This window comes from Cenococcum geophilum, assembly GCF_001692895.1.
Source record: "Cenococcum geophilum 1.58 unplaced genomic scaffold K441scaffold_2, whole genome shotgun sequence".
NCBI classification, from domain to species: Eukaryota; Fungi; Ascomycota; class Dothideomycetes; order Gloniales; family Gloniaceae; genus Cenococcum; species Cenococcum geophilum.
In genome coordinates this window covers 572,922-645,010 of record NW_027137560.1, presented here as the reverse complement: position 1 = coordinate 645,010, position 72,089 = coordinate 572,922, and the positions used below count along the sequence as shown (strand labels likewise).

At 39.4% G+C, this 72,089-nt stretch overlaps 5 protein-coding genes across 5 annotated transcripts; 4 read left to right on the top strand and 1 right to left on the bottom strand.

The window, feature by feature from the left end:
- Positions 1-20,705: 20,705 nt before the first annotated feature.
- K441DRAFT_692064 (uncharacterized protein) lies at positions 20,706-22,632 on the bottom strand. Its single transcript, XM_067652531.1, has 3 exons — positions 22,015-22,632; positions 21,355-21,958; positions 20,706-21,297 (listed from the first exon to the last, which is right to left on the bottom strand). Exons 1-3 carry the CDS (start codon positions 22,396-22,398, stop codon positions 21,023-21,025), a joined length of 1,263 nt encoding a protein of 420 aa, XP_067509643.1. The 5' UTR covers positions 22,399-22,632; the 3' UTR covers positions 20,706-21,022.
- Positions 22,633-24,693: 2,061 nt separating this feature from the next.
- On the top strand, positions 24,694-25,006 carry K441DRAFT_650893 (uncharacterized protein; the record flags this gene model as incomplete). Its single annotated transcript, XM_067647106.1, has 2 exons — positions 24,694-24,700; positions 24,731-25,006. Coding segments are annotated over 2 exons (156 nt in total), but the record flags the coding sequence as incomplete, so codon positions are not given.
- A 21,712-nt stretch (positions 25,007-46,718) lies between these two features.
- K441DRAFT_718667 (uncharacterized protein) lies at positions 46,719-47,557 on the top strand. The gene is made up of 2 exons (XM_067654010.1): positions 46,719-47,086; positions 47,161-47,557. The coding sequence occupies exons 1-2, from the start codon at positions 46,994-46,996 to the stop codon at positions 47,458-47,460; spliced, it is 393 nt and encodes a 130-aa protein (XP_067509641.1). The 5' UTR covers positions 46,719-46,993; the 3' UTR covers positions 47,461-47,557.
- A 1,422-nt stretch (positions 47,558-48,979) lies between these two features.
- On the top strand, positions 48,980-52,030 carry K441DRAFT_650882 (uncharacterized protein). The gene has a single exon (XM_067647105.1). The coding sequence runs from the start codon at positions 49,278-49,280 to the stop codon at positions 51,753-51,755; it is 2,478 nt and encodes an 825-aa protein (XP_067509640.1). The 5' UTR covers positions 48,980-49,277; the 3' UTR covers positions 51,756-52,030.
- A 230-nt stretch (positions 52,031-52,260) lies between these two features.
- Positions 52,261-56,002, top strand: K441DRAFT_683613 (NCA2-domain-containing protein; the record flags this gene model as incomplete). Its single annotated transcript, XM_067651708.1, has 8 exons — positions 52,261-52,277; positions 52,338-53,090; positions 53,138-53,513; positions 53,581-54,062; positions 54,110-54,235; positions 54,294-54,512; positions 55,336-55,541; positions 55,677-56,002. 8 exons carry the CDS (start codon positions 52,261-52,263, stop codon positions 56,000-56,002), a joined length of 2,505 nt encoding a protein of 834 aa, XP_067509639.1.
- Between the last annotated feature and the right edge of the window lie 16,087 nt (positions 56,003-72,089).

Below are 72,089 nucleotides of genomic sequence, written 5' to 3'. Positions count from 1 at the left end.
GGAAAAGAATCGGAAATACCCTATAAGGATATACTGGATAATAGATAAGCAATAGTATAGGAATGCTAAGTATATATATAGATGGCATCCAGCAGAGGTCTAAGAGGAAGGGAATTTAATACTTTAGCCAGGAAGATTCCTTACAGAAGAATACTTAGACGGATAATAGTGGTAGGAATACCCAGAAAATACGTGTCTATAGTATATTAAAGACAAAAAGCGAACTAGGTATTGGCTAAAGAGTAAGCTAAGTATAATAGGATTAAGTAGCTAATAGTTAGGAAAAGTAGAGGCCCATAGGACTAGAGGGAACCAGTAGTAGAGCCTTAGACCCTTAAAGGAATTTAAGGATAACACCTAAATTTATAAGTTAAATAGTAAGATTAATAGTTTAAAGCGCTAATAAATAGTAGAGTAATAAGGAACTATATCTTATTAGTAGTAGTTAAGAGAATAGGATTACCTTACAGACAAAAGGAGCACCCTTACCTATTAGTTATAATTTTAGGAGATCTAATAGCCTATAGAGGAGGCATTATTAATCTTAAAATAGGACCTATTTAGTTAACTATTAAAGAAAGATAAATTGAGATATCTTTCGATATATTACTATTAGGGAATAATAAGGCAGTACTAGGAATGCCTTAGTTATAGGAATATAATCTAAAGATTAATTAGATTATAGGTTAGGTTAATATTAGGGATATTTAACGCCATAAGATATAATAATAAGCTAAGTTAGTATAGTACTAAGTCGGAGTAATATACGAAGAGACTAAGTGAGGCTTAAGTTATATACTAAAAAGATACTATAAGTATAGTAAAAAACTATAGTTACTAAAAAGTAAAAAGCTGTTAGAGTATATAGCATGGGACTATAAGATAGAATTAGAACTAGGAATAAGTCTAAAGTTCTTTCTAATCTACAAGCTTACTAAAGAAGAAGGTAGAGCACTAAAAGAGTTTATCTAGAAAACCCTATAAAAGGGATATATTAGACTATTACAGTTATTAGTAGGTTATCTAGTACTATTTATACTAAAGAAAAATAGTAAACTAAGGCTGTATATTAACTATAGATAATTAAATAGCATTACTAGAAAGGATAGGTATCCTTTACCCTTAATTAGCGAAATCTAAGATAGGATAAGCAATGCGTAAATCTTTACGAAGATAGATCTAAGATAGGCATACTATTAAATTAAAATTAAGGAAGGTAATAAATAGAAGGCAGCCTTTAGGTTAAAGGAAGGACTATATAAGCTATTAGTTATATAATTTAGGCTTATAAACGCACTAGTAATGTTCTAAAAGCGTATTAACAATATATTAGGAAAACACTTAGATAAATTTGTTATAGTATACCTTAATAACATTATTATCTACTTAATAACTAAGGAAGAACACGGGGAACACGTTAAATAGGTCTTAAAGAGACTATAAGAAGAATAGATGCTAGTAGCAATTAAGAAATGCAAGTTCTTTACTAGGAAGACCAATTTTATAGGATTTATTATTAAACTAGGCCAACTTAGCATAGATCTAAAGAAGATTAAGGCTATAGTAAATTAGTAGGAACTAGAGAACATTACATAGTTAAAATCGTTCTTAGGGTTTTGCAATTACTGCAGAAGGTTTATAGCATAGTAGTTAAAGGATATTAAGCCACTTATACGGTTAATAAAGAAAGAGGAACTATAGGCATAGGGAGAGAAATAGTAGGAACTCTTTAGGAAAATTAAAGAGTTGTTTACCTAGGAGCCAGTTCTTAAAATCTATTAACTAGGTCTAGAGACGGTTATAGAAATAGATATATTAGACTATATACTAGGGGTATACTTTATATAGAAATATTAAGATAGATAGCACCTAGTAGCGTATTATAGTTAGAAGATAATACTACTAAAGTTAAACTATAACATCTATAATAAGAAGTTATTAGGTATAATTACAGCACTAAAGAAATAAAAAGCGTTCTTATAAGGTATAGAGAAACTATTTATAGTTAAAACGGATTATAAGAACCTAATAGGATTCCTAATAATAAAGGAACTTAATTAAAGATAGGTTAAATAGGTAAAGATGCTTATAGAATACTATTTTAAGATTTAGTATACTAAGGGTATAGATAACACACAAGTAGACGCTCTAAGTTAAAAGGCTAAACTATAAAATGACGAAAAGCTATTAGGGGCTTTACTGCAAAAAGATATAGACAGATTAATTAGGTACAATTATCCGAAAATTATAGCAACTTAAAAAGAATTAGAAAAAGTTTATAAGTTACTAAAGAGCTTTTAGGCATAAAGGATTCTAGAGGTATAACTAGAAGATTTACAAGCGGAAATATATAAGAATTAAGAAGTAAAGTATATCCTAAGAAGTATAGTAGAAGAATTTATAGAAGAATTCTATAAAGGATTAACTTAAAGACACAATAGAGCTATAAGCTTAGTATTAAGACTCTAAGAGGAGTATATTATTAATAGAATCTAAGGCTTAGCGCGAAAAGTTATAAAAGAATATTTAGATTACTAAAGAAATAAACTAATAAGGTATAAGCCGTATAGAGGGCTATAACCTATTAAAATACTAGAGAGACTATAGGAAGTTATATTATAGGACTTTATTATTAAGTTACTAAAGTTAAAAGATCCTATTACCGGATAAGATTATAACGCGATCTTAGTAATAGTAGATAAGCTTATAAAGTAGGGATACTTTATAGTATATACAGAAGAGATATTAGTAGAAGATTTCGCTAGAATTTATATTAAAGAAGTATTTATAAGATATAGAGTACTAAGCAAGATTATATCGGATAGAGATCTAAGATTTATAGCAGTATTTTAGGAGGTATTCTTAGCGGAATAAGAAGTTAAAGTAGTAACTTTTACTATATATTATCTACAGACAGACAGTTAAATAGAAAGATTAAATTAGACACTAGAGTAGTATCTAAGGTACTATATTAATCACGCATAGAATAATTAGGTATTATTATTACTAGTTATATAATTTATATATAACGTAACACTATAAGAAGGAATAGGCATATTACTATTTAAGGCAAATTACGGATATAAGCTAAGAATATTATTATTACTATAGTAAGTAAAGAAAACGAGTAGCACAGCTAAAGAAAAAGTAAAGATATTAATAAATCTTTATATAGACCTTATAGAATTAGTAAAGAAAGTATAAGAGAGAATAAAAAGTACTATAATGCTAAGAGATTTAAGGGACTAGATCTTCAGGAGGGAGATAAAGTATAGCTACTACACAAAAATTTTAAGAGTTAATAATTAAGTAAGAAGTTAGACCACATTAGACTAGGACCTTTTAAAATTATTTAAAGGATTTTATTAGTTACGTTTAAGTTAAACCTATTAGCTAAAATAAAGACCTACCCTATATAGTATATTGCAATGCTAAAGCTAATATACGGGAATATTAAGCTATTAGTTTATAAAGTAGACATGTATAGAGGGCAAGAGGAAGATAAATAGTAAGTTTTAAAGATTATTAGTTATAAGGATATTAACAATAAAATATAGTATAAGGTTAAGTAGATAGGCTATACTAAGACTACCTAGAAACTACTTAAGAATTTAAAAAATGCTATAGGAAAGGTATAGGAGTATTAGAAGAAATTAGGTCAGGCAGCATTAATAAAGAAGGATTACTAAAGAATAAGTTACCTAAGGGGGACCTAAGAAGAGCAGTTACTAAGCTACTTAGATCTATTTCCTTCTCTATTAGAGAAGAATCCATTTTTTTATTACTAAGTTCCTATAAACCCTATTTTATAAGTTTCTACTCCTTAAAATAAACCTTTTTATAAACCTTTTTAAGACGGAGCAGTTAAGTAGATGCCGCGATGCGAGTATTTAGGGCCTTCTATTTAGCATCTTAAGAATATTCTAACTTAATAAGAGCTTAAGACAGTTTACTATCTAGCTACGCAGCAGTAGATTAAATATAAAACCCTAAGACAAATCAATTAGGGAACTAGATAACTATTAAGGGTAATAAATCGCGTATATTTAGCATTAAAAGTAAAGCGAACATTATAAGACAAATAAATATTTGCTTTAGTGTACTTTAAGTAAGAGGACAGTTGTTATAAAGATGGGTTCGCTAATATAACGCAAACTAATCCCTCTTTCGAACAGCGAGAACACGGAGACGGTATAATCTCACTAAGAGATAATATTACAGTAATAGTGCGAGTACAACGTTAGGCGTATAAAGAAGAAATTACTTTAGGTATAATAAGTAACGATATTAACTAAATTAATTAGACGGATATTACACCTCTAGTAAACGACTTAAAGATATTAGGAATCTTTAAAGATAAAGATAAAGAGGAGGGAGATAGTATTATGGATGCTTTAAGTATAATATTACGACTACTTAGGGAAAAGTTAAAAGAAGCTAGTTAGTTAATTTAAGCACGGTCTAGGATAGAGCCGATAGAGCTATGTAATGAGGGATGGTAACTAAGGTTATATAATATACTATATATTAAATAAGAGGAATAGAAGGAACTTATATACCTTATATATAAGACGTATATTATATATAAGAAGGATTTTATAGAAGTACGGTTGTGTATTTAAGGACCCTTAGTCCCTACCTAGATAGTTCCTTCCTTATAGTAATTCTTAGAATACAATTAAAGTTAATTTATTAGGTAACTACTCTACCAGTTATTATTACGTTGTTAACTTAATTTGCATTACCTACACACCTAGCCCATTAACGAGCCTATCGTAGTTCTTGCTATAAGGTTCCGTTACAATAGTAAAGGACCCTTATCCTTAGTGCCTAACCGGCAATAGACTAGTTAGGTAATTATCTTCTCTTTTATAAGACCTTTAATAGCCTAGTATATGCGTCGCTTATAGTTATAGTCAGCGTTATTAACCTTAAATCGGTTCTTAACTGCGGCGATCTACCGGTTGAAATGCTGTTAAGTAGTACCGCTAATATTAGGTAGTAACTTCTTAACTAGGGCGTTAAGATTTGTTCGGCGTATACGTTCGCTATATAACTTATACTCTTTACTAGAGAGGCGACGGGAGGGCTTTATTAAATTGATAATACTCTATAAGTTAGCTATTTTCTTAGCTAGCTTATCTAGCTCCTTTATATTAGCGGTATTAGGTAGGACGCTAGTAACCTTACTAAGCTCTTATTAAGCCTAGGTATATAAGTTAAACTAATCTTTAGTATTTATAGATGTCTAATCGTTTTAAGGTTTAAAAGGTGGCTTAGATTCTACTAGTGTGCTTGTAGCAGTTTTGTCTACACTAGATCCTAAGGCGTTTTACAGTCGCATCGCTAGCGTATTACCATTAGGTGTAGGCGTTAATTTTCTTTTTAGAGGTATTATAGAAAAATTAAACCGGCTATCCTCCTAAGGGGATTAGTAAGGATTTAAATATAAGGTAAGAATATAGATAAGGAGTCTAATAATAGAATAATGGGTATATTGTATAGATAGAGACGAATCCTTAAGGGAAAAGGAGGAGTCTATGTACGAGGTAGGAAGGGTTTTCCCTAGGTATATATAGAGCACGTGCCTTATAGGCGAGTCACCCCTAGGTTGCCCTAGGGTCGCCCATACCTTACGGCTATATAACTATCTACTTAGGTTTTACCTAATATAGAACCTTAGACCCTTAAAGGAATTTAAGGACAATACCTAAATTTATAAGTTAAGTGGCAAGATTAGTAGTTTAAGGCATTAATAGATAGTAGAGTAATAAGGAACTATATTTTGCTAGTAGTAGTTAAAAGTGTCGGGAATAAGGCAAGCGGTCGTCACGTGACGCCGCGACACTAGCGTGGCGAGGAGTCTTAAGCTCCTCGCCCTCCCTCATTCTAATTAAGAAGCTTTATTAACCAACATTACTATAACCTTACTCGAGTAGTCGTTATTAGTAAGTTACCCTATATAACTAACACTAATTAGTAGTTAAATATATAGTCAACTATAGAGCAGCTAGGTCTTCAAATAGAAGAGATAGTCTTATACAGGGGTGCTATATGCGCTTATATGGAATGGATCCCGGCGACACTATGCTACCTTAGACTTGCGGAAAACTAGTAATAGAAGTGTTACTGAGTACTAGGAGATACTAAGTTATATCTATTACGTAGAACAACCACGTTTACGAAGATTTGGTCGAGTACTTTAGGTCAGAAGTGTCACTAAACCTAAGGTCCTAAGTCAACGTCCGAAACGCGTCGACTACATCTTAAATTGCCTACCTTTTGACAGCGAACCTATGAGATCCTACAAAACCGAAAATCCTACCTACCTCCGACGTACGACACCCCGTCAATTCTACGCCTACTATGGCGTTAACCTACCTAATAAAGTACGAGAAAGACATTAACCTAGAGACATAGTATAGAGATATCGACCCTATAAACGCTAAGCAACAGGACCTAAACGGATTCTTATTACACCGTATAGCGCACTATAAAGATAGCGAATATAACAGTACTATGCTATAGTACTATATAAGGGAGGACTTTATTAAATAGATAAAGAAAATATGGGCTTATATAAAGAAGGATATCGTACAAGACTTCCGTAACTTCTTGCGGGAGTACGCAGTATTTATACCTATAGATAGGGGTGCTATTAGAGACAATATTTAGGAGCAAGTCCTTAACGCAGAAGAAGAGCACGAATGGACTCCATAAGAGATTAAGATTAAGCACTAAATACGCGCTATAAAGAATAACTCTCAAGGGAATCCTAATAACGGACAGCCACAAGCAACACTATAGCAGCAATCTCCGCAGCAGCCTCCGCAAGAACCTCCGCAAAAATCTCCGCAAGAATCTCCACAGCAACTACTATAGATAACCTTAGGCTATTAAACACCTCAAGTTCCTAAGGCTGCCGTATTTTAACCCGTGCCTTAAGCTCCGCAAGAACCTCTAAAGCAACCTCCGAAGCAACCTCCGAAGCAACCTCCGCAGCAACCTCCGCAGCAACCTCCGCAGCAACCTCCGCAGTAACCTCCATAGCAACCTCCGCAGCAACCTCCGCAATAACCTCTGCAATAACCTCCGCAACAACCCAGATCTACAAACAGCATCTTTAATTAGCAGCAATAGTTATCTATTCCTCTATAAAGATTCTAAGACTTCTATAGTTCCCAAGGTAGCTATAGAGGTGGCTACTAGCGTAATCCAGATAGGAAGTTCTTATGGAGGGTACCGTAAAGAGAGAGTAATGTAGGGGGGGGGGGGGGGGGAGCGGTTAGAACGGCATAGTCACGCAAGCAATCCATAAAAGAAAGAACTACTAGTATTTACGATTCTGTGCCGATCTGCCTACGGAATCGACCCTATACTGGCACCGTACTGCTACATACTATTGACAAACCAATAGCGCCGCTATGCCTACTATTACGATACTAATTGCGCCGATACGCCTGCGATCTACCGACCGAATAATCGTGCCTATACGCCTACAATTAACCAACCGACTAATAGATAAGCTCTATACTTAACCACTATTACTACCGCCGCTAGTACCGTCTACTACCCAAACAGACTTTTGCTGCTTCCACCTGCAGCTAAACTAATGCCTTACTGCCTTCCTGCAGCACTATATCTATAAGAAGAATTGCCAGAAGCTTCTTATAGAACTTAGTAAGGTAGATAACGGTACTGGGGCATACTACCTGCGACATTCTACAGACCCTAATTCCAACCAGCCAATCAGGATTTTCTATCCCCGGGATAGAAAATCGCTATTGGCTTGCTTACAACTAGCGCCTTAGCGGCCCTAACATAATATCCACCCACAACTTTAAGTAAGAAAGCACTACGTGCTAAAAGGCAAATTTTAGGACAGCGAGACTTATATTGCGATGGCAATAGTAAGTAAGGAGGATTAATATTTATTATACTAGTTAAGCAGTATTTGTATATAGATGGCAACTATAAAAGAAGAGTTGCTAGTATCGGGAATGAGGCAAGCGGTCGTCACGTGACGCCGCGACACTAGCGTGGCGAGGAGTCTTAAGCTCCTCGCCCTCCCTCATTCCAATTAAGAAGCTTTATCAACCAACATCACTATAACCCTACTCTAGTAGTCGTTATTGGTGAGTCACCCTATATAACTAATAAAAAGAATAGGGTTACTATATAGGCAAAAGGAGCAACTTTACCTATTAGTGATGATTTTAGGAGATTTAATAGCCTATAGAGGAGGTATTATTAATCTTAAAATAGGACCTATTTAGTTAACTATTAAAGGGAGATAAATTAAGATGTCTTTTAATATATTACTATTAGGGAATAATAAGGCAGTACTAGGGATACCTTAGTTATAGGAATATAATCTAAAGATTAATTAGGTTATAGGTTAAGTTAATATTAGAGATACTTAATACCGTAAGATGTAATAATAAGCTAAGTTAATATAGTACTAAGTAGGAGCAATCTATAAAGAAATAGAAAAAGGATTAAGCTATATACTAAAAAGATACTATAAGTATAGTAAAAAACTATAGTTACTAAAAAGTAAGAAGCTGTTAGAGTATATAGTATAGGATTATAAAATAGAATTAGAACTAGGAATAAGTCTAAGGTTTTTTCCAATCTATAAGCTTACTAAAGAAGAGGGTAGAGTATTAAAAGAGTTTGTTTAGGAAAACCTATAAAAGGGANATATTAGACTATTATAGTTATTAGCAGGTTATCTAGTACTNTTTATACTAAAGAAGAATAGTAAACTAAGACTGTGTATTAACTATAGATAGTTAAACAGCATTACTAGGAAGGATAGGTATTCTTTACCCTTAATTAGCAAAATCTAAGACAGGATAGGTAATGTATAAATCTTTATAAAGATAGATCTAAAATAGGTATACTATTAGATTAAAATTAAGGAAGGCAATAAATAGAAAGCAGCCTTTAGGTTAAAGGAAGGACTATATAAACTATTAGTTATATAATTCGGGCTTATAAATATACTAGTAATATTCTAGAAGCGTATTAATAACGTATTAGGAGAATACTTAGATGAATTTGTTATAGTATATCTTAATATTATTATTATCTACTTAATGACTAAGGAAGAATACGGAGAATACGTTAAATGGTTTTTAAAGAGACTATAAGAAAAACAGATGCTAGTAGTAATCGAGAAATACAAGTTCTTTACTAGAAAGACCAATTTTATTAGATTTATTATTAAACTAGGCCAACTTAGTATAGATTTAAAAAAGATTAAGGCTATAGTAAATTAGTAAGAACTAGAGAACGCTATATAGTTAAGATTATTTTTAGGGTTTTGCAATTACTATAGAAGGTTTATAGCGTAATAGTTAAAGGATATTAAACTATTTACGTAATTAATAAAGAAAGAAGAACTATAGGTATAGGGAGAGGAATAGCAAGAATTGTTTAAAAAAGTTAAAGAATTATTTACCTAGGAACCAGTTTTTAAGATCTATTAACTAGAACTAGAGACGGTTATAGAAATAAATATATTAGACTTTATACTAGGGGTATAATTATTTAAAAATTATAGTAACTTAAGAAGGACTAAAAAGAGTTTATAAGTTACTAGAAAGCTTTTAGGTATAAAAAATTCTAAAAGTATAGCTAGAAGATCCGCAGACAGATATATATAAAAATTAAGAAGTAAAGTATATCCTAAAAAGTATAGCAGAATACTTTATAGAAGACTTCTATAAGGGATTAACTTAAAAATATAATAGAGCCATGGGCTTAGTGTTAAGACTCTAAGAGGAGTATATTATTAATAGAATTTACATCAGCAAAATGTTTATGCCTCCTGACAGTACTGACAGCTCCTGACAGCTCCTGTCAGGGCTGTCAGGAGCTCCAGGAGACACTCACACTCGGCATCCTGTCAGGAACCTGTCAGGAGGTCGCCCGGACCACCAGGACCACCAGGACCTCCAGGACCTCCAGGACCTCCAGGACCTCCAGGACCATCAGGACCATCAGGACCATCAGGACCATCAGGACCATCAGGACCATCAGGACCATCAGGACAACAATAAAACTTCTAGATTTAAAAATAAGATATATTAACACTCCAGTATTTACAGCTAGTTAAAAAATATAAAATTAATTTAATTATATATAATCTAAATAATCCAAATCAATCTTTCCTGTCTACCGCCTGTGTCTGTTATAGAGCTCTACGATCGCTCGGGCGTCGGGCGATCGACTGAGGAGCCTCTCGCGGAGGCTCCAAATCGTTGATTGGCGGTGTTCCCGATGATCTGCCGGCCGTGTGCTGATTTCCTAACTAGGCCTAGTGCCTGCCTGCCTGCCTGCCTGTCTGCCTGTCTTACCTGTCTGTGCCTGCCTGTCTATGCCTACCTGTCTGTATCTGTAATTCGGGGGAGAGGTCGGCCCGATCGAAGGCTCTGTTTGATTTGATTGCGATTAATTGTATTAATTCGAATCGTTCTCTATGGGCGTTCGTTAGCTGTACGTTTAAACGGTGGTCGTCTGGGGTGCCTCCCTAGGAGGCCTTGATTCGATTTGATTCGGTAATAGGCTAATATCGGGGCTCTGGTTCGATTNGATCGATCGGTCGAATCGATCGTGGTGTTCGCTGGCTGGTCGTTTGAACGATTATCGTCTGGTTCTGACGACGGTCCTCTCCTACTTGCCTGCCTACCTGCCTGCCTACCTACCTACCTACCTACCTACCTACCTACCTACCTACCTGCCTGCCTGTGTCAGTATCTGATTTAATCGGGGGAGAGTCGGCCCGATCGAAGGCTCTAATTAATCCAGGTCGTTCTCTATGGCCGTTCGCTAGCTGTACATTCGAACGGTAGTCGTCTAGGGTGCCTCCCTTAGGAGGCCTTGCTTCGATTCGGTAATGGGCCAATATCAAATTCGATTAATCGATCAATTGAATCGTTCGTGGTCTTCGCTAGCTGGTTGTTCGAAAGGTCGTCGTCTAGTTCTGGTAAGGGTCGTCTGTTTCTGGCGACGGTCGTCTGGTTCTGGCGACGGTCGTCTGGTTTTGGCGACGGTCCTCTGCTGGCTGCCGTTCTAGTGCCCTCCTAGGGAGGATGTAAGGAAGGGTAAAGAATGGGGTGACTGCAAAGGGGGTAACTTGGCAGAGGCACGTGTAGGCTATCGGGAATATAGCGGGGACCCGATAGCACTGTGTGTTGCGCGCACGCGCACATAGGGTCGTGTCGCATTAGGGGGAGGCATCCCATTGGGGGGGTATCATAGTGGGGAGGTGTCGCATTGGGGGGGTGTCTTGAGGGGTGTGCATAGGTGTCGCTTTGGGGGGGGGGGGGTTTTAAGGAGGGTGTCGCTTAGGGGTATCCTGTCAGGAACCTGACAGGACGATCAGGAAAATTAAGATCCTGCCAGGAGCCTGTCAGGAACGATCAGGACCGTAAGAGGACGATCAGGAAATCAAAGATCCTGCCAGGAGCCTGTCAGGACGACCAGGACGATCAGGAAAATCAAAATCCTGCCAGGAGCCTGCCAGGAGCCTACCAGGACGATCAGGACCTCCAGGAAAGTCAAAATCCTGTCAGGATCTTGGCACCCCAACAAAATGCTGATGTAGGGCTTAGCGCGAAAAGTTATAAAGGAATGTTTAGATTACTAAAGGAATAAACTAATACGGTATAAGCCGTATAGAGGGCTATAACCTATTAAAATACTAGAGAGATTATAGGAGGTTATATTATAGGACTTTATTATAAAGTTACTAAAGTTAAAAAACCCTATTACCGGATAAGATTATAACGTAATCTTAGTAATAGTAGATAAGCTTATAAAGTAGGGATACTTTATAGTATATATAGAAGAAATATTAGCGGAAGATATCGCTAGGATCTATATTAAAGAAGTATTTATAAGATATAGAGTACTAAATAAGATTATATTGGATAGAGATTTAAGATTTATAGTAGTATTCTAGGAGGTATTTTTAGCGGAATAAGGAGTTAGAGTAGCAACTTCTACCGTATATTATCTACAGATAGACGGTTAGATAGAAAAACTAAATTAAACACTAAAAAGTATTTAAGGTATTATATTAATTATATATAGAATAATTGGGTATTATTATTACTAGTTATATAGTTTGCATATAATGCAACACTATAAGAAGGGATAGGTATGTGAGGTGAGGATGTGGATAGGGAGTCCAATGATAGAATAATGGGTATATTGTATAGACAGAGACGAATCCTTAAGGGAAAAGGAGGAGTCTGTGTGCGAGGTAGGAAGGGTTTTCCCTAGGCATATGCAGAGCACGTGCCTCACGGGTAAGTCACCCCTAGGTTGCCCTAGGGTCGCCCATACCTTACGGCTATATAACTATCTACTTAGGTTTTACCTAACAATGCCCCCCCCTTTAAAAAGGGTCGTCCCCAATCCTTTATATACTTAAGCCTTAATAAAACCCCATAAAAAACCTTAGTAAGGAAAAAATTTAGAGGGGAAAGAGTATCTTAATTTTGCGTATAGAGAGACGGGTAGTATATATACGCGGCGCAAAGATATTAAGGAACTTTAACCGGCGGTTAAAGTTATCTAATTAGTCAGATTTATCTTGCTAAGACTCCCCTATATTTAACTAAGCTAGTAGCGATTTTATATACCTGGTATAGAAAATCCTAATTAGTCTATTTAATAGGTAGAGCTAGTGGAGCTTAATACCATCGCCTGAATTCGGTAGACCAGAAATATTCTAAAAGCTCGCTTGCGTAGGTAGGTCGCTAGTACCTCGCGGGTTAGTTATAGGTTATTTACATACAGCCAGATTTATAGACGGTAAGGCTATATGCCTATTAAACCCGCCGCTAACCCTGCTTTAGCCTTACGCTATACCGGCGTAGCGCCGTATATACTTTGTAGGTAGGTTTGTAAGTTACTTATATATAACTAGGTTTAGGATAGTAAGGCTATATGCCCGTTAAATCCGCTACTAACCCATGCTTTAGCCTTATGCGTTATTTATATAGTATATGCGTAGAATAGTATAAGTTATTAGTATAGGTTACTACTAGCGGGTCACCAGTAGGTTATAAACTCTAGTTAAATAGACCCCAGTTATAAACGGGCGTAGGATATTAATAAATTAAAACTTCACCCCATACGTACGCCGCAGTTCTTATAGTAGTTGTTGCTTATTCTTTAATCCCTTAGGATATCCTCTGCTCCGCTTTAATATAGGTTATATTTTAATAGCGGCGCTTACTTTTCGCCTACGCTTTAGCTATAAGGCTAGGGTGTCCTACTTGCGGTACTTATCTAGCAGTTATTAACAATTCTTAAGTTCTGTCTTGTATTTCCATTCGTTATACTTATTTAGCCATCCTAGCTATTTAATAAGGTACTATAGTTGTCTAGCACAATTCTAGTAGGCGATAATTGCTTCTACTTCCCAGCTGCCTTTCTTAAGCTCTTCCACTGCTGGGGGTTAAAACCTAGGGCGTAACCTATAAGGCTCTAGTAGGGAGATATAGAAGACTAGGTGGAGCCGTACTATAGTAAGTAGAAGCTCTAGCTTATATACTTACTGCCCTACACGCTCTAGGATCTAAAACGGTCCTATAAACTTATAGTTAAGCTTTTTATAAGGACGTTTCGTGCGGATATTCTTAGAGGAGAGTAGGACTCATTTACTAACGGCGAAATGCTTGGCCAGATAGTGACAATTATAGTATTTTACCTAAAGCTTTTAGGCGTATATTATCGACGCCGCCGCTGCCTTATATATAAGGCGTAGGCGTTATAGGTGCGTCTTTATAAGTTAGACATTTGTTAACTCAGACCCCTCCCTACCTTGCTAGGCGTCTTAGACACTATCTAGGACTCTATTTAGAACGTTTAGTAGCTAGCTATAGGCGAGCTCAATAAGGGAACGCTTTATTATAGTATAGACCTTAAAGTTATAGGCAAAGGCTACTTCTTTAAGTAGGGAGGCCTAATTAGACTGTTCCTAGTTTATAAATATACGCAGGTATACCTTAAGCTCCTAGTTCTAACGCTCTATCTACTTATCTATTTATAGGTGGAATATAGTGCTAAGTTTACGTTAAACGCGAAAATAGTAGTACATAGTGCTCCAGTACTCGCTTATAAATACACTACCCCTATTAGAGACAATATTATCTAGAGGCCCTATTTATACAAAGACTCTAAATAAGAGTTCTGCAAGTTATATAGCATTAATTATCTTACGCACTAAATAGTAGCGCACTAGCTTTATAAAATGGTCTATAAGGACAAGAACAGAGTTATACTCTATACTATTAGGAGTTTTAGACTCTAGGAGATCCGTAATAAAGTCAAGTAAATAATACCGCTAGGCTCGGGTAGGGGCCTAAAGAGGCTATAGCTCACTATAGGGTTTATAACAGCGCGATTTAGAGCGTTAGCAGGTATTATAATTATCTAGGTATTTATAGAGGTCCTAGGTAAGGCCGTTCTAAGCATACTTCCGCGTAATTACCTTAAAGGTATAGTTAAAACCATAGTGGCCGCCTATAGGATTGTTATAATTTCGCTTAAGGATCTCCTGTCGCAGTAGTATATAATTTAGCACCCAGACCTTATTATTTTGCCTTAAAAGTCCTTAATTATTAAAGGTATAGTCCTTATTACCAGCGGGAACTCATTTCTAGGTCAACTGATCATATATAGAGCGTGTAAAGGCGTCCCTTTTTTATACTCCACGAATAAAATCAACTAGTAACTTAGGGGGTTATTCCATAAACGCCGTTTTAGCTAAAGCAGCTACTACTACTTCTTACCATGGCACGAGACTCTATGTAAAGTTAGTGCCAGTAAAGTAACGTATAATGCGCAAGTAACTTACTAGATTGTTATAGGGGACTATAGCCTAGGCTAAGGGGTCTTCCCTAAGGTTAAGCGCTATTAGGCCGGTTAAAGTAGTCTTAAAGAGAATAGTAGGACGCTCTAGTCCGCCGGCGCCAAGTTTACAAGGGTCGCTCGCATGCTATACGCATACTACTCGCTAATATAGTGTAGTAGCACTAGGGCCGCCCATAAGGCCCTTAACCTATAACTTTTGCTATAATATAGGCAGCATAGTATTAAGGAGTATCCTCTTACTACCATTTTTAAAGCCTTTAGCATAATCCAGGCGCCGGGATAGTATATTAGTAGGATTTATCTTACCTAGCTTATATTTAATCTTAAAATTAAACTTAGCCAATTCTTTAGTATACCGGGCCTAGCGAGCAGATAAGCTTTTAGTGGTTATAAAGTACTAGAGATTATTATAATTGTAAAGCACGCGCGTTATATACGCGGCGTATTTAAGGTAATAGCGCCACGTCTTAAAGTATTATACTATACTAAGTAGTTCTTTATTATGCGTATTATACTATACTTCTAGGCCAGTAAGCTTCTAACTGCAATAAGCGATTAGGTGCCAGTGGAGTTAATCTTCTTACCCTAAAGGCTGTAGAAGTATACCGCCATAGGCATAGTTAAAAGCGTTAGTAATCACTATTAGGGGTAGATTAGGGTTAAAGTGGCGAAGTAGAGGAGCCTATATAAACGTAGCGCGTAGCTTGCGGAACGCCTACTATATATTATCGGGCTAGGACCAGGGTTAATACCATTTAGTAGGCCCTTTTAACTTACGCTTCCTCTTCTTCTCCCTATCTAACGTTAGGTTATAATATGCCTATGCAAGATATGTGTGTAGGGGGTATACGGTATCTAAGTAGTTCTAGATAAATCGCCTATAGAAGTTAGTAAAGCTAAGGAAGACCTAGATATCCCTATAGGACTTAGGCTTAGGCCATTCCTTAATAGCTTTTACGCGGTTAGGGTCTATTATAATACCCCTAGGGGTAATAATAAAGCCTAGGAACTCAACGTTCTTAATATAAAAGATATATTTTAACAGTTTAGCGTATAGGCCCCAAGCGCAAAGCTGTCGCAGTACCTACTTAATATGCTTAACGTGCTTATCCTTATTATTTAAGTAGATAAGAATATTATCTAGGTAGACTATATAAATAGTATCTACTAGGGTTTCTAAAGCTTTATAAATATAGCTCTAGAAAGTTATAGGGGTATTAGTAAGACTAAAGGGCATTACTAGGTACTTAAAGTGACCGTAGCGTGTCTTAAATGCGGTCTTCTATTCGTCTCCCTTTTTAATATAAATCTTATAGTACGCATTATAAAGATCTAGCTTTATAAATATCTTCGCATAGCTAAGCCTATTAAAGAGTTCGCTAACCAGCGGTAGGGGGTACCAATTTTTAATTGTGATTTTATTTAGGCGTCTATAGTCAACATATAGCCACATTATACCGTCTACTTTTGGTATAAAGAGGATAGGCGCTCCAGCAGGCAACTTACTAGGCCTAATCTAGCCCTTTTTAAGAGCACTATCTAGGTACTCTTATAAGATCTATAACTCTTTCTATAAGAGGTTATAGAGGGGCATTTATAGTGGCGTCTTACCTTCTTCTAAGTCAATCACATAGTCGTACTCAGAGTTCTGCGGTAGTATGCTTACTAGCTCGTTAAAGAAAACATTAATTTCCTCCTTGTATATATCTAGTAGGCTAGGGGCCACGGAGGTCGAAGCAACTATTACGTAGTAGTGTGCTTCTAGGAGCTAGTAAAGAGAAGAGTGCGGCCGACATATATTTCGCAGGTATGCTTATATAGAGAGTGCATACAGCTCTACTATAGTATACTCAATAGTTTCGGGGTTTCAATTACCTCCCCCTTACGTATAGGTAATCTACACCAGCACTAGAGGGTCTCTATAGGTACTCGCTACTAGTAACGGCAGGTCCTCTACTATATTTATAACCGGTATCTCTATATCCAGAGGGTCTATATAGGTACTCGCTGCCAGTAACAACAGGTCCTCTATTATATTTATAACCGGCGTAAAAAAGGAGTCTTCTGGCCATAGCAAATAGACTATTTTACTAGCCTTAATGTCTGCCAGGAGAGCGTTAAGGGTAACTATCTAGAGGCGTTTAGGGTCTAAAGTACCCTAGATAAACTGTCTAGAATAGAAGCTAATTAATAGATCTGCTTCCACGAGCCAATCCCATCTAAGAACTATATCATAACTATTAAATAAGCCGCCCTAAAAGGTCTGCAGGCCAATAGTGCAAGGGGTACCCTAGGAGTCGCTAGTAGTAACCATCAAATTATAAGTATCCCAGATTATTATCTAGTTACTATTAAGGAAACATGCGATAGGTTTACGTAAACGTAGTGCGTAGTATATAGGTAGGTTAAACCTATAAACAACGTCTTAATTAATAAGGTTAATTTGGCACCTATTATCGTATAAGGCATATAGGCAGACTTCGCCCTAGGGCGTATCTATTGCAATATATACCACAATACGTTTCTTCTCTCCCTCTATATTAGGCCCTAGTTGTAGTTAAGAGAGATATACTACTAGGGCTTTAGGTTTTCTAAAGCCTAAGCTAACTTCTCTTTAGCCTGCTTCCAGTGTTCCTTACAGTAGCCACCTACGGTCCTTTAACTCGCCTACGTAGCACCAGCGTCTAAGGGGTCCCCTAAGCCATCCGGCTTTTAGGTGGTCTCCCCAGGAGTTTACTTAGAAAAGCGTCGCCCTTTTTAGGTTCTGTTCCCTAAGCCTAAGTCTATAGAGCCTATACTACAACCGCGCTTCATACGCGATAATTTACCGCTACTACTTACGCGATCTTCCGCAAGCTTTATAATATTAAGCAATTACTCTACACAGCGGATTTCGTTAAAGAGGTCTTCAGTAGTTCTTACCTATTAGGTAAAGTTCTAGTAGAAGAGCTCTACTTATAGGTAGGCTAAAAGATATAAGAACCAAAAGTCTACCTATTATTTAGGATTAACAAAAGGGGTATATAAAAAGAGGTCCTCCAAGCTATATATATAGGCTAGGAAGACGTTAAACCTCTAGTTCTCCTTTATAATAGCCGTATAGTACATTATAGCGTTATTAAAGCGTCTTACTATAGGGTTCCTAATATGGTCTTAGACTATAGTCTTAAATTCGTCCTATAGTAAGGGACCCTTATCCTTAGTGCCTAACCGGTAATAAACTAGTTAGGTGATTATCTTCTCTTTTATAAGACCTTTAATAGCCCAGCGCGTGCGTCGCTTATAGTCGTAGTTAGCATTATTAACCTTAAATTAGTTCTTAACTGCGGCAATCTACCGGTTAAAATGCTATTAAGTAGTACCGCTAATATTAGGTAGTAACTTCTTAACTAGGGCGTTAAGATTTAATTGGCGTATACGTTCGCCACGTAACTTATACTCTTTACTAAAGAGGCGACGGGAGGGCTTTATTAAATCAATAATGCTCCATAAGTTGGCTATTTTTTTAGCCAGCTCATCTAGCTCCTTTATATTAGCGGTATTAGGTAGGACACTAGTAACCTTACTAAGCTTCTATTAAGCCTAGGTATATAAGTCAAACTAGTCTCTAGCGTTCGTAGATATTTAATCATTTTAGGATTCGGAGAATAGCTTAAATACTACTGGTATGCTTCTAGCGGTTTCATCTACACTAGATTTTAAGGCGTTCTACAGTTGTATCACCAGCGTATTACTGTCGGGTATAGGCGTTGGTTTTCTTTTTAGAGGCATTATAGAAAAATTAAACCGGCTATCCTCCTAAGGGGATTGGTAAGGATTTAAATATAAGGTAAGGATGTGGATAGGGAGTCCAATAATAGAATAATAGGTATATTGTATAGACAGAGACAAATCCTTAAGGGAAAAGGAGGAGTCTGTGTGCGAGGTAGGAAGGGTTTTTCCTAGGCACGTGCAGAGCACGTGCCTTACGGGCGAGTCACCCCTAGGTTGCCCCAGGGTCGCCCGTACCTTGCGGCTATATAACTATCTACTTAGGTTTCACCTAACAAGGTATATTACTATTTAAGGCAAATTATAAATATAAGCTAAAAACATTGTTATTACTATAATAAGTAAAGAAAATAAGTAGTATAGCTAAAGAAAGAATAAAGATATTAATAAATCTTTATATAGACCTTATAGAATTAATAAAGAAAGTATAAGAGAGAATAAAAAAGTACTATAATACTAAGAGATCTAAGGGACTAGATCTTAAGGAGGGAAATAAAGTATAGCTACTATATAAAAATTTTAAGAGTTAATGACTAAGTAAGAAGTTAAACTATATTAGACTAGGACCTTTTAAAATTAAGTAAAGGATTTTACTAATTACGTTTAAGTTAAACCTACTAGCTAAAATGAAGATCTACCCTATATAGTATATTGCGATACTAGAGTTAGTATATAGGAATATTAAGCTACTAGTTTATAAAGCAGATATATATAAAGGATAAGAAGAAGATAAATAGCAAGTTTTAAAGGTTATTAGTTATAAGGACATTAATAATAAAATATAGTACGAGGTTAAGTAGATAGGCTATACTAAGACTACCTAGGAACTACTAAAAAATATAAAGAACGCTATAGGAAAGGTATAAGAGTATCGGAAGAGATTAGGTTAGGTAGTATTAATAAAAAAGGATCGCTAAAAAATAAGTTACCTAAGGGGGACCTAAGAAGAGCAGTTGCTAAATTACCTAGATTTATTTTCTTCTCGGCCAGAGAAGAATCCGTTCTTTTATTACTAAGTTCCTATAAACCCTATTCTATAAGTTTCTACTCCTTAAAATAAACCTTTTTACGTAACTTCTTAAGACGAAGCAGCTAAGTAAACGCCGTAATATAAGTATCTAGGGCCTTTTGTTCCGTATTATAAGAACGTTTAAGCTTAGTAAGAGCCTATATAAGATTACTATTAAGCCTCGCAATAGTAGATTAAATATAAGACCTTAAGATAAATTACTTAGGGAATTTAAAGACTATTAAGAGTTATAAGGCGCGTATACTTAGCGTTAAAAGTAAAGTAAACGTCACAGGACGAATAAATATTTACTTTAGTACACTCCGAATATAAAGAGGGTTGCTAGGAGGAAGGACTTACTAATATAATATAAACTAACCCCTCTTTCGTATAACAAGAATATAGAGATAGTATAATTTTACTAAGCAATAATATAGCAGCAATAGTGCGAGCATAACGTTGTGCGTATAAAGAAGAAGATGCTTTAGGTATAATAAGTAACAATATTAACTAAATTAATTAGATAGATATTATACCTCTAATAAACAACCTAGAGATACTAGGAATCTTTAAGGATAAAAATTAAGAGGAGAGAGATGGTATTACGGACGCTTTAAGTATAATATTATAACTATTTAGGGAAGAGTTAAAAGAAGCTAGTTGGTTAATAAGAGTACGGTTTAGAATAGATTTGGTAGAACTATGTAATAAGGAATAGTAGCTAAGGTTATATAATATGCTATATAGAGTATAAAAGGAATAAGAGGAACTTACGTTCTTTATATATAACATGTATATTATATATAAGAAGGATTTTATAGGAGTACGGTTGTGTATTTAAGGACTCTTAGTCCCTACCTAGATAGTTCCTTCCTTATAGTAATTCTTAGAATATAATTAGAATTAATCTATTAGGCAACTACTCCATTAGCTATTATTACGTTGTTAACTTTAATTTACATCACCTATATACCTAGCCCAATAACGAGCCCATTATAGTACTTGCTACAAGGTTCCGTTATAAAGGGGGGGGTAATATAAGGGATATTATTGCGGTTACCTTAGGCTGCCCTTAGGACAACCCCTAAGCGCCCCTTAAATAGTTACTAGTTATATACTAGAGGCATATACCTGTAATATATAGTCTCTATAATCCTATAGGCCTTACCTCCTTAAGGATTTGTCTCTCTTACTAATCTATCCTATTTTACAATCGTGTCCTTATAGCCCCCTATCTATAAAGTCCCCTTATAATAGATATACGCGTTATTTTAATCCTAGTGTTTGCGTTTAGGCATTCTTCTCTCAGGCTCCTAACGTGCTAAGGGATATTATTACTGGCAAAAATTAGGGTCTACTTAACTTACTTAAGTCGCGATTGTAGTAATTTGCATTAATTTGTAGTGATTTGCTATAAATACACAAATAGGGTAGGCGGGTGCATAAGTAGCCTATATATTTATAGCAAATTGCCGTAAGTCGCCGCAAATCGTAGGTACTATCTTCCAAATCAGAAATGCTCCTCTCCATGTCTGACTCCGCACTTTCGGCAGCAAGACGCTCCTTCTCAAGCCTTGTCTCCTTACCACGCTTATGGCAGTACCAGAAAACGAAGAGGAGAACTAGATATCGTCAGTCAACAAGATCCCGAAATGTTGCGTATACGTAACGGTACTCACGAAAGAGAGCCAGACTCATCAACACATTTGGACCAGTAACGAAGGCTGGGAAGCGTAGCTTCAGAAAGTTAAGAATTGTTCTAAGCATAGTCGCCACGGCGCCTTGTTGTGAGATCAGGGTTTTCAGTGATGGTATTCTTGATTTCTTCGATCTCTTCTTTCCTCCGCTTTTGCCTGATTCTGGCACCTCTAGCCCTGCTGCATGCACTTGTAGTTTCTCTGAACTAGCTGCCAAAAGCTCAGGAGCCAGCGAAGCAGTCATCTTGGTTGGCAAACTCTTGACCAACGTCTGCAGGAAAGGTGGCAGAGATTCATACATCTTCGTCAGTTGGCCTTCCGAATGCGTCAAAAGCTTCTCTAGATCATCGTAGGCTGTGGGTACTCCATTGACGAGGTCTTTCAGCACTAGCTTAAACTTCTCTAAAAGCTCTTGGGATTCCTTGGAGAAGCTAAAAACACGATTATTTATGGCAGAGAGGTTGAGCTGGTCCAGTATAGCAGTCAAGTCTTCTTGTTCTTTCTTCTGGGTTTCCTGATTTTCCCCTAATTTGAGAGCTTCGGCGGCGGCCTGGAGATCGGAAGCGGCCTGCGCCTTGTCTTTGCTCTAATGAATAACTGTTAATATATTTGATGCCGAAGTAAAGATTAGGACTAACGTACTTTCGACGAACGCCCAGGGATCACTGGGAGGTATGACATCAAGTGCCGCTTTTTCTTTTCTTCTCCTCCCTTCGCCTTGTCTATTTCCTCGCCGATGATTTCTTTCCCTTCACTATCAACAGGTGGCGATGAGGGGAGAGGAATCTTGTCCGCACCATCCATCAAAGCGGCCTGCGCATCTTTGCCCTTAACTTCTTTGCCGCTATCTAAGATAATGACAGGTCGCTCAGGAAGTGGGGGTGGTGTGCCTTCAGGATCCTCTGAAGTGATGTGATGGAGAAATTTCTCTTCCTCGTCATTCAGTATTGGAGTCTTAACAGCTTCGTCGCCATTGCCCCCCTTATGTTTCCTAATATTCTTGATGTTGAAGTATTCGAGCACCATGGTCGCAGCGGGTGCGGGAGGTTATGAGAAGACGGGAGAGTCTAGGTTGTTCGATGATTGCTTGCTTGCTTTTAGAAGCTTTACGTTGGTAGGGTTCTGTAGGTTGGGCAAAAGTGAAATGCTTCTAGCTGTCGAGTTATGTTGGATCAATGAGTTTGGAGTGGAGATAGGGTTAATAAAATATCAGGTTGGTTTAGACGCCCCATGACGATCGATGGCATATTTCGAGTGTGATGGAGGGGGTGAGCTCTGGGTTCTGTTTGGATCTGCGCTGGGACCGCTTTCTTCGCCTGCGTCATCCTTTCATGGGTGGCCCTGTAAGCCGTTTTGCAGCCTTACACTTCAACTTCATGCCACAGCACACGCAACATTCTCTTTACGAATCGCTCACATCAGGGTCAAAGCGTGCTCAGACGAAACGGAGTGGCGGGAGATGAGTGATGCCACTCGAGCCCCCCGCTAAGAACAACGGTCAGCTCGCGATCTTCCTGTAGACCTAGGACCTCGATTTGCCCAGTTAGTAAGCTCTCTAGAGGGCATCTAAAAGCTTCTGTTAAACTGTAGACAGCTGGCGGTTTTATATTGGAGTACGCTACTTGGCGATGGACCTTCAGGATACTTTTCTTCCAGGAGACGTACGTACCCGGCCATTAAGGCTAAAGAGCTTCGTCAGAAGACCGGGAATCAGGAACTACGCACTCAACGGCGAAATGGGGGTCGCACACTTCCTAATCTTCTTCGCATGTCCCTAACAAGGCTATGGCGGCTGTTAGGGACACAACCCATAACGTAACAGCCACAACGAGCCAGCCACCCGATCGAGCCACCCAAAATTACAGTAAATTATTCAATTGATTCTGCTAAAGAGCTAAATAAGCTATTTAGAATGTTTCTAAAATTAGCTATCTTTATATATTAATAACTCTACCACTACTTAATAAATAATTTAAAAAATGTAAAAACAAATACTTATACACTTAACGTAGGTAACGGGGTTTTGACCGCACCCTAGTTATAACCGCGCTAGCAGACCGCTTTCCTCTTATGGCTAGCTTATTGCCTAAAGAAGTATACTGCCGCTTTAGGAGTAAACAACAACTTTCTTAGTTACTTTTCTATACCTTAACTCCACAAAATATACTACCAATCTATACCTATACCTTGCTGGCCTTAAGCACCAGATGCAGAAGATTGTATATAAGCTGCTCTTACTTCTTAGTAAGCAGGCGGCTTATATTACGACTACTAAGCTTATACAAATACCTATAGAGTTCCTCCTACTACTTTTTAAAAACAACTTTATAGTAAACACTAATTTTACTAAGTCGCCCACACGAACTAATACCGTATAACTCCCGCTAGGGAGGCGGTAATTATTTAACACTATATATATCTTACTAAAGCTAGGTTTCTATATTAATTCTATACAATTTAGATAATTGCCTCCCTTATCCTTTAGCGGGAAAACTCTAACCTCCCTCACTATTATAAAGTTACGCTATTAGGTAAAAATTAGATATAATCTTTTCTAAAATGCTAGGAAGAGCTTTAGACTTGCTATATATAATTAATCGGCTTAGAATATACTGCTACTAGCAATAATCCTGCTCTAGTTAAGAGGTTTTTTATTAACTACTTTAGGGCTAAAACCTAGTATAATATTAATAACGCCGATATATAGAATATAGATAAGACTAGCTATGCTATAGGCTTTACTTATAGTGCTAAAGTAGTTATATTAAGAGGCAATATTATTAATTTTAAGACAATCGACGGCTTAAGGGAATAGGTTTTATAAATTAATTTAATTAGTATACATAGGCAGATAATTCCACCGTTTATTATTTTTAAAGGACGCTAGTATATAGAATCGCTATGGTAGGAAGTAAAGGAAGCTATAGGCGAGTATATAATTGTAATAAGTAAAAATAGATAGTTAAATTAAAAGCTTAAAGTATAATAGCTAGAGCACTTTAAGCGCTATACCTAATAAACTAAGGTATAGGTAGCTAAAGACAGAACTAATAGTAAATATAATAGCTATTAACTTCTAATTATGGACGGCTATAGTAGCCATATTAATATTAAGTTTATTAAGTTCTGCTAGTTAAAGAAGATTATACTAATCTACCTCCCCCTATATTTAACCTACCTCCTATAGCCACTAGATTTGGTTATATTTTTAGTTCTTAAGCACCTATTGTTACGGCTTAAACAAATGCCTCTAAACCGAAGCTTGAACGAATACTGTATTACGAAGATACTAAGCTAAGGAGAAGGAAAAGGGGTCGCTAGGACCGATGTAAACAAATATATAGGGTAAGCCGCTAAGGCGCTAGCTTTAGGCGAGCCAATCGTAGGTTAGCAGAATATGGCAGAATTTGGCAGGTAACGTACGATAGGGCCGTTACATCACCCCCCTTTTTAAAAGAAAGCCTGCCCTTAGGCTTAGTTAGAAATAGGGTAGCACTAGGCTTATAAATATAGGATTATAAAAATATAAGATGCGGAGATAAAGGGGACATGGGTACGTCCAGACTAAGTATAAAGGGCGATTGTGGGCTAAGTGGAAGCACTAGGCTAGAAAGAGTAGCTGTTAAAAGTCTTGGCACGGATCTAACTAATTAAACAACTTTAACCGGCGGTTGAAGTTTCTAGACATCTGAAATTTTATGGTACTGATAGAAAACGGTAAAATATGGCAGAATTTAGCAGGTAGCTGTATTAGGGCTTTGGGGCGTTTTTGTCCCTATATTCTTCCGGTAACTTATTATCTTTATTATACTAGCATTCTATTTATTTGTCTAGGTACTTTAGGGGTCTAGGCGCATTAGGGTATTAGTTATAAAATTCTTTAAGCTTTTAGGGGCAGCCTATAAAGTTCTATATAGGGTACTAGGCTAGGTTAGGATTATAGCCCTTCTATTAAATATAGTATTTTAGCGTTCCCCGTACTATCTTACAGGCCAGTATTTCGCTAACCTCCTATTTATTATCACCGTTTACTTAAACTGGTAGGGGAGGCTTATTCTTTTATCCCGGCAATAGGTTGTTTATAGCTTTCTATAACTTATCTAGCGAGAAAATAGGGTAAACCCTAATTAAATCTAGGAGCTTTATCCTATATAAGTTGCCTATCTTCTTAAAAACCTTATACGGTCCTACTATCTAGTAGTCTAGCTTATAGCTAGGTCGTTTAGTCTTCTAATTCCTTATAGTGACCTAGACTATATCGCTAGGGGTAAAATCAGGCTCTTAACGGTGTTTATTCGCCTACTATTCTATAAACCTCTAAGCTTTTTTTAGGTTCTTATAGGCTACCGTCTAAGCCTCCTCTAATTATTTAGCATACTATTAGGCCTTAGCATAGGATAACTTCTCTTATATAGTTTAGGGTTCTTCTAGCCTTTTCCAGTTAAAGCTTATATGGGGTAAGTATCCCATTTCTAGCTAAATTAGGGTAAACCCTATAGAGTTATAGGGTAGGGTTGCTTGCGCATAGTCTATTAAGGGTAGTAGTTTAGACTAGTTGTCCTAGAAATAGTTAATAAAGGGCCTAAGCCTCTAGTCTAGGTACTAATTTATAATCTCTATCTAACCGTCTATCTGGGGGTAATACGCTATAGAAAGCTTTAGCTTAATACCTAGGATCTAGGTAAACTTATTCCAGAAGGCCGATATAAACTATAGCCTATAATTAGACATAATAGTATCTAATAGTCCGTAGATTTGGTAAACGTAATAGATATATAGCCGGGCTGCCTCTTTAGCATTAATATTCTTATAACAAGGAATTAAGAATAGGCGTTTACTAAAGCGGTTAACTATAACTATAACTATATTGTATCCATTACGGTCCCTAGGTAGTTTATAGAAGTCTATAAAGATATACTACTAAGGGCGCTCTAGTATTAGGAGTGGCTTAAGTAGTCCTAGGGTCTTATCCNATGGGATTATAGCTCTCTAGNAGTCTTCNCAGTTNNATATATATTAATTAATATCCGCAACTATTCTCGGCTAGTAGTAGCGGCAGTTAATAATTTTACGGGTCTTATTCTTACCAGGGTATACTATAAAGACTTAGTAATAAGCTTTACGGATTAGTTTAGTCCGTAGATTATTAACGTTAGGAACTATAAGCCGCTCCTAGTATAGGAGCAATTCTTCCTCCATCTTAAAATCGGGGTCTTTTTTTACGGCTTATTCGCGGAGAGCCCTTAGGGCGTTAGCCGTGCGGTTTATAGTTAGGAGGCGGTTAATTAGCCCTATTAGCTTATTTAAGGACTCCTCCATCAGTGCTAGCTCGTTTTGCTATAAGTCTAGCTCCTTAAGGATCCGCAGGTCAAGCTATTCTAAATAGAGAAGGGCGCGCGTCCGATATTAGGTCTTTAACTTATCCTAAGGGCCTACGTCTTATTCTTTTTAGGTTAGGGCATTAGCCTTAGAGTTTTGCTTGCTAGAACGATATATAATCGTAAAGAAGAATTAGGAGAGTATTTTGGCCTACTGGGCTTATTATCTAGTAAGCTGCTTTATAGTTATAAAGTACTCTAGGGCTTTATAATCTATATATATCTTAATCCGGGAGTTTATACCTTTAAGCTCTACGCGCTATTAGGAGAGTAATTAAATAATAGCTAATATTTCTTTATCGTGTACTTTGTAGTTATATTTAGCCGGGTCCATTATCTTTAAGAAGAAAGCTATAGGGTACCATTCACCGTCTAGATATAACTGTAATAGGATTCCTACTATAACCCTATTAGAGGCGTCCGTTTCTAGTATTAATTTAAGGTCCAGGTTATAGTAATAAAGAATTAGGGAAGAGATAAGCCAATCCTTTATCTCTTTAAAGGCTTCTATACAGCTATCATTAAAAACAAAAGGTATGTCCTTCCTGGTTAGTTGTATAAGAGGTTTTACCGTAATTCCGTAGTTATAGATAAACTAGCGGTAGAAGTTATAAAAACTAAGGAAGGACTAGATTCCCTTTACTATATAAGGGGGCTTTTAGTTACGGGTTACCTTTACCTTTTTAGGGTTAACCTTAATTCCTTCTATAGTTATAATAAACCTAAGGTATTTTATACGTTTTACCTTAAACTCGCATTTCTTAATATTAACTTATAAGCCCACGTTCCATAGTTTCTCCAGAACCTTCTTAATATAAACTTAATGCTTAAGTTCGTCGTCTAAGTATATAAGAATATCGTCTAGGTATGCTATGCAGAATTCATTAAGGTAATTAAAAAGAACGTTATTTATATACCTTTAGTACGTAGCCGGTCCGTTTATTAGTCTAAAAGGAAGAACTTTATATTTATAGGAACTATAACGGGTATAGAACATTATTAAATCTTTAGATATAGGGTCTATTCTAATTTAGTAGAAAGCTTAGCGGATATTAAGTTTAGTAAAAATCTTTACCTGGCTTAGACGTATAAGGGTCTTATTAATTAAAGGAATAGGATACCAGTTCTTTTAAGTAATAGTGTTTAGCTTTTAATAGTTAATATAGAAACAAAGGCCTCTATTAGGCTTTTTTATAAATAAAATAGGGGAAGTAAAAGGGGCTTAACTTAGCTTAATAAACCCTTTATCTAGGTATTAATTAAGTACTACTTTATTACTTTTAGCTTATCCGTCAATTAATAGTAGAGGGGGTTATAGCCTAGCAAGTTATTAGCTTCTAATTAAATCTTATAATCGTATATCTGGTAGGGGGGTAACTTATCTAAAGCCGCCTTTAAAAATACATCCTTATAGTTTATATAAATAATAAAAAAAAGGCGTTTAACTAGTTCCTTATTAGTTTCCTTAGCTAGCCTTTCCTCTCTATTATTAATAATTCAGTTAATCTTATATAGGCTTATTATAAAGACCTTATTATCCTTCTGGTATATATTAAAGTGGAACACTATAGCGCTAATTACAGCGATGTCTACGGTGGGGGGGTTGCCTAATAATAGGGGCGTATATAACTTTAGGGACTTCTAGGGTACTAGCGTTATTATTACTCCCTTTAGCTCCTATTTTATCTTTCGGAGGCCATCCCTTATATCCTATTAATACGTTCTTTTCCATACCAGTTAAATCCGTACGATTTAGACGTTGTCTACGTCACTATCCGTCCCGCTTCCATACATAAAGTCCTCTTTAAATATAGCGCTTTAAGAGAGTATCTTTATTGGTATAGAGTTCTTTCCAGCTTTACGGCGGGCGTCTTTTTAGGTAAAGGCTAGGTCACGGGCCCGGACATCCTACTAGTAGGTAGAATCAACCCTTACGGCTAATATCTCACGGTTAGTTCGGATCTCCCTAATAAAGGAGGGTAACCTTAGTCTATCCTCTAGCTAAACAAACCGTCTTTATTACACGTTTAACCAAATATTAAAATAGGACATCTATTTTTATCTAAGGATTATATTATAAGACCCTAGGTCTAGGATACAAAATAGGATACCGTATTAGCGTCGTCTATTAAGAGCAATATATAACTTTAAGACGTGGGTAACGGGCTAACCGGCTTAGCCGTTATAGCCTTTTACCTAGATAGGCTTCTCTAGTCAGATAGCTTCTGCATTTAGAAACTTAGCAACATTATTTATATAGGCAGTATTTATAAAGGCGAAGCCATTTACTCTAGTGTTAATAAGGGTGGTTATATTAACTCTATATCTATTTTAAGATACTATATATAGAACTATAAAATACTTTCCACCTATTAACTAACTAAGATTAATCTCTTTAAGATTAATAGGGTACCCTAGGGGGGAGTCTTTCCCTAGGGTTCTTCTTTTCCCAACTTATTAAACATTTCTCCTTCCTCTATCTCCTTAATATTACCTATATCCTTTAGCTCCGGGCAGAATAAGGTAAAGTAACCCTTTTTATTGCAGTTATAGTACGTAGCCAAGGTAGGGTTAATTAGAGTATTACGGTAAATACTAGTTAATAGCGTAGTACGTAACTAGTTAGGTAAGGCTCGCCGGTACATAGTTATAACCGCCTTTAGTATAGGAGCAGTCGCAACCTATCTTCCTGCTCTAGCTTCTATAGGTATAGCTAGCGAGTTCCGATTATTACGGAGTTACTTCTACTAATTAGGGCGGGCGTTAATCCGCTTTAGTTTTAAGTCTAATAATAGGCAATAAGCTACAAGTCTTTCGTGGGTTAGCAGGTTATCTAAGGTTATAGTAATCTTTTCTTATAGCCGGATTATCAGCTTATTATACAGGTCTAATCGGTAGTTCTTAAGGGGAACCTAGCCTTCTCCTATAAGGTATAGGAATTAAGTCTAGAATTTAGCAAAGGGTTAGTTTAGTTTTATTATTAGGCGATTATAGTTATAACGGGCATCCTATACTTTATTTGGGTTAATATAAATAGCCGCTAGGTGCCGTATTATCTCATTAATAGATATAAATTAGACAGGAAAGTTATCCTCAAACTTAGCTTAAAGGTGCCGTTGGGCGTCCCTAGTAGTTCGACTAAAGACATAGAGCATTTTAGCTTCTTTAGAAAGGAAGTAGTTATAGTTAACGCGGAGCTTTCCTTATACTTAAATCCTCTAATTCTTAAAGGTAGGGTCTATCCCGTTAGATAGTAGTAGGGGGTTAGGGAGCTTAACGGACTTTAATTACTTTATTATTATATCCGTACTCCCTAGTATATCACATTTAGTGAAGTAAATAGGTCAGCTAGGGCTTTAAGAAGGGGAAGCTAGGCTATTTTGTAGGGCCGCAAGGCTTTCTAGGATCTCTTATAGGGTTTTTTATATATTTTTCGCTTTAAGATAATCGGCTTCCTAGCTAGCTGCGAGGGCGCAAATCTACTCGCGTACGTCTATAATATTATCATTGTCTTCAATTTCTAATCCCAATTGGATCTCAGGTTCCTCTTAGGTAGAGGCAGCTCTCTTAGATAAGCTTACTTTAGGTGCTATTATTAGCTTCCTAAGGTTTATTAGTATTATATACTTTAGTTTCAATTCCGGGGGTACAGGTCCAGTCCTGTCTAGCTTATAAAGTGGGATATTATTAAGGCCTTCCCAGGCAATATAGAGTTGTTTTAGTGTCTAAGTATAGCGCGTTAATACGTCATTACAGACAAAGTTTCTTTGGGGTAGGATATTATTAAGGCCTTCCCAGGCAAGGTAGGGTGAGCTTAGTATAATATTACGGCTTAAACAAATGCCTCTAAACCGAAGCTTAAACGAATACTATATTACAAAGATACTAAGCTAAGGAGAAGGAAAAGGGGTTGCTAGGACCGATGTAAACAAATATATAGGGTGAGCCGCCAAGGCGCTAGCTTTAGGCGAGCCAATCATAGGTTGGCAGAATATGGCAGAATTTGGCAGGTAACATACGATAGGGCCGTTACACCTATATTTATTTAAAGTTAATAAATTCTTAGCTTGTGGTATTACTAGTATTAATAAAGACTACTTTCTATACATACTTAGTAAGATTTAGCTATAAGTATATACTTTAGAGTTAATTAGGAGTGCCTTTAAGGCTATAGGCCTTCTTCCCTTTAACTTAAATTAAGCCCTTACGCGCTACTCTAGATAGCCTATATCTATTAAGCTATTTACGCCTCCACCTTACTATATAGAGGCGACAATCCTATCGTCCCCTATATATCCTCCCCTACTAGATAATAAGCACGCTTAAGCTTAGTATACGTATACAATCCTTTATTTAGAAACTACGCTAGAGGTAATAGAGGTAGTTGTCTTAAAGTTAATACAACACCTATAGTCCTTAGAGGAAGGCCTTAAGCTTATATAAGTTAAAAACAATAATCTTCGGCAATATACTAAGGAGAGGAAGGCTAAAAAGAATTATAAACGGAACATACTCTCTACTAAATTAGTTCTTACTTTAGAAGTAGTAAAGGAGCTTACTACTACTAAAGAGGCCGCTTAGAAGGCTAAAGAGCAAACTAAGCTTACTAAGAAATAGCTTAAAAAGGATTATTAGGTAATAGTAGAGCTTACTAAGGAGCAAGTTAAGGCTAGAAAGGTAGCCTAGAAAAAGGTTACGGATATAAAGAAGCTAGCTAAGGTTTATTACAGAAAGGTAGGGGAAGTAAGAAAGGTAGCTAAGAAGGCGTAGAAGGACTTACTTATTACCGCCAATATAGCTCGCAGAAAGCGTACTAGGGAGGCTTAATTAGCGGCTAATATAGCAGCTAATTATATATTATTAAAATAATTAACTATAGATAAGCTCCGGAAGTAGGCGGAGAAGTCCTTTACTACTGCCGCTACGGCTATAGCTCTTATTAAGCAACTTTAGGAGGCCGCTAAGAAGGTAGTAGAGGAAGCTGCTCTACTAGAGGACCTATAGAAGGGGTAGAAGAACGATAATATAAGCAATTTAAGCGACGAAGAGTCCTTAGATAAGGATACTTAGGGGCCACCTTAGTAGCCAATTAAACTATAAAATACTAAAAATAGACTTTATATAGACTCTATTATATATATTTATAGCTTTAATACTTCTACTAACGATGCAATAACTTATAATGGCTTTTACTAGTTATTTACTACTAAATCTACATTTTAGCGAACTTTAGTGTTTAAAACGGTTATAACTAGGGTGCGGTCAAAACCCTATTACCTACGTTATACTATTAATATAATAACCTTTTTAAATATAATCATTATTATTTCTATTAAAGTTATGCTTTTACTATTAAAAAAAAAATTAACTAAAAGTTAAATAATTAAGGTTTTAATATTAAAAACTTAATTTTATAATTATTTATTAAGGCCGTCGAAAACGGACTCTGCACCTATATGTGGTAACGGCTACGAACCTAAGTCTTCGAAGTTTAGACTTAGAGCCAACGCAGAGACGTCACATAGCGTGCGATACAACGTGGTGGAGGTGGTTGCGAGTATTGTGGGCGGTAGTGAAAAGTTTTCACATGGGATGGTAAGATCTCGAAAACCACCACCGTTAGTACCCCTTACGATAACAGCTACTACACTATCCTCCTATTAAGGCACCTATACGATCCAATATGGATACATAGCATTCAATAGCATCCCCTAACCCCCAACAGAAAGCATCGACGACCTCTTATTGACCCGAGGTACGAGTGGTCTATATTTTCGGGTCCTGGATTTCAAACCCTTGCCAAGCCGGCTTTTAATTGGTCCAAAAAAAAACCGCGGGCGGTATCTACCTGTAGAATACACGTGACGAACATTAAAATATTTAAGATCTCACTATTAACAAATTAACCTTTTTGTTGACATCTCTATTAATACTACTATACGCGTCTTAACTATAGTAAAACCTACTCTAATTAAGTGTAGCAAGTGCTGTTTAATATAACCCTGTATTAATTTTATTAAAAACGGCCTATCTACTAAGCTTTTAAAGCAATGTCAATTGTGTCGGTTAAAGGCGCGTTTTCCCTGTATATTTCTTCTACTTTTACTTACTTTCCTAGGGCTCTAAATATAATTTAAATAGGCGGAAAGCAGAGCTTAGTTTTACTAAAACTCGTCCTATAAAGCGCCAGCGAAATGCTTTACCTAAAACCGATACTGAGGACGTTTTTTTACCTCGCGGCCAGAACAGTTAAGATACCCCTGAAATAGCTTAACGGCGGAAGACAATTAGGGTAATACAACGGGAGCACCGCATTCTTAATCGGCGGGGTAAAGCTTACTTACCTACTCCTCCGCTATATACTACAGATAAAGCTCTATGCAGTAGAAGAAGCACCCCAGATAGCCTAAATACGTCCTTGCCGAAACTAGCTCCTATACCTACTCTACCGCCAATACCTACCCTACCACCAATACCACCTTTCTCGCGGCAAGCTCCGACTACGGCTACATTACTACCCGTTTCGGCTGTTGATTGGGAGCGAATTAAGAAGTTTAGGAGTATACTATAGGCTGAATATATAGAGACGTGCAGTTATTATAAGGAGCGGTGGTTCCAAATAGGCCTAGCTACGGAGGGTAATAATATAGGTGTATGTAAAGCCTGCATTAAGGACGCCGATAGCTTCAAATATCTAACCCTTTCTCTCTTATTTAGTAAAAGCAACGGGCTTAATCCGGGGCCTATTCCTAGCTTCCTACCTATACTTACCGCGGTAAAGGAGCTTCTAATTACGCGCGTATACGTTTATCTGTAAGTCGTGCGTATACGCGGCTAGTAACATCGCTATACTGGCTACGTCTGCTGCTTTGGCTAGAACACACTAAAGACTTAGAGGCAGCTACTACGGCTACCTACTAAACTTGATATACTGGTCGTGAGGCCTATAGCAGTAGAGGGTGGCAAATACCTAGGTCGGCGGTTCACTAAGCGGTATACTATAAGGCGCTCTGCCATAGTATAGTGGCTTTACTTTCTAAAGGCCAATTATCCTAATTATCGCGACGTTGAAATATATAGCACTCGGCTTACCAGCTTACCTAAAAATAGCTCTATATTAGATCAGCTACCTTATATTAACGAGTTAAAGTCTAATTCTAGTAGCCTAATAGCTTACCCTACTGCTTCTGTGCAACGTCCTTTTGCTATTAATCCTCTGCCTACCGAGCTTGGCAGTAATATACTGGACGGTGAATTTAATAACGACGTACTGGATACTTTGGTTCCTAATTTAGTACCTAACCTTAATAAATTAGAGCTTTTAGGTCGCGAGGTTTAACACTAATAAGACCTACGAGCGGGCCTAGAGGTTCCCACTATGCGACAGACACCTCTCTCTAAGCGATTAGCTAGCTTCATTATGCGCGGCGCCTTTTCTACTCTATTTCCTTATGGTAAAGCCGATTTTAACATGCTATAAAGCCGTACGGTTACCCTGGCTGCGTACGCTAAGTATATGCTTAAGTATTAGGACGGTCAGTTTAGCCGCCACCCCTTATTTCGCTACTACGTGTTTAATCAGATTATAAGAGAGCAAGCCCTTAACGCTACCCACTTCCTTTACGGCTAATTAGATAAGAATAGTCTATCTTTAAATAAGCTTAGTAATCTTATAAATAGTAATAGGGGTAGCTAGTTACTAAATAAGATTGTATAGCATATACGGAACCTTAAGGGCACTAGACCTTACTAGAGGCAGAAGAGAAATAAGCTTACGGCTTATACTAAGAATATTAAGAGCGGGTCTCTATTCTTTATACTTAGCGCTACTAATCTACATTAGCATAATCTACACTTTTATATGCCTCTATTTAATAAATATAAGGCTGCTAATAAGGCTTAGCGCTACCAGATTACTTCTTAAAATCTTAACGATAATCCGCATATTGCTGCTTACTGGCTATATCGCCGCTTTAATCTGTTCAGAAAGCACATACTTATAGGCCTATTTAATGGCACTGACTTTTAGTCTTAATATAAGTGGTAGGTATAAGGTAGCGGCTATATATATGGCTTCTTATGGAGTTTAATAGCCCTAAGGCCAGATCCGTCAGCTAGTGACTTAAGGGCGGCTTTTGCTAAGTACTAGGCTACTTTTATATCCGTAATCAATCCTAATTAATCTAGGCCTCCTAATCTCCAACATCCTTCTGCTCTTAGCTATAAAGAATAGCTTAATACCAGTAAGCTTCTTACTGCCTACCTTAATCAATTTCAACGGCACCGCAATTACACCGAATCTTACTGCTTAAGATTAAAGAAAGGCTCTACTAGAGCAAAGGAGTGCCGCTTCTATTTTCCACGCTCTCTCCGTAATAAGGCCGCTGTATTAAAGGATTAAAATCCACATCACTAGACGTTCTGTCCGTAGCGTAACGATAAGCTTCTTAATGGTTACAATGCAGCTATAATATTAGCGTAGATGGCGAATATTAATACGTCACCTGCTATAAGTATATTAGTAATAGTCAACTATATAGGCAAATATTGCAGCAAGGAAGAGAAGAAGTCAACTTCCTACCAGGAGTTACTCTAATTAATATAGCCGCACGCCAATAGCCTTCATGCCTTTAGTTCGGTTATGGCTAGGTTTATAAATAAGCTTATTACTAAACGCGATTGGTTAGCATAGGAGGTATACTATCTACTTCTTAATATTCCCCTTTATAAAGGCTCTAGGAATATAGTAACTTTAGATTACCGCTAAGAAGACGATTAAAGCGCTACGTATAAGCTTAATAATAGGCAATTAAGAGGGTGCGGACTGTCTAACTATGAGAAATATAAGCGCCGCCTAAATAGGGTAGAGGACGTTACTTTCCTCAATTTTCTACTCCATTTCAATCACTCTACTTATAAGTATTAGCTAAGAGCAAGGCCTTAAGTTATATTGTACTTTCCGCGATATAACGGCGATCGTTCCTATCTATAGTATCCTAAGTTCTACCGTATAAAGCTCATTCTTTATTACCCGTAGAGGGAGTATAAGGAAGTAGCTACTTATACTAATGGATTCGGGGCCCCTAATTATATAGCTTCCTATTAGGCTTATATTAACTCTTATTAGCACCCGCCTAACTACTTCTACAATTGGAAACTAGAGGAAGGCCGCGAAACTACTAATAATATTAATAAGTTTAATGGCGGTTTTGCAGATAACTTAGAGCTATACTAGTCCTTTAAGGCCCTGTATACCCGCGTTTAAAATACCAACGGAGTTAAAATTAAGGATCTTAATAGGCTTGGTAATAGGGAGCTTAATTGTAACTACAACTAAAGTATATATTAGGGTACGTACCCGCAGCTTAATAAGAGAACTTATTGGTAGGAAGTACGGCTATAGCCTCTACCATAGAGCCGCCTATCCTAAACAGCAACTCCGTTCTCCTTACAACCAGGTTAGCGTTATATTTATAATATTATAGTTAATTACTATAGGCAGATCTAAGCGGGCCTTGGCCCCCCCCTACTGCAGATTAACGTTAATAGAGAGGCAGGAACCGGTAAATCACATCTTATTGCTATCCTCTCTACTACGCTCTATAATATAGCAAGGGCTAATAGTAAGCCGATGCCATTGGCTCGAGCGGCCCCTACTAGGGTAGCTGCCTTTAATATTAACGGCAGAACTATATACAATCTATTAAGGTTGCCAGTGAATCGCCTATTTAAGGAATTGCCTGCTGCCAGTCTTACGCCTCTATAGCAAGCTTTTAAGGATATTCACTATCTTGTCCTTAACGAGAAATCTATAATTAGGTAAGTATATCTGGCCTAGATTAATCGCCGCCTCTGTTAGATCTACCCTATATATAATAATGACTACTTCGGAGGCTTAAACATCTTACTAGTAGGCGATTTCTATTAGCTTCCCCCTATAAGTTAGGCGGCCTTATATAGCAATCTACCTGCTAGGCCGTTAGAGTTCGCTAGCTATAGAAAGGGAGCCTATAAGGCGATTAACCGAATAGCTGTCCTAGATTAAGTTATACGGCAGGGCGGTAATAACGCTAAAAGCTCTACATTTAGGACAGCCCTTATAGAGCTACATAGTGATTCTATAAGTAATTTAACCTAGAAGCTTCTTTTAACTAGGTATAAGCAGGGCCTATCCACTAATAAGGTTGCGAGCTTCGACAACGCAATTCGGCTATATAGCACGCGCGCTGCTGTAGGTAAGTATAATACTATTCGGCTTCGCGACCTTTTACAGCCAGTGGTGGTTATTAAGTTAGTTAACACTGGTGTAGGTGCGCGGAAAGTTACTTCTAATTAGTGTGATACTATAGAGAATCTAGCCCTATGTATTAGCGCGAAAGTAATGCTAATATAGAATATCTGGGTTGAACTAGGCTTAGTAAACGGTACTACTAGTATAGTTAAAGATGTCGTATAGAAGGGATACGCGGATATTAAAAAGGATCAGCCTTAGTTACTACTAATTACGGTAAATAGGTACAACGGACCTACCCTATTTACTCGGCAGGATAGTAAGAAAGTTATCCCTATATTTTCCGTGCTTCGTAAATAGGAGGGTATAAAAGGCTCTTACTTACGGCGTTAATTTCTAATTACTTTAGCTTTTACTCTTACCGTATATAAAAGCTAGGGCCTAATACTTAACTAGGTGGTTCTAGATATTAAGGAAAAGAATAAGACAGCCGGGCTAACCTATATAGCAATCTCATAAGTTAAGAAGCTTTTAGGGCTTATGTTTAAACGTGGGTTTAATATAGAACGATTTTAGTTATCTATAAGTAAGACCAAAGAGGCATAATAAGAAGATTTTATACGGAGGCAGTAGCAACTACTTGTAAACGACTTTTCCTAAATAGGAAATTATGTACTGGCTTAGAGGTAAGCGGAGAATGTGGTATTTGTCTTAGTTTCCTAATTTTTAAACAGCTTAACCGCGAAATCTAATTTTCTAAATTTTAACCCCCCTATCCGTTCTACTTTCTTACCGCTTTTAGAGCTGTTAGATATATATACAATAGTATATAGGGAGAATTAGCAGTCTTGCCGGATTAATATTACTACTATCTGTAGCGTTAATTAATTTTTAGAATTTTTAAAGTTTTTTTTAAAGGGCGGAAATGTCGCTTATATAAGGAGTCACGTAACCTCCAAGAATACATACTACTTGGGACCGTATATTAGCAGCTATGACTTCTCTACCCTATAGTTAAGATTTTATATATACCGCACCTGGAGCTACTTATAATAACTATTACCTATAGATCTGCCGATTTATAAATTAAAAATTAGACGTGGTTAGAGCTGTTAGTAGGGGTTATTAATCGCGCTCCCCGTAATAAAATTTTAGATTTTAGTAATCCAAACTAACGAATTAAATTAACGTCTAAATAAGGTTCTGCTAAGACGCTAGCTGGACCCTAACTTAGACCCTTCCTAACCTATTAAATTCTAAAAATAACGACCCCTACCGAATTAAAAATTAACCTTATCCTTAATAAGCCATCCGATTAGATTTAATAGTTCTTTATTATCTAAGACATAGCCAAAACTAACGAGGTATAGTAGTATATTAACCCATCTAAGAAGAAAGACGATCTTCTAAATCTTTTAAAGCTAGAACTACCAAGTCGGCCTACACTAAGGGATATACTACCTATGGCTATATTAATAGCAAAGCTAGACCCAAACTAGCTTACTACCTATAACTAGCTCTACGCTAAATACAAGGACGATCTACGCGTATACTAGAAGCAAAAACAGGCCATAAATAATATTAATAACTACATTGTTCGCACCACATCACATCGGGAAAATATTCGCAGGATGAGATTTAAGTAAACTTTGGTTTTCGCGTTTCGCGTATAGTCGCTTCGGAAAAGGATGGGTTTATGTTAGAAACCATGATCAAGTACAGAAATTTACCGAATCCTCACCTGTTTGAACCACTTTTCTATACCCGCGTATAACACCACCCATCCTCCATACTAATATATCGCCGTTGCCTATTTTTTTTTAAAGCTATTCAAAGCCTATATTTTTTTCTATTGCAGTTAGCGCTATGGCACACAGGAGGAGAGCTAAAGCACCTAAGAATACTATAAAGAATACTTCTAAAGCGCCTTAAGAAGTAGACCTTACCGCCGAATCTGCACTAATGCCTTCTACTACTATAGAACAGTCCAAAAGCCCTTAAACCTTTCTTTTGAATATAGCCGTATACGCTAATAGCACAACGCTATTTAGTAACGTTCTACCTATCTTATTCGGAGTCTTTAAATTCCAGAAGTTTATCGCCAAAAATGTGTGTTAAGCCAGCGAATATTACGGCCTTCGTTCTTTCCAGCTTAATTAATTAACTACTGTTATTACATCAAGTCCGAAGGATCCTATAATACCTAAAGAAGTTAACGACGTAGACGAATGGCGTGAAGTAGAGGGAATAATAGAGACACAATTAAAGTACGCGAGGAAGGCTTTTTAGGTTAATTTTACAGTTAAATATAAGACCGCTGCTGCGCCTTTTGACGCGTTTACTGAAGCCAGAGATGCTGAAATTACTGCGGCTGTTAATGCGCGTGTTAAGGCAGCGCTTTAAGCGGCAGGTCTTTTAACCAAAGTAGCGGCCGGTAAGGAAGGGTCCTCTAGTGAGGATCACGAAGGTATAGTGGAGGAAGTCATTGGTAAAAAGAAGAGATTAACTACCACCAAAATGTAGAAAGAGGCTGCTGAACGACGCAACCGTGCAGAAGTTGAAGGTAAGCATATATACCCGCTACTTAAACGTCATCGCTGCCTTTAATAGCACTGTAAGAATAAAAAGCATAGCGTTACACACTGTCTTAAATTCGAATTAAAGCACTACCTATTATATGCTTACCACTAGGCGCGCTGGTCGGAAGCAATTAAACAGAAGAAAGCCACGCTTAATATGCTAGATCTATTGCTACTGTTAAAGATTAGGTATAGTGAACGCATGCAGGATAGGGAGGATAAAAAAGATATAAAGTTGGATAGCTATAAGCACCGTTAAGGTAACTTTAGCAGCACAAACAAATTGATTAGCTTCCCCCTAAGACGACGGCAGCGACGAGGAGAGGCTTATACTACAGTTATACAATTACCAGCCAATCCTATTCCGCAGCAAGACTAATTAGTAGCGGTAACGATTTTAATAAACCAGATGCAGTAGTAAAACTAGTAGATACTATAATAGGTGCAGAATGCTATATAGGCGGCGATGCCTCCTTCTGTATGACCAACCATCGCCAATAGTTATTTTATAGTGGACCCTACACCAAATATAAGATCCTTATTAGTGCCGTTATTATAGAGCGCTCCATCGGTTCTAGCTTTATCCTCTAAAACGCCTACCTATTACTATCTACCCCTAACTATACCTATAAGCCTACTACCTAGTAGCCCCGCCCGCAGCGATATTGAATAATTAAATAGTAAGCTTAGTGCCTTTACTAAATGGCTATAAAGCCATTACCTAGTTATCGCCAACGCCTTTACTAAAGCGGAGTTAATTTTAATTGAGGAGGACTATAACTTTAAGTTACTTAAGTACGCGCTACTTAATAGTAGTATGGGCTATATAAAGCTGTATAGGATTGGTTTAACATATAGGCTTATTAATCGCATGGTAAACTGCTTAGAAGACTTTAGAACGGATTGGCGACGTTCTAATACTACAGTAGAGGCCTTACTTGACGTCTTAATTGGTAAGTACCCTATATAGATGTATTATAAAAGACTAGACCTTATCCTTTTTATACTACCTCTTAATTCCTACCCGTAAGAAATGGCCTTTTGCCCTCTTATTAAACCCTTGTTACTCTACCGTATGGCTTAAAAAGTTACTAAAGTTATTCTATAGATTAGCTTCAAATCGATAAGCACGCAGCTACTGCTTTAAGTCGTAGAAAGAAGCTTTAATTGGATTAAAATTGGGTGAGTAAGGAGGAAGATATTTAAGCCTAATACTAGCAGTATTGCAGAGGCGTTGAACTTCCTAGGTTTAAGTAAGCAATAGTGTTAAATACCTATCCTTTATAGACACTATATACCTTATTGCGATGGATTAATATATTATCTATTACTAGAACTAAATAAGGCTGTGGATAAAGCTGCATACGAGTAAGAACCTTGTTCTTTATCCACTTAATAAATATTAGTCCGTTAATAGCGCCCTGGTATATTAACTAGCTAGGTATATAGCCCTAATAGGTATACGCTGGCAGTAAGCTCTATCTTTTAGATCTCTTTAATTCCGATATTTCTTTAGCAGGCTTATTAATTGGCGCCCATTTATACTTCCTATCTATTGTCTTCTTGTTATAAGCTGATTCATTAATAAAGACAAACTAATTGCGTTTATAGCCATAGATTTAAATAATCCAGTTGTCCCTTAGGCCTGGGTTACGCTGCTGCGCAATTATCCTTATAATCTTTCTACTCCATTTTCTTCGCTTTAATCTAGCCGATAGTGTGCTTCGTGCTACTATTATATTATATTTATTATATAGAAACCAGAGCATCTCTTTAAAATAGGCGTCTGGGCTGTGTGTAAGGTATTTAAGGAGGCCCTAATTAGTACGCGTTTGTTAGTAAAATTAATATTAATATTACCACTTGACGTTATATATCTAGAGCTTTATCTATAAGCAGTAGTGGCCTGCTATTTCCCCTAATCGGTAGATCAATTTGGCCATACCTCTTTAAATTCGCCCTCTAGCGTTAAAGAGTAGATGGAGGAACGCGGGTCTTGACTTCTATATAGAAGTTATTGCAGCCAAGGTTAATTAGAGCTTGTATAATCGACTTCTGTTCGGTCGACCAGGCGGGTTTACCTATAGCTTTAAATAGAAGATAATAATAAGGCGATGGGTGGTGTTATGCGTGGGTATAGAAAAGTGGTTCAAACAGGTGAGGATTTGGTAAATTTCTGTACTTGATTATGGTTTCTGACATAAACCCATCCTTTTCTAAAGCGACTGTAATTGATATGTAATTTAACCAACTCGACACGCAATTAACTAACTTAACACGTAGTTAACCTACTTAATATGCAATTTAACTAACTTAACACGCAGTTAACCTACTTAATATACAATTTAACTAACTTAACACGCAGTTAACCTACTTAATATGCAATTTAACTAACTTAATACGCAGTTAACCTACTTAATATGCAATTTAACTAACTTAATACGCAGTTAACCTACTTGATATGCAATTTAACTAACTCAATACGTAGTTGACCTACTTAATATGTAATTTAACTAACTTAACACGCAGTTGACCTACTTAATATGCAATTTAACTAACTTAACACGCGCAGTTGACCTACTTAACATACAATTTAACTAACTTAATATGCAGTTAACCTACTTAACAACTTTAAAAGCTAACTGTATATTTCTTGACGTGCGATTTAAGTAAAGTTATATACTATATATTTAACTATTATATATAATCTTATATAATCTTATACAATCTCATACAATCTTATAGTCTTATTACTTGGAGGCTCTTGCATAAGGCTCTACACGAAGCTCTACACGAAGCTCTGGCGTACAGAGGCTCTGCACGAAGCTCTGGGCATAGAGGCTCTGCACAAAGAGCTCTGCACGAAGCTTCGCATAAGGCTCTACACGAGGCTCTACACGAAGCTCTGCGTACAGAGGCTCTGCACGAAGCTCTGCACGAAGCCTGCACGAGGTCTGCGCGAGGGTCTGCGCGAGGGTTGCGCGAAGCTCTGGCGTACAGAGGCTCTGCACGAGGCTCTGCGAGAAGCTCTGCGTACAGAGGTTGCAACGAGAGGCTCTGCGGAAGCTCTGCGTACAGAGGCTCTGCCACGAGGCTCTGGCGCGAAGCTCTGGCGTACAGAGGCTCTACACGAAGCTCTGCATCGGGTCCCCGCTATATTCCCGATAGCCTCTACACGTGCCTCTACCCTATGTACCACCTTATTTTTTAACCCTTCCTTCCTTCTTTATATCCTCCCTACCTAGGGAGGCACCAGAACGGCAGCCAGCAGAGGACCGTTGCTAGAACTAGACGACCGTCGCCAGACCAGATGACCGTTACCAGAACCAGACGACCATCGCCAGCCAGACGACCGGTCGCCAGAACCAGACGACCGTTGCCAGAGCCAGACGATCGTCGCCAGAACCAGACGACCGTCGCCAGCCAGACGACCGTTACTAGAACCAGACGACCGTCGCCAGCCAGACGACCGTTACCAGAACTAGACGACTGTCGCCAGAACCAGACGACCGTCGCCAGCCAGACGACCGTTACCAGAACCAGACGACCGTTGCCAGAGCCAGACGACCGTCGCTAGAACTAGACCGACTGTCACCAGAACTAGACGACCGTCGCCAGAACCAGATGACCGTCGCTAGCCCAGACGACCGTTACTAGAAACCAGACGACCGTTGCCAGAGCTAGACGATTGTCGCCAGAACCAGACGACCGTCGCCAGCTAGACGACCGTTACCAGAACTAGACGACCGTCGCCCAGAACCAGACGACCGTTACCAGAACTAGACGACCGTTGCTAGAGCCAGACGACCGTCGCCAGAACCAGACGACCGTCGCCAGAACCAGACAACCGTCGCCAGAGCCAGACGACAACGACTAGCCAGCCGACACTATAAACGATTCGATCGATCGATTGAATTAAGGTAGCACAGACAGGTAGGCATAAACAGGTAGATGCTAACGGGTAGGTAGATGTAGACAGGGTAGGTAGATGCAGACAGGTAAGCAGATATAGATAGGCAGGCAGATGCAGATAGGTAAGTAGATATAGATAGGCAAGCAGATGTAGATAGGTAGGTAGATGCTGACGGGTAGGTAGATGTAGATAAGTAGATATAAAACAGGTAGGTAGATGCAGACAGGTAAGTAGATATAGATAGGTAGGTAGATGCTAACGGGTAGGTAATAAATATAGATAGGTAGGTAGATGTAGATAGGTAGGCAAATGTAGACAGGTAGATGTAGATAGGTAGGCGATGCAAATAGGTAGGCGATGCAGGCAGGTAGGTAAGTTAATAGGTAGATAGGTAGAAGAGAACCATTGCTGTATTATATTAAATTATCTAAAATAATAATATTTATTTTGCTAGCCTTATAAATAGCTTTAAAATAGCTTTTATTTATTTAAAATATATTATTAGTATAAAAGAGGTAAATATAATTATGGTTGCCAAATACGCAGATTACTGGCAGGCTGCGCGCAGGTTGCGCGCAGGCTGCGTGTCAAAAAAACACGACATAGGCTAGTCGGTCGAGTTGCCAAATGCCCTCAACTGCGCGCCAATTGCGTCAACCACCAACCATTGAGGCCATTGAAAGGGTACCATATTTTGCCGATGCAGTAGCCTACCTTTCACTTATCGACAGCCTTAGTAATCGGTTACATTAAATATTTAAGGCGTCTCTACCACTATAGTAGCCACTGCAGTAATAGAGACACCCTATATTTTGGTAAGTAATCAAGCCCATCTTATATAAGAATCTTATGCTATTAGTACTTACCAAATTACATACTCGTAGGGCCTCCTCCCGTCTATAAATACTCCTTCTATACCTTCCTCTCTTCCTTTCTTCTTCCTTATAAGAGCTAGCGGTGCTCTAATACTCCTCCTAGTCCCCACTGAGGGACCTATTAGTTAACGTGGCGATATAGATAGTATCGGATAAGGAAACAGGCGAGAGAGAAGACAGGAAGGACGGAGGAGCCTCTAGTAGGTATTAGTCGAGCAATATCAATGGCTATATTATAGCTGCCTAACCTCCTGTGCTTACAGGCCTCCTTCTATCTATAAATACTCCCTTCTTTACACCTTCCTTTCTTCTTTTCTTCTTCCTTATAAGAGCTGGAGGTGCTCTAATACTTTTTCTTAGTCCCCACTAAGGGACCTATTGGTTAACGTGGCGATATAGATAGTATCGGACGAGGAGATAGGTAAGAGAGAAGATAGGAAGAACGGAGGAGCCTCTAGTAGGTATCAGTCAAGCAACATTAATGGCTATATTATGGCTGCCTAATCTCCTATACTTGCAGGCCTCCTCCCGTCTATAAATACTCCCTCCTTTATACCTTCCTTTCTTCTTTTCTTCTTCCTTATAAGAGCTAGAGGTGCTCCAATACTCCTTAGTCCCCACTAAGGGATCTATTAGTTAACGTGGCGATATAGATAGTATTAGACGAGGAGACGGGTAAGAGAGAAGATAGGAAGGACGGAGGAACCTCCAGTAGGTATTAGTCGAGTAACATCAACAGCTGGTTTTTGTCACCCAAAAATTGCGTTACGTAACGACATTTAGGAACGCAAATATATACCCTATCCCATACTCACACCACTACTAAATATTTTAGATTTTGCACTCGGAGCTACTTGCAATAGATATTCCTAAGAGATCTACCGGTTTAAAGCTCTATAATTAAACGTTGTTAACGTTTTATATAGGGGTCGTCGATTAAGCTCCTAGGACACGATTTTTAAAGTTTAACACTATACCAATATTACGACCTTCTTGCAGTGGCTGAGCCACCCCCAATCTCCTCCCCTCCCTCTCCTCCCTCCCATTACTCGGCGCCAAGCTATTATGTCATCGCTAAGCCATCGTGTCGTTGTACGTCCGAACTGGGTGGGCAATAACGTGGTTAATAGTTATTAGGTATTAAAAATATTTAATATATAAAGCTTTAAATTGGAATCACAATCTACTATATTATATCCTACGTAGAGGGCTCTGCATTAAAGCTCTACAGTCCAAATATGTGCTATATTCGTGACCAATATATTCTTTAGGCCCGGCTCAAGTAGGGCGCCTCGGTCACTGCAGTAGATCCTTACCTAGCAGTAACTAAGGCGCCTTAATCTTACTACTACTTCTAAATTAAGCAAAAGCTCTATATAGGGGGGTCCCAGGGGGTCTCCCCCTAGAAAACCTCATCTCTATATATATTAATTAAAGTTTATATAATAAAGCTCTAAATTAAAGCTTTGGGTTAACTAATTGGCTTATTACACTCGGGTCAAAATTTGCGTTGGGGGACCAACGTTCCGCATGTTATCGACATACGAGCGAACGCGAATAGACAAAAATAAGCAAATATACGGCCCCTCCCAACCCCCAGGGCGATCGCCCGCGGAGCATGCGGTCACTCGCCATCAACTATCAAATACTACCTAGCAGCCTGGACAACACCATACGGTTTTCCTATCTCCTCTTAAGGAGTGGTAACCCTTAGCAAGGGCCTAGCAACTGGGGCCTAGGCATAAAAGATACCCAGGTATACACACACACGTCCCGCTCGCCTTTTAGTATAGTAGTAGTTTATAGATGAATCCCCCTTACGCCTTCAATAGGCCCTAGGGGGGGGGAGGCATGGCGTATATAGCAATAGTCAGATAAGAGATAGCACACAGGGGATGGCCAAGATATGGGAAACAATAGTACAGCAATCAATTGGCAAGGCCTAGCTAGGACGTAGTGAACCCCAGCTGGGATAAGCTAGAGAAGGAAGCAGTGGTTCCCAAGGAGTTCAAAACATCCAAGGAGGAGGACGTAGCTGTAGGCCTGCAGGGCCGCACTACGTGCAAATATGGCAATTCGGGGTTTTTCATCCAACTAAGGTGGCTCATAGGGTTTTTCCTTCCCCCAACTGCAGGGTTTTCTTCATGTAAATTACAAGTTTTCCCCCTATGACGGAGTAGTCTGCGTGGGCCAGTAGGATCCGTATCAGACGTTAATCAAAGAGTTACTACTAATTATTTATTAAGTAGTGGTAGAGTTATTAATATATAAAGATAGCTGATTTTAGAAACATTCTAAATAAATAAATAGCTTATTTAACTCTTTAGCAGAATCAATTGAATAATTTACTGTAATTTTGGGTGGCTTGATTGGGTAGCTGTTACGTTAATCCAATTGCTCGTGCTTTACCAAGCCTTCAATTTTGGAATGCTCTACTTGTTTATCCTAAGCTTTCCGACGCTATGGAGGGACCGCTACGGAATGTCTACAGGCATCGGAAGTCTAAATTATTGCTCTCTTGCGTTGGGGCTACTGGTGGGAGCGCAGGTGTGCGGGCCGCTGACTGATCTTATCCATAAACACTTGGAAAGGCGTTATGGGTATAGCGACGACTCAAAAGGCCTACCGGAGTTCCGTATCCCTCTATGAGTATGATCCCAACAGCCTTCATAGCACCCTGCGGTATATTCTTGTATGGATGGTCTGCCGAAGTCAAGCTCTTCTGGATCGTGCCCAACGTAAGTCGTTCCACTGTTGCCTTGGCAGTGCAAAGCTTGGAACACTCCTAGCCACTAACCTCTTGCTCCTTCAGATTGGCGCCGTACTATTTGCAAGCGGAAGCGTTATCAGCTACCTATACATGAANATGTACATTGTTGATACCTACACACGCTATGCGGCCTCTGCTTCTGCTGCTTCAACCTTCTTGCGCTCGCTCGCGGCATTTAGCTTTCCATTATTTGTGCCTTATTTATTCAACTATTTGGGCTATGGCTGGGGCAGCAGCACTTTGGGTTTGGCAGTAATTGTATTGGGCATTCCGGCACCATTCTTGTTTTGGAGATACGGGGCAACGTTGAGAGCTAGGAGTCCTTTTGCTGCAGGTGGCTGAAGTTCTTTTTGCATATCATGGAGTTAAAATTTTAATTTTTTTTGATAGGGTGGGAAACGGCATGCACGCATTATATCACATAAAGATGATTGGTGGGTTATTGGTCTTAATGCATCTCCATGAGTCGCTTGTACTTGATGCAGCAGCTAACGTGACACACGGGGTTTTGCTCGGTCCTTGAGTTTTGCTCGCGCTAGTAAACCGCCTCCCTTTTTACTGCAAAATGGCATTTTGATGTTCAAATCGAGCAAAACCCAGGGACGAGCAAAACCCCGTGTGTCACGTTATCCACGTGCACTCTGATGTTTCCAGTAGTTTGAAATCCTAGAAACAAATTCCGGTTTAGCAAAACTGTTTGTAATACGTAGCTTGCTCCGGGTGTTAAGCGGTAGGGTTTCGGACTACTATCCCTAAGCAGATCTCTCTGAGTGCATGACATTGAACACTTCAATCACTTTGCTACAGCACTGCCACCTCCTCAACGGGCTGGTGTAAGCTATGTTGCTTGTTGATTGCGGTCGCATCGTTTTCCGGTTACATATGCAACCATTGCTTCATCGACGCGGGTGACGGCCACTGGGGTCCTCCTCCATCGGCTTACCTAGATTTTTTTTTCTAGGGGGGCTCACAAGTCGGCCCTAGCGATGCTGCCGATCACCATCACCTGCAGTATGTGTGATAGAATGTCAAGCACGAGCCAAGGAGTCAGGAAGAGCAGCAGTCCGCTGAATCCGATGGGCTACATCTTGCATCTTGCCCCTCTTATGTCGGTGATCATTCCCTTTGTTGGAGAAAAGCCATAATGCCCCTGGTACCCATTATTCTTATGCGGGACACCTTCTTTTGCCTCTTCTAATAAGCAAGAAGATTTTCGACCGTTCTTTCGCTCCTCCAACTGTATCTCTAGGGGAGCCTCCGGTTGATTCAACCATGTTCTAATAAGCAAGAAGATTTTCGACCGTTCTTTCGCTCCTCCAACTGTATCTCTAGGGGAGCCTCCGGTTGATTCAACCATGTTCTAATAAGCAAGAAGATTTTCGACCGTTCTTTCGCTCCTCCAACTGTATCTCTAGGGGAGCCTCCGGTTGATTCAACCATGACTACTGGTACAACCGATGGCGCGCGCATGAAACACCAGGGGCGCATGGCCACTTACGCGGCCGTTCTTGGCCGTCTCATCCCCGACCTACGGGACGGGATGAACGTTTGGCAATTGCTTGACCTCGCGTGCATCGTCCGGAAAGGACTGACAGGTCCCCAAAGCGAGCGCCGCTGCGGCCCAGACGCGCTAAACAGGAGAGCTCGGGTGCAAATGCCCCAAAGTCACCCAGAGAGCGTCTGCGAGACGCTGTACCTGCATTAGCTTTGGCGGAATGACTGGCCAGCATGCGGCCTTGGCCCGTTTCAAAACGGGCCTCAGCTGATAGGGTGCTGATCCACTTGTGAGACTCCACCAGCCATGTCTGTCTTTCCGTGGAGGCCGTGGCTAACAATGGAACTGTATCGCGCGCGACAAGGACATAGACACAGTTTCTTCTGTCTCGTTGTCCGACTAACCGAGTGGTCGACTGACGATGTTTCGAGCCCTAGTGTTTCACGAGAGACCTGTCTTCCATATATCTTTGGACGTGTCCTCCACGTAGCAAACACCATTAAGGCAGGCTCAGCTCCTTTCTCTCGATTCAAAAGCTTCTCAAGGGCCAAAGTCATTCGTTTCTTTGCTCTTGTCTTTCAGTTTCTTTCATTTCCTATCTACAATCGTTAAGCATTAGCTTTCCTCTTTCGCTATACATTATCATTCGTTGATATTTTCCACCATGAGGCTCTCCTCTACTATCTTCCTTTCCGGCCTGGCTGCCCAACAAGTCGCTGCAGGTTGGGATGTTCACGCCCCAAGCTTCAATTGCCCTTCTAATACCAACAACCAATGCTCGGACAAGCAGAAGGGCGGCTTCGATTGGAGCGGCCTTGCTGTGGGTAGCTTCTCCCAGTACGGGGGTTTTTCCTTCTCCGGCTTTACCTGCTCCAACAGCTTCTTCAGGCGTAATTCTATCACCAAGAGGACGTTCCAGAGCAAGTGTGCCAAGGCTACTGTGTCCAACAACCAGCCGGCTTCGTTCNCATGCTCTCAATCGGAATTCTCACTGTCAGAAATGCAAGTTTCCGTAGCATTTGACTGCGATCTCGAGTTCCATTACGGTATGGCAGATGGCTCCACTTGCAAGCAGGTCGCCTCCTGCAAGAAGGAGGGCACTGTTGTCCAGAACACTCAATGTGGTGGTGCTAAGTCAGTAAACGTCTATCTCGGAGACAATGGTAAAGGCAGCTGCGAGATCGGACTTCACAGCATTGGGTTCGACTGCAACTCCGCTTCCAGCACTGTTCCAATTTCAACACCCACCCCGTACGTCAGCAGCACGCCAGCGTCCTCTGTTCCTGCAGAGAGCACAAGCACCTCGGCAGTCAGCACTCCTGGATCATCCAGCACCCTCGTGGTCTACTCTAGCGTTCCCGAGTCATCCGGCACGCCCGGCGCAGCCTCTAGCACCGCCGAATCTATCAGCACTCCTGGATCATCCAGCACTCCCGTGGTCTACTCTAGCGTTCCCGAGTCATCCAGCACGCCTGGCGCAGCCTCCAGCACCGTCGAATCTATTAGCACCCCTGGATCATCTAGCACCCCCGCGGTCTACTCTAGCGTTCCCGGATCATCTAGCATGCCTGGAGCAGCCTCCAGCACCGTCGAATCTATCAGTACTCCTGTGGCATACTCTAGCACACCTGAGTCATCTGCTACTTTTGTTTCGAGCATCGTTTCCGTGCCCTCAAGCACCCCGGAGTTGCCTAGCACCCCCGCTGTGTATACCAGCGCCCCCAGTGTTTCTAGTGTTTCTGCTGTATATACAAGCACTCCGGAGGTTAGTACATCAATTGCATATACAAGCACTTCTGGAGCCAGCACCCCTGAGGCGAGCACTCCTGTAGAAAGCATCCCTGGGGCCAGTACTCCTGAGGTCAGCACTCCTAGTGTTAGTGCCCCTGCAGTGTATTCGTCTTCTGCAGTTCTGCCAACTTCTGAGGTTTCTCTTACGACGAGCACCATTTTCAGCACTGTTATTTCAACCATTACGAGCTGCGCTCCAGCAATTACCAACTGCCCTGCGGAATCCGCATCAATCATTATTGTCACTTCTGTCATTGCTGTTAGCACCACTGTCTGCCCTGTGACCGCAGGCGAGGTTCCTACCTCTGCTCCATCTTCCATTGTTGCTCCTACAACATCTGAGGTTCCTGTCTCTTCTGCTCCCGGCTCCACTCCGGCTCCATATTCAACTCCTGCAGGTGTTGAATCTAGCTCTGCTGTCGTGCCAGCTTCCAGTGCGGTTTCTTCTTCCCCAGCGGCTCCTTCGGCTGGCTGCCCCGATGTTCTTCCCAAGTGCATGAACACCTGGATGTCCAAGTCGGGATGCAAAGACAACAGCGATTTCGGCTGTTACTGCAAGGTTGCCGACTTCACCACTAATGTCATCAACTGCGTGACTGCCTGGGGTGCCGACTCAACTGAGATCCAATCGGCACTCTCTTACCTCGCTGGTATCTGCGCCCAGTTTGTTCCCCAGAACCCTGGTATCATCACCAACTGCCCAAGCACTATCACTCTCGGAGCTACGTCCCCACCCACACCGGTTGCTGCTTCCTCAGCTGTTGTTTCCTCAGCCGCTGGTTACTCTGCACCCGTTTCTTCAGCTGCTGGCAACTCGGCTCCCGTCTCTTCGGCTGCTGGCTACTCTGCTCCCGCAGGATCTCCGCCCGCTTCCTCTATTGTTGGTGCGATTACTTCCTATGTCGCAGGAAGCTCTGTTGCAGCTACTACTGTTGCAGCAGTCTCCTCAGCTGCTGGTTATACTATCCCAGTCACCACAATTACATATGAGACCACGGTGACAGTTCCTTGCGTTATCGCCGGCAGTACAATTGTGGGATCAAGCACAACTTCAGTCATTTCCACCGCAGTCATCGTTCCTCAAGTCGCTTTCACTACCGGTACCATCACTGCGTCCGGAGCTACTGTGACTCAGACTGTGAACCTTGCACCCGGAACACCTGCGCCTGTCTCTGCCACTATGACTGGTGCCTATGCGACTTCCTTCGGCACTGTAATCTCACCAAACCCCACCAACGGCACTGCCACTAGCCCATCAATTCCTGTCTTCACTGGCGCCGCATCGACTGTTGGCGCCAGCTCTCTTGTTACTGTCTTAATTGGTACTGTCCTTGGACTTTTTGTATTGTAGATGAAAGAGTATTGTACACATGTTTATGAGGGTGGGGATACGGAGGTTTTTGCATTTTCTGCAGTTTGGGAAAATAATGTATACTCGGCTAAAGCACTGCAGGGCGTTTGCTTTATGAGTCGAGTTTGAATTCATGACTCTCCTTAAGATCATTAGAGTAATGGGGAAGGGAAGTTGAGCGTAGTACATTGTGAGAATAAATCGAAAGATTTGAACATAAACAAAAATTACCTAAATTACAAGTCCGATGCTTGCGTCCGAATTGTGAATTTTAAGAGGTGTGCCGAGCTATTATCATATGCTTTAAGACTGTCCCTTTCGTAATTGCTCAGCTCGTCGTAGAGAATTCCATAATGTTGAACCGAGGATGTTTCAGAAAACTGACCGGCAACCGACGTCATCGCCAATCCTGCGGGAAGAAGTCTCGCGACTTTTCTCTACCCCAGCTGTTTGTCGATCCCCCACAGCTGAGGACATACAGGGATTCTTCTGATGCACCACCAGCATGTCGTTCGTGGTTGAGTAAGTAAAAACTCACAGTATGGTTAGAAACAATTCTCACATGTAACTAACTGTCAAAAGCCAGATCCGCCGGATCGACAGCCAGCTAGACCGGCTACAGCTTTCCGGCCTGCAATCAACCACGGAGCCATGGCAGATCCCTAGCCTGACAGCCGAAGAAGCATACGATCCGGCGAAGACGTCGCGCATTAATCAACTGCAGGCCCTCATCAAGAGCCTCTCGACGACTTCCTCGGCAAAAACGCCACTGCTTCCTGTGAACCGAATTCGATCGATACTAGAGCAGGCTGAGTTCTCCACGAGCTGCACCACCTGCGCACAATACTTTGGGCAGGAAGAAGAGGCGGAGGTTGTTGACCCTACGGATTCGACTTATGAGCATGAGTTGGAATGGCTGCTGCTCAGCAAGGCGACGACCCAGGCGTATGGCCAGGTGCTAAATACTATCCTAGAACAAACAATACCTCTAAGCAATGACATATGGTATTGGGACGATATACTAGGGTCGTATAGATTTGCGGGACTGTATTCCTTGCAGACGTCGCCGCTTCGGTTGTGGGGCTGGACGAAGGACGTCTATCACGATGTTCGTGAAAGAGGAGGAGGGCTAGCAGATGGATGGGGAAAGTTCTACGGGCTTGTCAGGGATGTTGTGCATGAGCGGTCAATTGCGGATATTCAACGACAGGTTGTGTCACCTCTCGCATTGGTGCGCAACGAAGCCAGACGGAAACAAGCGGCATTGAAACGGTTACGGCAGATTAATGCGAATGCACTGGGAGTGTTGTTGGGCGAAGGCCTGAGCAATGAAAGGTAAGCAACCTCGAACATTTTAGCGTTTATCGCTCATACTGTTTTAGTATACACGACGAAGGCCTCAGGACTCCGGATGATTATACATCTCAAGATAACCGCCACAAATGGAAAAGCACCATTGCAAAAAGCATTGCCCTTATGGATGCTGTCTTACAGAATGTCAATGATGTTGAGCTGACAGCAGATAAATTCGACGGGTCTGTGGCAACCATGACACAAGATGACCATTATTACGAAATCCATGAAGCTTCTGAGGAAAGGACTGCAACAACTTTTAAGCCATCAGCCGTAGCTGAACGGTTGAATGGTTTGCTAACAAAAGAATTGCCTGGATATACTGCTGCTTTTAATCGCAGCGTTGGAGAAAATGGTCGGCCCTCTCGTCTCATTCGTTATTGGCTGCCAGCCTCAATGCTCGTGGTATGTCTTTGGTCGTCTGCGCGACTTCATATGGTGATCCTAGAATGTATGAACTAACGTTCTAAAGGTATCTTCCGGGACCATTTTTCGCTTTGCAGTAAATCGGAAAGCAGAGATCATCACATGGGTTCGCGAATTTGGCGCAACAATAATTGACTTTTGGTCAAACTGGGTTGTGGAGCCTACAAAGAAGATAATTGGCACAATTCGGCACGACGAAGAAAGCGAAGTCTCAATCCTTAGTAAAAGGAGTCTTGAAGGCGACCGTGCGAGCCTAGAGCGTATGGTGGTAGACTTCGCAGTAGACAACCCCGACGGTCCTCAGTTGAATGATGTTAAGATTGCGGAAATACGAGCTAAGGTCAAAGAAGGTGATTTGACGCTGGTGCTCAGGGCCTACGAAAAAGACATGCAGAAGCCATTCCTTGGTACAATACGAGGAAATCTTATCCGAGCTCTCTTGATTCAAGTTCAGAAGACAAAGGTAGACGTTGAAGTCGCCATGAGCGGGATAGACTCGATTCTAAAAAGTCAAGAGCTGCTATTTGGGTATACTCTCCAACAACTTATCCGGAGGACTCTTCTAATTAATATAGTTTCATCGGACTTACTCCTGGCGTATTGGTGACGATCGGAGTTTGGAGATGGCTCAGCAGCTTCTTCAGCACTCGTAAGGGCATGAAGATCGGGACGAGGCAGGGCCAAATGTTGATAATACTTCGGTAAGCCCCCTTCAAACGTGCCTACTACGTTGACACGCCGTAATAATCGTTCTTTTAGCAATATCGATCGTATTCTTGTTGGAGCTACGCCAACGGAGTTTGGGGAAATGTCGTACAAGGACCACGGCTTACTCTTGTGTGAAGTGCACCTGCTGCGCCAAACTGCGAGCGGCATGCTTCCTAAACGTATCTTCCGTGATTTCCTGGAAGAGATCGATGACCTCGTGGACATTCGCGCCGGGCTTACGAGGCAGCTAAAGGTAGTTGAAAGGATGAGGTGGGCTTACTCTAAGTGGTTTACATAGCATCCCAAAAAGCTTGCATTACGGGCATATCTGAATATACACTGGTAGCTCTCTATATACTATACATAAGAAGTTGGTGTTATCCTGGAATTCGAGCGGGGAAAAAAGGTGATACTGGCTATTAATGTAGTATCTTCTGCGAGGGGCGGATCGCAATATGTATTCTAACTCTTGTGCAACTAGTAGGATGTTCTGCGTGAACTGGGCCTTTAAAAGGAATAATCTCCGCAAGTAAGATGCCGGTGCCTGACGCAGAGATTGCGCTCGTGGACGGTGATGACGAGCCTTTGTGATTCGAGAATGTGGCGATTCATCATCATAAAGATGCAACCAGGATCGCCAACGCCTCTCGCTTGCTTCCTCGCTTAGCAGAAAGAGACGACCTCAAATCTCACTACCCCATACCGCAACGGGACCAACACTGTCTTGTGAAAGAACGACCCCTCAACTTTCGCCGAGAGCATAAATACTACCCCATATCTTTCAACTGTTTGCCAGGACACCCCCACAAACGGACCGAGTAGCTTTGCTGATCAGCGTTTCGCTCCGATCCATCACCAGGGCCCGAACCAGGCGGGTGCTATCCGCAACACATTTCCAACCCTGCAACACTCTCTAACAATGGCCGGCACACGAAACTATGACTTTCTTGTAAGCACCTCCACAGCTCCGGATATCAAACATCCAAGTTCTGCTGAGCTTCGAGCTTCTTGCCAATACTTAAACCTTCTAGATCAAGCTGCTCCTTATTGGCGACTCGGGGGTAGGCAAGTCGTGCTGCCTGCTGCGCTTCAGCGAAGACTCGTTCACGCCATCCTTCATAACGACGATTGGCATCGACTTCAAAATCCGAACCATCGAGCTCGACGGCAAGCGCGTGAAGCTGCAGATATGGGACACGGCAGGCCAGGAACGGTTCCGGACCATCACGACAGCGTACTACAGGGGCGCTATGGGCATACTACTGGTTTATGATGTCACAGATGAGCGGTCTTTCAACAGTAGGTTCTCAGTCCGCGGCCAGATTGTTTGATACATAATGTTGGGACGTTGGGGTGTTGGGAACAAGGGAGAGAGGCAGAAGGGAAATTATTACTGAGCAAGTTTGGCTGACTTTGCGGCTTCCGCGGCGGCAGACATCCGGACGTGGTTCTCGAACGTGGAGCAGCATGCGACGGAAGGCGTCAACAAGATCCTCATCGGCAACAAGTGCGACTGGGAGGAGAAGCGCGCCGTCTCGACGGAGCGCGGTCAGGCGCTCGCGGACGAGCTCGGCATCCCCTTCCTAGAAGTCTCGGCGAAGAGCAACATCAATGTCGATAAGGCTTTCTATAGCTTAGCCGCAGATATCAAGAAGAGGCTGATCGACACCGCGAGGACAGATCAGACACAGTCGCAGAACGTCCCGATTGGCGATCAGAGCGGAGGCATGGGTGGTGGAATGGGCGGGAAGTGCTGCTAATTAGATGTTCGTTGAGGGATAGAGGAGCAGTAGAGAAGGGATGGGGAGAGCGTCTGTGTCGGTGTGAAACATGGTGGGCCTTTCTGCTTGTTTTGCAGAAGGGGGAGGATTTCTTTCATATTCATTTGGTTCTTTTGCAAAGCTCATGGTTGCTGGTATTACTAAGGTTTCCACTCGGTGTTCTTGAAATTGGGAGTCTGTTTCGATATCTCTTGCATTTGTATATGGGCCAAGCCTAGTCACTGGTCCCCGTCTCACCCTTGCTTTTGGACTTTCTCTGGTGTTAACTCCCTTTCTCTTTTCTACTAGATGGCTTTTAGTGCTGATCTATGTGTGACTACTGAGTGTGTAGTGGACTACAAAGGGATTTCATCTCCTATGCAGCTTCTTCCGATGTTGAAATATATGGGTTTGGGTTTGAGAGGTTAGACTAATCGTGATAGCTCTAGGAGCGAACGAACCCATTGGGATGGCCTTGGCGATGTAGATGTTCTCGCGTCATCGCGTCGTTCACTGCTGACCTGCCTACTTTAAGGGTAAAGCGCCTGCCGTTTTCTGCTTCTCTTCAACTCACCGGCATCTCTTGCTGCGTCTTCTATCGACAACATCCTCAACTCATCTCCTTCCTTGTGCTCTTAGATGAGGCAGGCGATAAGATAGTCATCTTTCTCGATCTACCAAATGAACTCCTCTGCCAGGTTGTCATTTTCATGCGACCAAGCCATGTCCCGAATCTCAGGGCAACGTGTTGGTTTATGCGGAACTTGATCAACACGGATGGGATGTACATTGCCCGTGGCATCATCAAGCTCCGCTATAGCTTCTTTGACTCAACATTGAGTCCGATCTGGTACCGTACTGTTGATCCGGATCTAGCAAACACTGTAAAGACGATGTATCATGGTGCACATGATCCCAATTTCGAAAAGGATTGGCCGGAGATTTGTCCTTGTGTAATTTGTTCTCGCCGATGGCAAATGGTCATCAAGAGGGCCTGTATCATATATGATGAGGGGAAGAGCTTGAGAGGTGAAATATCTCTGCAGCAACTGTAAGCGATCACTCGGCGAGTAAATATTCATCAACATGGTGCTAAATGTAATACCAGTCCTAAACCCGAATTTGGAGAAATATGGACTGCATATGAATTGATGACCATGCAACTCCCGCATATTCCTACATCCTTCCGCTGATTAGCCAAGAGCTTGCTTGCATATGCTGAGTTCTTCGAGAGGCTGATCCCATTTACCACACACCAGATTTGCAAAGATGATATTTCAACCGCAAGTGTGGAGACCGATGGAGCTATTCGCCGCCGCCACCAAGATGATTAGGCCAGTTTTGCCGAAATAGAGAAGTTAAGTCTAGAAGATGTTGGCTTGATTGATCTTGCTGATTATTGGTAGGTAGGACTTGTAGCATTTACCATAGCTACGACTAGACCATCAGGACCTATTCGCCCGCTTCCTGGGTTTTCTCAAACACCCGTGAAGGGTTTTTCTAGGACTACGGCCAAATCACGCACCAATACTCATTTAAACAGGCAAGATTTTGGGCAACAATGGAGTACGAGTATGCGAAGCAGAGTAGTTTTGGATTATGCGAACAAGCGAGCATAAAATATCCTTTATCCAATAGAAAATGCATAAAATATCATAATCGATAAGAATAAAAGTGCCCTGTGCGGGGCTTTCTACCCCAACCAAGTAGAATTCAGCAGAATTCGGTGGACTTAGTAGAATTTGGCGGAATTTGGCGGAATTTGGCGGATATTGCAGATATTGCAGATATTGCAGATATTGCGGATATTGCGGATATTATAGATATTGCGAATATTACAGTAGGAACAGGTCCCTATATATCTCTCCCCCTTAACTATATAATAGCTAAATACTTATCCCTCTTATAGTTCTTCTCTAATGCTAATTCTTCAAACACTCTATTTTCTTAAGGGTTTTAGGATTTATCTATATTCTCTCCTATAATACTATATAACGTCCTCCTAAAAAGACTCTTTCTAGCTTATCGCTTATTACTAAAATTAAGAGAATTTTAATTGCTATAAGCAAGAGCCGTAGCTAGCGCTTTTATTACTGTTTTTAAGACTATTATTAAAACGTAGTTATTAAAATCTTATACAGCGTCTTAGAGATAAAGTCCTTATACTTATCCTAACCTTTTAATTAAAATATATTACAGTGCTGTAATAAAGTAGACTAAATAACTACGTTATAGTATAAAGAGGAGAAGAAGGTAGAAAGGGGGTATTATATATAAATAGTAGGGCCGGCCGCTAAGGTACTAGTGGTGGGGTGGCTAATAGTAGGAAATAGTACGAGACAGTATAAAACAGTATGCGTTAGGTTAGTGCTGTAATAGTACTCCTCTCCCCTAGATGGTTTAGTCCCTAAACTAAATATATAACCCTAAAATAGGCAGTATTTAAGGTCGCCTATTTTTTACTATAAAGATATTAGTTCTACTTACCGCCCTTAACTAAGCTAATAGTAATTTTCTATACTAGGCATAGAAAATCCTAATTAGTTAGTTTAGTAAGTAAGGTTAATAGAACTTTATACCGCTACCTAAATTAATTTATATAGCATTTCTTAGCAAGAATCTGGCTAATTAGATAACTTTAACCGCTAGTTAAAGTTCTATAATATCTTAACTACCATAAATTTTAATACTATAGTCGGCTATAACTTTAGCGTAACTTTCCCTTATCTTATACCTAGTCTAGGGGTTTTAGCTTTTTAAGGTGTTGCTTATAAAAGCGCTATATAGCCTATTTATAACCCTTTAGGTCTTCTTTTAGCTGCTAGGTTATATCCTTATAATATTTCTATTTAATCTTATAAGTTAGGCCTTAGGGGTCTTTATTATATATATTAAGGATTTTCTTAAACTCCTATTTATCTTCTATATTACAGTTATTATCTCTTTCTACTACTCGTCCTTATATATTATAGCGCTCTATAATATTAATATTTACTTAACTAGGGATCTCTTTAGCAGCTTAAAGGCGGACCTTAGATATATAGAAGGATTTATTTACTTAGATATGGTCTAAGAGGTCTACTATAACTACCCTTTAGTATACTATAAGTACGGGGTATAGGCCATCCCATTTATCGTCCTATTTCTTTTTAGGTCTATTTATCTTTATATTTTTTAAGCTAACTATAACTATATTGCCTTTATAGAATAACGCGCTCTTATCCCTATAGGTATTAGTATTATTTTTATAGCGTTACTATAAAATCTAGGCTAGGGCCTTAAGCTATATTAATATCCGCTTAAAGCGGTTGGCTATAAAGTCTACGTAAAAAAACTCCTTCTTTATTTATACTAATAGTATTAGTAGGCGGGGGCCAGTAGGCTTAATTCTAAGGCGAGGGTTAAAGCTATAGTTTGCAAAAAACGGGGAGATACCTATACTCTTATTAACTTAGTTATTTATAGCAAACTTAGTAAGCGGTAGGTAGTTAACCTAGTTATCCTATATAAAGCTAATAAAGCGTAAAGGTACTTATTTACGGTAGCGTTAATAATTTTAGTTTAGCTGTCTGTTTTTAAGTACTAGGCTAAGCTTAGTCTTAAGGTTATCTTAAGGCATTTACTTAGTTATTGCTAAAAGTTGCTAACGAATTATATACTGTAATTAGAGATAATTATACTTAATATACCGTGGAGCTTATATACGTTATTAATAAAGCCGTTAACTAGCTCCTTTATTAAGAGTCCTATTACTAAAATAAGGTGTTATATTTTAGTTAGGCGGTTTATAATAATAAGGATATATTTATATACCTTACCATAGCGTTAGTATACTAGCAGTGTTATAATATAGTTAACTAAAATATTAGTCTATAGGCGAGCGGGTAGTTTTAATAGCTTTAAAAAACTAGGCGGGGTAGAATAGAGGGTCTTAGTACAAAAGTATAGGGTATAGTCTTTAATAAAAGTAGCTATAAATTAGGAGATTTCTAGCCACTAGTATATTCGGTTTAAAAGGTTAAGGGTTTTAACCTAGCTAGGGTAATTAGTAGGGCCGCTACTATAAGAGCGATAAATAACTTTTAGGTAAAGGTCTAGGGTATTAGAAATAAAGAAATATTAGCAAAAGTAAATCTATCCGTTAATAATACTATATTCTAACTTATTATAATAAAGTAATTTCCTAATTTTCTTTAGCTAATAGTAAGCTTTCTAATTATATAAGGCTGCTACTATATCTCTTATAAGTTTATTCTCCTAGTATCCTAACTAGATTAACTTATCTAGTAACTTTTTAGCTATTTTAGGGTCTAGAGCGGCTATAAACTTTATATTATTAGAGTTATAGGATTTATATAGTAATTCTTTTAAGATTATAGGGTTAATTTTCTAGGGTAGTATAATAACTTAGGCTTAGTAGCGGAGGCGTTTATTATTAGCGTCCTTAGGCCTTATTTTTAGTAGCCAGCTTAGGGTATTAGGGAGCGTGGCTTTATTATTAGGTTTATATATAATTATAAAGTTAAACTATAAAAGGAACTCTACCTACTAAACTTAGCGTTAATTTAGCTGCTTAGTAGTTATAAACGTCTATAAGTTTTTATAGTCGGTAATAATTTTAAACGGCTCCTTAGTCCCTTATAGCTTAGGACGCTATTCCTTTAAAGCTTTAATAATAGTTAAGAGTTCTTTATTATAGATCTTATAGTTATACTTTAGCGTAGAGTGCTTTATGGAAAAGAATGCAACCAGTTTTAATTTACCGTTATTATTATATTAGGAAAGGACTCTGCCGGAAGCCTAATTTAATATATTTATCTCTGCCACTGTCTTCTTTATATAGTTATAGTATGCTAATACTAGTGCTAAGGTAAAGGCTCCCTTAAGGGCCTTAAATAATTTAGCTTATTTTGGTCCCTATAGCCATCCGATATCCTTCTTTAGGAGTTTTATTATAGGTATAGCAACGGCAGAGTAGCCTTAGATAAATTATTAGTAGAAGTTTACAAAGCTAAGAAATTGTTATAGTTCTTTAATTAATATTAAGTCCTTTTATTTCTGTAAGGCCTATACCTTCTTAGGGTCTATAGTTATACTATTAGTTAAGATAATTAAGCCGAGGTATTTTGTTTTAGTAGAGTAGAACTTAAACTTATTAATATTAATCTAAAGTCTAGCATTACTAAGTCTTCAGATGACTTTATTTATATACTTAGTATACTTAGTGCGTGTTTTAGAAAAGATAAGGACGTTATTAAGGTAGGTAGTGTAGTAGTTATTAAGGGCGTTATATAAAATATAATTAATATAGTTTTAAAATATAGCGGGTGTGTTATAAAGGCTAAATAGTATAACTAGTATCTTATAGAGTCTAAACTAGGTAATAAATACTATAAGTTACTTATAGCCCTCCGTAATCCGGATTTAGTTAAACATAGTAATTATATTAAGTTTAGTAAAGTACTTAGCACTATAAAGTGCGTTAAGTGTCTTATAGATTAGTAGCAGTAGGTACTAATTCTTAATAGTAACTATATTTAGGCCTTAGTAGTTATAGCAGATTTATATACTACTACTAGGCTTAGTAGTAAGGAGGAGTAATACGGTAGCTAGTAAGGTTAATTTGCGGATAAAACCCTTATCTAGCATTTTATTAATCTACTTTTTTATATACCTAAGTTTAGTAGGTAAGAGTGGTCTGTTATTATAGTATAGGGCCTAGTTTCTAGGGATAATCTTAATTTTATAGTCCTATAGTTAGTAAAGGGGCAGCTTATCTACGTTTTTAGGGAGAAAGTGCTTAATATATTCGCGGAACTCCTTTAGTAAGCATTATAAAATATCTTTACGGGTTAATCCTAGTTTGCCTTTTAAGAATTTTTTAATATTAGTATTAACTATCTTCTAGCGTAAAGACTTAGGCTTAGTTTTTAAGTTTGTCTTAAGGAAATTATAAAAATAAGGGGGTAGTGCTTTACGGGCTTCTTTTATTATATAGTCGCCCTCTACTAGCTAGCAGAAAGACTTTTTTAATAGGTTTAGTACTTCTATTAGGCCTATAGGCAGCTCTTTAAGCAGCTATTAGTGTTCTTCTTATTTAACTAGTTCTACTAGCTCCGCTATATAGATTCTTATTACCTTTACGCCTTTTTATTTATAGAACTAGGTAAAATTAATGGTATAAGTATATCTAATGTCGTCCAGTTTAGGGCGTGTTTAGTTCTTTAGTGCTATAGCTAGGCTAGCGCGGCTTAGTCGGCCCTAGGGGGCGGAAACGCGGCGGCGGCCCTATATAGTATACGCGGGAGATAGATATAAGGTTAGGCGTTATAAGGAGGAGGTCTTAATTACTCTGGTTTTAGTCTTAGTTATAACGCCTTTAGCTATTATACGCGTGGTCGTGTATACGTATAGTAAATAACTTAAAATTAGGTATCTTATTAGCTAGCCTAAGTTAAGTAGGTATATATAGGGGACTTATAGTTCTAGCGGTGTTTATATTCTTAGGGGTAAGGCGGTATTTTTTAGGGGTAAGGTAGTAGTCTAGTTAATATAGAAAAGCATAAATTCTATATAGTGGCCAATTGTTATTTTTATTTTAAAGTAATAGATAATAAAGCTAGATCGGAGTCCGTTAGTAAGGCAGAGTGGTTTTAAAACTAGAAGTCTTTTTATTATAATATTATACTTCTTTATAAGCGAGTCTTTATTTATAAACGCTAGTACTATACTACTACTATTAATAAGGCTTATTGTTTTAATAAGAACTTCTAGAAGTAGGTTATATAGTAAGAAAAGGTAAGTCTAAATAAGGATGGAATTTCTATTATTATTTACTATTTTAAGATTAAATAGTAGCTAGCTTAGAATAAGGTTTAACTAATCTAGTAATATAGATCTAATCTTTTTATCCTCCTCCCTATATAGTTTTAACCCTTAAAGGCGACTTAGTCTAAGAGTTAGCCTTTTAATAGCTGTGTTATAGGGCTTAGCTAGTAGCTATAGTCTTAGCTAGTATATCCTAGCGTATTAATCTCTAACGGTATATATATACTAGGGAGTACTTTACTAATAATATAGCCGGTTTTACGGTTAGTAGTAATATAAAGTACTTATTTATAGTTTGCGTACAGGACTATTAGCTAGGGCTATATTAGGGAAGAAAATTATAGGGGTAGGTTTTTGTATCCGAACCTACGTCCTTATCCGTAGTTACCGCCTTAATTACTATCCCCTCTATTAAAGAATCCGCCGCGGCTAAGGGGGGATTAGCGCGGTAGTATTAAAAGGGGATTTAAGTTTTATTAGGGGTTATAAGCATCTTTCTAGTAGCTAGGTTAACTATACGCTATATAAAGTCTGTTATTTATATAATATCTTTAGATATTATTAGGGAGGCTATTACTACTACTACTAAACTTAACAGCGTCTAGGTTTATTAGGTTATTCTATAATAATATAGGTTAATAGCCGCTAGCAGCACTTAGCTTAGTGGTATTTAACTTAGTATAGTAAGTATAGTTCTATAGGTTATAAGCGAACATATCTATCTACTTACTTTAGCCTTTATAGTTAGTATTACTAATTTTATAGCTAAGGGTAAGGGCTAGGTCCTTTATCTTAAAGAAAATATTTTTCTTAAGTAAATCCACTTTTTATTTCTTAGTCTTATTTACTTTAATTATTAACTTATTAAGCTCTGCTTTCTAGAACTAGTAGTTATACTTACCTTAGCTTAAGGTATCTAACTTATTTTTAGCCGCTTAGGTTATATCTATAGTCTTATAGTATCCTCTTATATATATAAATATAGACTCTTAGTTAGAAAAGGTTTATTTACTTAGGTTATTTAGGTATATATATAGCGTGTTAAGGCTATATTTAATATAGTTATAAGCCTTATCTATTAGCATATCTAATATATAGAGGATTTCGTCTATTAGGGTCTTAAAGTACTTTATATCCCTCTAGAAAACGCCTTAGATTTTTATTTCCTATATTTTAAAAATTTCTTACTTTTTAATTAGTGATCCCTTACTATTAAATAGGGTTAGATCTTTTACTTTATACTTTTTTCTATAGAGCTTAGTTAAAAGAGGGGAGCTAGTAGTAGGGTTTTTGTTAGTAATAGTCTTAGTAAGTATAGTAATTTAAGAGCTTAGGTTTTATATAGTCTTGGTGTATATAAGGGCTTACTATTTATATTATTTAATATATAGTTTAAGTGTCTTAAGGGAGTTAATTCTATATTAAGCTTTTTTAAGTTAGGACTTTATAGCTTAGCCTTTACTATAGACGGCTTAAAGGCCGCTCTTAATACTAGTTAAAAAGGCTATATATAGAGAGTTGCTAAAAGGTTCCTACTATATTAAGGTCCTTTAGGTATTTAGGGCCGTTCCTAATTACCTAGGTGATATTAGTATAGGAGGTATTAAGGAGGCGGGCGAGCGCTTTGCGAGAGTTTATTAGCGGGATGTTGTCTATATTATAGTCGCCTATTTTAGGGGATCTGGGTAAGGCAATCGGAATCTATAAGGCTAACTATAATACCAAGATTTCTAAGACTGTACTAAGGCTATATTAAGACTGTACTAAGATTATCTAAGACTATAGTGTAGTGTTATTAGTCGCGCTAGGTTGCGATTATACTAAAAAAATGGAGATAGTAAACTAGGAAAAATAAAGATCGCAATAGGGTGTAATTAGAGATACCATAAACTGTTATAGTGCTGTAATAAAGTAGACTAAATAACTACGTTATGGTATAAAGAGGAAAAGAAGGTGGAAAGGGGGTATTGTATATAAATAGTAGGGCCGGCCGCTAAGGTACTAGTGGTGGGGCAGCTAATAGTAGGAAATAGTACGAGATAGTATGAAATAGTATGCGTTAGGTCAGTGCCGTAACAAAACATTATACTATTAGATCCTTAGTAATCTTATTAAAACTTATTAAGGTTTTAAACTAGAGCTAGCTTTTTATATAATAATATACTTCTAGGTATAGAACTTCTATTCTAATATCTTTTCTAAAGCTCTTTAACGCTATTAAGTATAGGCTTACGCTACTCCTCTTTTTAAACCTACTTAATATATTTTATATAATAGGCTAAATAAAGAATAAACGCAGTAGCGTAAAGGGGCGAGTTATTTATTTTATAGTAATACCTATTAAAGGTATTCTAAGTATTTCTAATACGTTTAAAGAACTCCTTATTAGATATATACTCCTTCTATTATATAATATTAGCTAAATTAAAAAATAGAGTAGGGAGATAAACTAACCTAAGATTTATTAAGGGGCTTAGTTATAATATCTATTATAAAGAGTATATTTTTAAGTATTACTTTATATCCTTAGCATTTTAGGGTTACTTAATAGAATATTTAAAGAAAACTTTTAATTATATAAAGCACCTCTTAGTCCTTTAGACTAAGATAGTCCTTTTTAAGTATATTAAAATTACGCTTAGTATACATATTAAGGGCAAACTCTTTTTAAATTACTACGCTAAGTATAAGATACTAAATATTCTATCTTATATAACGTAGTTTATAAGCGAGCTGGCAATACAAGCGAGCTAGCAACCCCACTAACCTTTTACACCTTTGCAGCTATATAGATCGTTAACGCAATAAAATACTATAAATATAATAGCTATCCTAGGCTAAGTAGTATCTAAAATACCCTTCTTACATGTACGTGAGTTGTGCCCTAGCTCCTTACAGCGCGTGCAGCGTACAAGAGCCTATCGGCTTACACCTAACCCCCCCCCCCAATTTAATGCCTTTTGCTCTTCTACTGCTCCTCTACCTCCTTTTAAGCAATAATCTCCTCTCCTTCTGCCTTTGTTAAGGTACCTTCCTTCTAGATCCGCTTCATTTTACGCTTTTTACGTGCTAAGGCTGCCTTATTTACCTTCTAAAGAGTAGAGACCTAATTACGCAGTAGCACTAGTAAATGCGCTATCATCTTAGCGCCTTTAGCAAGCTAATTAACTAATTAAATAATTGACATAGGAGAAGAATCTTAATGCCCTTAAATCCGATCACGTACGAGCGTTAACTAAGCGCCTAGCTCGCGCGCGTTGCTTAGTGTTTAAGACTCCTATAAAGCCTCTAGTGCAGCTAGTGGTGGCAGCATATAAAGCCTTACATTAAGCTTTAAGAGCACTGCATCTGGATTATATAGGACTAGGCCAGCACCTCTAAAGCTTGCGTAGATATTATCCTTTATAATTAACTGTTAATAGGCTGCGTAAAAGGCTGGTAGGAATTTAAGCTTTATAATATAGTTAATGCTACTATAAATTAAGCTGCTGATCTAAGCTCCGTACGCACGCTTTAATGGCGAGAAGTAGCCAACGTTAAGTGGCTATAAGAGGTGCAACGAATAAGGCGGCATATAGAGAGCATAGATTTTATTCTCCTTATAGAGCTCCTGGAATTCAAACAAGTTATAGCTCTTATAGCCATCAATAATAAGCAGCTGCCACACGCCTACTCTATAATCCTTTATATGCGCAATAAAGTGCTTTAGCCAGTTAACTCTAAGCTCGTTAGTAGTCCAGCCGTTTTTGCTTATAGCGATAACCTAGTCGCGTGGTATATTTTCCTAATACTAGGTAGAGAGGTAGTATTTACCCGCGAAGATAATAAAGGGCAGGATTGCCCACCTAGCAGCATTAATTCCCTAAATTACTGTAACCCACTCGCGATTACCTGGCTAAATCCCCTTTGGCCTACTATGTTGCTCTAAGCCAGTAACAACTAGCTGCAATAATATCTTGCCTATTATAAAGCCACTCTCATTAAAGTTGTATATATCCTCGTCGCAGATACTATATATAGCCTTAGTGCGCGCTATAAGCTTAAACCAGGGCCTAATAACCTCAGGATCCTCGTATAGAGCTCGCTGTCGATCGTACAGTCGGTTAAATCGCGTTATAAGGCTGTCTGTTTAATTAACAAAGTTCCTAGGCCACTGCTTACCAACGTAGCTAGCGCCGCACTCAGCAAGCAGCTTATCTGCCATACCTCGCATAGCGTCTAGTGTAGGCGCAAATCCTCGCGAATCTAGCTCTAGTATATGCCTTACAATCACCTCCTCTTCTAGCTTTATAAGCTTCTTTGACTTAGGCTCACAATCGCGTCGTGTAGTAATTCCGGCGCGTCAGCTGTGGAGCATCAATTAGGGGACGTTGTACACTAAGGCAGCGCGGTATTCGCATTAGATCTGCTCTTAATTAATAGCTTAGATAGCAAGGTTAATACTTGCTTTGTTATAAGGCAATCAAGTAGTAGCTAGTGGGCCTATAGTAGCAGAAAGGCAACGCGTCGTAAAAAGTTAGTGGGGTTGCCAGCTCACTTGTATTGCCAGCTCGCTTATAAACTACGTTAATTATTAAGTAGAATTCTTCTCTATATAAGACTTTTAAACTCCCTTATATAACTAGCTAAGCTATAGGTATATATAGTAATATTATAAAGCTTTTTAAGTATACTAAGTTTCCGAAATATATTACTCTTCTCTTTCTCCTCCTTTAAATCTAACTTTTTTCCTTTTATCTTATTATTAGGTAAAACCTAAGTAGATAGTTATATAGCTGTAAGGTATGGGCGACCCTAGGGTAACCTAGGGGTGACTCGCCCGTAAGGTACGTACTCTACATATACCTAAAAAAAACCCTTCCTACCTCGTACATAGACTTCTCCTTTTCCCTTAAGGATTCGTCTTTGTCTATACAATATACCTATTGTTCTATTATTGGACTCTCTATCTACATTCTTACTTTATATTTAAATCCTTACCAATCCCCTTAAGAGGATAGCCGGTTTAATTTTTTTATAATACCTCTAAAAAGAAAACTGACGCCTATACCTAATAGTAATATACTAGCGATATAACTATAGAATACCTTAGGATCTAGTGTAAATAAAACCGCTAAAAGTATACTAGTAGCATCTAAGCCATTTTCTAAATATTAAAACAATTAGATATCTATAAACGCTAAAGACTAGTTTAACTTATATACCTAGGCTTAATAGGAGCTTAGTAAGGTTACTAGCGTCTTACCTAATACTGCTAATATAAAGGTGCTAGATAAGCTAGCTAAGAAAATAGCCAACTTATAGAGCATTATTAATTTAATAAAGCCCTCCTATTACCTCTTTAGTAAAGAGTATAAGTTATATAGCAAACATATACGCCAATTAAATCTTAACGCCCTAGTTAAGAACTAATTTAAGGTTAATAACGCTAACTAAAACTGTAAGCGATACACGCGCTAGGCTATTAAAGGTCTTATAAAAGAAAAGACAATTACTTAACTACATCGGCAAAATATGGTACCCTACCAATGGCCTCAATGGTTGGTGGTTGACGCAATTGGCGCGCGGTTGAGGGCATTTGGCAACTTGACCGACTAGCCTAACGTAATAGCCACCCATACGAGTCAGCCACCCACCCGAGTCACCTGATGATCGCGATCGAATCGCCCCCTTTCTACTCGATATATCCTTTTACTACACCACAACCATGGCCTCTACCAACCCCAATTGGCATGCTCTCGATCAGGAGGCTCGAATACAACTTGCTATTAAGCATCACCAAGAAAATCCTAGCATATCTGGCCGTCAACTTGCCCATTTATTCAACGTCCCGCCATCAAGCTTCGGCCACCGTTTGAGAGGCCGCCAATCGAGCAAAACGTATCACCAAAAGCTCCAAAAGCTCTCAGTTACCAAGGAGTTGTGTTTAATCAAATGGATCACCCAGATGGTATCTTGGGGCTGGCCACCAAAGATTCAACACCTCGAATCTATGGCTAAGAGCATCCTTACTGCGGGGGGCCGTCCTGCAGAGCTTGGCCAGCACTGGTATAAGAACTTCCTCGCCCGACATCCAGAGCTTAAATCTCAATTCTCTCGAAGCCTTCCTCAATGTCGAAAGGATGCAGAGGACCCCAAAATCTTCAAGAATTGGTTCGAACTTTATGCGAGCACGGTCGCTATATACGGTATTGCCGCGGAAGATCAATACAATATGGATGAGAAAGGAGTCGCGATGGGAGTTGGCGATAGCTCTAAGGTGTTAATTCCTTGATTAGAGCCTTAGGCTTTTGCTACTGAGCCAGGCAATCGCGATTGGGTCTCTATAATTGAATGCATATCAGGAAGTCAATATCGATTGCCCTCCTTTCTTATCTTTAAGGGCAAGCAGATACTACAGTCTTGGATAAGCCCAAAGCTTGAACCTGAGACCGTGCTTCAAGTCAGCGATTCTGGTTGGACGAATTCGGAGGTCGCGATCACTTGGCTACGACACTTTGACTTATATACAGAGCCACGGCTTCAAGGAATCTATCGCTTATTAATTCTTGACGGCCACAAGAGCCACGTGTCAATTCAATTTGTTAAGTATTGCGAAGCTCACAAGATCATTCCTCTCTGCCTGCCACCTCATTCAACCCATATGCTTCAACCCCTAGATATAGGTGTATTCGGGCCCTTGGCGAATGCATATAAGAAGCGAATCTACGACTACTCTCTATATGGGGCTGTAAATATTACAAAGCGCTAGTTTCTTGAGTATTACTAAGGAGCACGGAATGAGGCTATATCATCAACTAATATAGCAAGTGCATGGCGAGCAACGGGCCTTATACCCCACAATCCTTCTATTGTTCTATCAAAGATCCGACCAGAGACACCTCCTTTTGTAAGCCTTACCAATAAGGACGGCGTTCGGGTTGATATAGCTGTGTCTCCTACTATTGGCGAACGAATCAACGATATAGTTGGGTCACTGTTACAAGGTGCATCACCCCCTCGCGCGGAGTCCTTGCTTAATCTTCAGCAACTTGCTATTAGTGCAGTTACTGATAATATAATTCTTCAGCGTACGAACAAGGAGCTTCTCGAAAAGCAGAGGCAGCAGCGTCGTAAGAATACAAAGACGACGTATGGCAAGGCACGGGTGTTATCAGTAGCAGAGGCACAGAAAAGGACTGCAGAAAGGGCCCGCAAGGAACAGGAAGCATCTACTGAAAAGGAGCGTAAGGCAGCTCTACGAGGCGTTATTACCTTTGCAAAGAAGGTTTGGAAGGAGCTTCCAATGAGCTACGATGTATTTTCAGATAGATGATGTATATTGAGGTTGAATTGATCGAATTTGGGTGAGAGTCCGTGCAGCCGATCGGCGATTCAGGGGGTGACTCGGGTGGGTGGCTGACTCGTATGGGTGGCTATTACGTTATGTCGTGTTTTTTTGACACGTAGCCTGCGCGCAGTCTACGCGCAACCTGCGCGCAACCTGCGCGAAACCTGCCAGCAATCTACGCATTTGGCAACCACAATTATATTTACCTCTTTTATACTAATAGCATATTTTAAATAAATAAAAGCTACTTTAAGGCTATTTATAAGGCTAGCAAAATAAATATTATTTTAGATAATTTAATATAATATAGCAATGGTTCTCTTCTACCTATCTACCTATTAACTTACCTACCTACCTATCTACCTACCTACCTACATCGCCTACCTGTCTACATTGCCTACCTGTCTGCATCGCCTACCTATCTGCATTGCCTACCTGTCTACATCGCCTAACTGTCTACATCGCCTACCTATCTACATCGCCTACCTATTTACATTGCTACCTATCTATATCGCCTACCTATCTGCATTGCCTACCTGTCTGCATCGCCTACCTGTCTGCATCGCCTACCTATTTACATCTGCCTACCTATCTATATCTGCCTACCCCGTTAGCATTTACTTACCTGTCTGCATCTGCTTGCCTGTCTGCATCTAATTACCAGTCTGCATCTGCCTACCTGTTAGCATCTGCCTACCCGTCAGCATCTCCCTGTTTATGCCTACCTGTCTGTGCTGCCTTGATTCGATCGATCGATTGAATCGTTTATAGTGTTCGCTGGCTAGTCGTTGTCGTCTGGCTCTGGCGACGGTCGTCTGGTTCTAGCGACGGTCGTCTAGTTCTGGTAACGGTTGTCTGGTTCTGGCGACGGTCGTCTAGTTCTGGTAACAGTCGTCTGGTTCTGGCGACGGTCGTCTAGCTCTGGCGACGGTTGTCTGGCGACGGTCGTATGGTTCTGGTAACGGTCGTCTGGCGACGGCGACGGTCGTCTGGTTCTGGTAACGGTCGTCTAGTTCTAGTGATGGTCGTCTGGTTCTGGCGACGGTCGTCTTGTTTCTGGCGACGGTCGTCTGGTTCTGGTAACGGTGTTCTAGTTCCTGGCGACGGCGACGGTCGTCTGGTTCTGGTAACGGTCGTCTAGTTCTAGCGATGGTCGTCTGGTTCTGGCGACGGTCGTCTCGTTCTGGCGACGGTCGTCTGGTTCTGGTAACGGTGTTCTAGTTCTGGCGACGGCGACGGTCGTCTGGTTCTGGTAACGGTCGTCTAGTTCTAGCGATGGTCGTCTGGTTCTGGCGACGGTCGTCTCGTTCTGGCGACGGTCGTCTGGTTCTGGTAACGGTGTTCTAGTTCTGGCGACGGCGACGGTCGTCTAGTTCTGGTAACGGTCGTCTAGTTCTAGCGATGGTCGTCTGGTTCTGGCGACGGGTCGTCTCGTTCTGGCGACGGTCGTCTGGTTCTGGTAACGGTGTTCTAGTTCTGGCGACGGCGACGGTTGTCTGGTTCTGGTAACGGTCGGTCTAGTTTCTAGCGACGGTCCTCTACTGGCTGCCGTTCTGGTGCCTCCCTTAGGTAGGGGAAGATATAGGATAGGATAAGGATGAGGATGGATGGAATAAAAAGGAAAAAATAATAAGGTGGCGTATATAGGAAGAGGCTATCGGAAATATAGCGGGGGACCCGATGCAGAGCTTCGTGTGAGAGCCTCTGTACGCGCAGAGCTTCGCGCAGAGCCTCGTGAAGAGCTTCGAGTGCAGAGCTTCGTGCAGAGCCTCGTGCAGAGCTCTCGTCCGTGTACGCAGAGCTTCGCGCAGAGCCTCTGTACGTAGAGCTTCGGGCAGAGCTTCTGTTACGCAGAGCTTCGTGCAGAGCCTCTGTACGCAGAGCTTCGTGTAGAGCCTCGTGTAGAGCCTTATGCAAAGCTTCGTGTAG

What these genes read in the sequence shown, in the direction of transcription:
- K441DRAFT_692064 (XM_067652531.1), bottom strand. Translation starts at nt 22,398, where the DNA reads ATGGTGCTCGAATACTTCAACATCAAGAATATTAGGAAACATAAGGGG. An exon ending in TCCCTGGGCGTTCGTCGAAA is followed by an intron (nt 21,959 to 22,014) that starts GTACGTTAGTCC and finishes GTTATTCATTAG; the next exon opens with AGCAAAGACAAGGCGCAGGC. An exon ending in GATGAGTCTGGCTCTCTTTC is followed by an intron (nt 21,298 to 21,354) that starts GTGAGTACCGTT and finishes GACGATATCTAG; the next exon opens with TTCTCCTCTTCGTTTTCTGG.